Genomic DNA, 72089 nt, shown 5'->3' with positions numbered 1-72089 from the left:
GATTCCGTATTTCTAGATTTCCGGAAAGCTTTAGACACCGTTCCTCACCGTCACCAGCGCCTTCTAATCAAGCTGCGGGCATAAGGGGTATCGTCTCACTTGTGCGACTGGATTCGTGATTTCCTGTCAGGAAGGTCGCAGTTCGTAGTAATAGACGGCAAATCGTCGAGTAAAACTGAAGTGATGGTTGGTTGGTTGGTTTGGGGAAGGAGACCAGACAGCGTGGTCATCGGTCTCATCGGATTAGGGAAGGATTGGGAAGGAAGTCGGCCGTGCCCTTTCAGAGGAACCATCCCGGTAATTGCCTGGAGTGATTTAGGGAAATCACGGAAAACCTAAATCAGGATGGCCGGAAGCGGGATTGAACCGTCGTCCTCCCGAATGCGACTGAAGTGATATCAGGTGTTCGCCAGGGAAGCGTCCTGGGACCTCTGCTGTTCCTGATCTATATAAATGACCTGGGTGACAATCTGAGCAGTTCTCTTGGGTTGTTCGCAGATGATGCTGTAATTTACTGTCTAGTAAGGTCATCCCAAGACTAGTATCAGTTGCAAAGCGATTTAGAAAAGATTGCTGTATGGTGTGGCAGTTGACGCTAAATAACGAAACGTGTGAGGTGATCCACATGAGTTCCAAAAGAAATCCGTTGGAATTCGAATACCCGATAAATAGTACAGTTCTCAAGGCTGTCAATTCAACTAAGTACCTGGGTGTTAAAATTACGAACAACTTCAGTTGGAAAGACCACATAGATAATATTGCGGGGAAGGCGAGCCAAAGGTTGCGTTTCATTGGCAGGACACTTAGAAGATGCAACAAGTCCACTAAAGAGAGAGCTTACACTACACTCGTTCGTCCTCTGTTAGAATATTGCTGTGCGCTGTGGGATCGTTACCAGGTGGGATTGACAGAGGACGTCGAAAGGGTGCAAAAAAGGGCAGCTCGTTTTGTATTATCACGTAATAGGGGAGAGAGTGTGACAGATATGATACGCGAGTTGGGATGGAAGTCATTAAAGCAAAGACGTTTTTCGTCGCGGCGAGATCTATTTACGAAATTTCAATCACAAACATTCTCTTCCGAATGCGAAAATATTTTGTTGAGCTCAACCTACATAGGCAGGAATGATCATCAAAATGAAATAAGAGAAATCAGAGCTCGAACAGAAAGGTTTACGTGTTCGTTTTTCCCGCGCGCTGTTCGGGAGCGGAATGGTAGAGAGATAGTATGATTGTGGTTCTATGAGCCTTCTGCCAATCTCTTAAATGTGAATTGCAGAGTAATCATGTAGATGTAGATGGATCAATGGGAAAGTATCCCTCCCTTATACTCTCTTATCCAGGTAAACGACTGCTCCAAATGCGTTCCTTGTCACGGACGTAGGCCGGCAGCGGCAGTATTACGCTGTTGGGTACCTTCATCTGGTCTTCCCTGGTCGTAACCGAAAACTATACGACAACTGCCACTACCTGAACATTGTTGTGGAATAAACTGGCGCTTCAGTAGTTTGAGTAGCATGATTGAACACCAGATTCGCCTTATTCGAAGCCTATGGAACACATCTCGTACTCTATCAAGCGTCAGCTTTACGCCCACGAACTATCGGCCCATATTTTAGGGTAACTGCGTGGCTTTTTCTTAGACAGCTTGTGCACCTAACAAGGATGTCTCGAACTGAAGCCAGGAAAAATAACACCAACACGCGGTGAAACATGTGTACCCTCACTGAAATGTAGTAACGGATCGTCTGTAACAATTGCTCTTATTGATTATGCCGGATAATACCGAAAACGGAATGACATATTTTAGTATCAGTGACAAACATATCAAAAGGTATTTTAATACTATTAATACTATCACTATTTAATACTGTTAGTATGCCGTAGTTTGAGCCCTACATAGCTCCGGCTGTATCGGCAGTAGCTTCATTCTGTTGGAAGTGACTGTAGTCTTTTCCTCCTTCGTTTATGCTGCCACAGATGGTTTTGATCATGTAACAGGCGTAATTAAGCGTCTGACGAAAGAAGATGGGACCAATAATGCGGAGTACAGACACTGTGCACTAAACGAAAACCTTCTGACAAAGCAATGGTGTTTCGTGGAAGCTATGCTGATTCTCCGCTGCCCAGAACAAGTGCCCTTGTGAGTTGGCATAACCAAGGAAGTGAATACAGGCATCACCAGACATAAAGAACACATCCACGTCTAAGCTATTCATTGCTTATCTCAGTGAGTAGGCAGTCACAAAACTGGAGAGTTGAGGAGCATCTGTGGTTTTGTATGAATAACCAACACTTGGTAGGGACGCAAGTGCTGGTCCACGTGGAGTATTCGCTCGCATGATCGACGTCCTATGCCGGTATCTTGCGGCAGGCGTTGGGTTGATTCGGTAGAACTCTCAAGCATTTTCTGGTGAACTATGGCCTTATTTTCCATCGCGCGGGCACGTTTCAAAACGTTTTTTGACTTGTTCAAAACAGATCCCGTCTTTCGTCGTTTTCAGACAACGCTTTGCATGACAATTTTTGCTGTTACTTTGACACCATTATCCTTCTCAGCAAACAACCGGCCTCACCGTTTCCACGTCTTTGCCACTTTCCACAATAAAATCCTTCGCTCCAGTGTGGAAACTATCATCCCCTTTGCACTGCTCCAATCAAAGAGACGCAGCCCGCAAGAGCCTTTGAGCCAGTGTGGATCATATGCCGGAACTACACGTGGTGTGTGCAGCACAGGTTGTGGTTTTATGCATGTATTCACGTCCAGTCGTATCCAGTATTCCGCGCCACTCTTATTTGCCCCACTCTGTACACAGTACATCTTTTGGATTAAGTTTTGCCGGAAATACAGTGTCAAATTGTTATGTGGGATTTTGACATAGTCATTGGGGAGATACGCGATCTTGCTGCTTTATAACCCGTGTGTAGAAAAATCCTACGTCAAGATCGCAAAATGTCATTAATTAATGGTTCCGGCTCATTGACTAGCCATCTTCAGATTGGTTTGAAGACGGCTCGTCAATGAGCTGACACCGGTGGTCACAAGTGTTACGTAGGATGTTAGATGTTTTACTATCGTTATTTTTATTAGTGCTACATTATTTTTCAAACATCTACTCTTTGTAATTTAATAAGGAACCCCTTGACCTCCAGGTCTAAAAAGGCCTATAATGCTTACGGCATTCAACTGCCTATGTATTCTTTACCATGCATCTACGGTATTGGCTGCTAAAGTCAGCAGAGGGTGGGAGTGGAGGTATCCAGTGATGAGCTCACCATGAGGATATGGACCGTAGTTGAACTGCGTAGTCGACAAATAACTCAGAACAGTGCTACAATGGTGATGATACAAAGCAGAGCAAAGGAAAAGATAAAGAAAGCAGACACTGCATTAGATCTGCAACAATAGTTGCAGAATTTGACATCTCGTCATAAAGGAACCCTAGGCATTCCGCAGAATGAGAAAGAAGGTGGAGATGAAACATTAGCTTTTCTGGAAGATGAATCATAGGAACGTGTGGTGCTGTATACGCTCGGCAGTGCGGAAAATACACATGGAGAGAAGAATGACGATACTTAATTAGCAAGTGAAAGTGATATTGTAACAGGTTTCGATCCATGTAGTTCATCATCCTCGTCGGACACGGAGCCGCAAATCCCAACTACATGGAAACGAAGAAAAAGACAATCGGTGTCCAAGGAGCGGGTACTAAACATAATTCCGTGCATGGAAAAAGAACGAAAGCATAGTAAAAAATCAATGACGAACAGATTCCGAATAAGTTCGCTGTAATACGACCAAGTATTGAATAACAAAAACTACCGATTTTCAAGAGGACAATGCACACTTGTTACAAAAACTGGTGTTTGCTCGTTTCAAGGATCCTCGATAGAGTTTACAGGCTGTTAATGACAGTGACCTACTACACTGTGCACATCAAAATGCACGCACCGGTTACAGTGATTTCAGGGGAAGCAGAGAAGGGCCGCATAACTTCAAACGCTGCTACAGAACTGGAAGACATAAGAGAACGGAATACCAAACAAACCATCAGTTTGACGATACGCAGCAGACTTCGAAATCGGCCCGAAAATTTCAGTAGGGAATTCGTTTTCAACTCCGACCAATCGGGATTTGAAGAGGAAAAGCACATGAAAGGAAACCTGGAAGTTAGAGGTATCGAGACAACTGTATTAAGATTAACTAACGTCAATGCCCTAACGGATTCGTATACAACAATGCCGACTGTTAATTTGGATGATAAATTGGCTGGAAGGTTATTTATTGTGCTATAAAAAGTTCAAGGTGCTCTGCCATGTTGCAAGAGCATTTAGGACTATTCACGTCACACCAAGGAAGAGTGTGAAAATAGGCGTAAGAGAACTACATCTGTGGTATGAGCACTGCTTTTGGCCATGAGCTCGTAAAAATAACTTGATTTTGCTTGATTCGTGGTCTGTGTATAAATGTCATACTCTTTTAGAGTAAACTATCCCTTCTGTAAATTGTGCGACGTTGCAGTTCATACCATCTGGAACTACTGGAAAAATTCAGCCTCTGGATGCTTGTTTTTTCCTTGACTATAAAACATATATCGCCTAAATTTCCTTTACTTTATGTCTATCAGCCTACCGGTTTCGGTATATAATGACCATCTTCAAATCTGTAGCAAAATATGGGAAAACACAAGTACTACAAGCAATTTGTGTACAACTTAAAACAATAAAATAAACAATGATGGAAAGTGTTACTGACATACATGTGCATTTGGGCGCTCAACATATGATGAGGCATACCTCTTTTATAAAAACGGGTCTACATACTAGCGTCATAGCGACATCGTCGAAAGCTAAGCACAAAATGAGTGCCAACATCGTCAAACATTTATAAAGCAAGTTTGTCAGATGTCGCTATTGTAGACGCACACAGACACACACACACACACACACACACACACACACACACACACACACACACACACACACACACATATTCTTCAATGATAACCGAACGATGTTAATTAAAGGGTATAGGCGCGCGGAGCGGCCGCGCGATTGGAGGCACCCTGTCACGGATTGCGCTGCCCCTCCCACCGGAGGTTCGAATCCTCCCTCGGCCATGGGTGTTTTTGTTGTTCTTAGCATAAGTTAGTTTAAGTAGTGTGTAAGTCTAGGGACCGATGACCTCAACAGGTTGATCCCTTAGGAATTCACACAATTTTTAAATGGGGATAGAATCAGTAAAGTCCGTAATGGGTTTGTAAGGTGTAAGAGGCATTACAGTTATAAACAGCAATGAAATAAAACACGACAAAAGTGATATTGCTAAAAAGGTAAAAGTTAAGAGACAGTAATTGACTTACGTTCAAGTGGCGATATTATAGATAATGACATAAATATTAAACAGCATTTCAAGTACACAGGATAATATAAAAATTACAAAACAAATAGCTAAAGAAGCCCAATGAATGAAAACAGACTGCTGCACGTAACCAGCGCTCTCTGTTGGTGCCAACGCCAGAACGAAATTGGTAGTCTGATGAAGAAATTTGTGACCATATACGTGAAGTAAAGGAAATTTATTGTATTTTCAGGCCACTGTTCAATACGCGATCACGTCGCAGCTTGTGAGAGATATCACAATATCTGTAGTTGCGACTTCAAGGATAGCCATTTTCAAGACGAGCTCCAAGACTGGCTGTTTCTCTTACGGTTACATGTCACCATATTACATCGTTTCTCACCAGTCTCTTATACAAATATGATTCTATATGCATTCTTTAAGACTGTATACCTAGCTGAACGTCCTGCACAGTTTGTAACTAAAAGGAGTTCACCTACGATAATGATGGTGTATACCTTTGTGGTCACTGTGTTGCGGCATTTTTCATTCGGTGTTCATGGAGCCAGTTTTTGAGTTTATATTTATTTTTTGTTGGTAGATGTAAGTTCAGTCTAGATCTTGTTACATGGCTATGAACATAGCTGCGAGTAGTTTGAAATATTATTTTTATGTGTACAACTGTTTGGTAAATATATTCACACAGTGCACGTTAAATTCCCAGTGTTTTGATTAGATATTTACAATGTGCTTCATTAATATTTTTGGTTATAATTATTAAGCACTTTTCTTCAGTTTTAGAACTGTGTTCATATTTTTGCATTTGATCCACAAAATAAAACAGTTTACCTATGAACTGACTGTGCATGTCAATAATATGTACCTAAACGACATTGACTATTACACACTGATTACTGTACTCGACGAAAACGTTGTAATCAAGGTCATCGCAGGTTCCCGATTTGTTCTTTAACTCACACATTCCCACGTGAACCATTATAGTAAACGCCTGATGAAATGCTGTTCAAAAAGTTTTTCTCTCTTGTACAGGAATCTCCCAGGTTCGGTTCTGAGCTTCCCAGGTATGTTCTGATCCATTCTAAACACCAAAGTCGTAATTAAAATCTTAATTGTAGCGTTTTAGTGCTTCTTCTTTGTCCTTTAGCACCCCATTATCTAAAATAGTGGTTTAGACATATCAGCAAGCAACTGAAGTCCTTCAAGAAATATCCTTACATGTCTGTGAAATATTCGGAGCAATAAGACATTTTTAACACGTACCTTCGCCGACAAAAACCCACCCATATAAAGTCCATATTACAATTCACACAAACATATCTCCGTTTATGTAATCTAAATTCACTCGAACCACAGGCTGGACGGAACCATTTTCGTTTTTAATTGTTGCTGTTTTTTGTGTTGCAGGAACAGATCTCTATCCGTTGATAGTAAAAGGGAACCAGCATATACACAGTGACTGCTGCTAGATCATTGCTCAGTTGCGTTCGTTGTTGTTTGGAAAGAATGCATGGTGGTTTTCCTTGCACCGTTTAAGTTATACTACTATATTTCTATCCCATGTGAAGGTTTTGTTCTGGACCTTTATTATTTGTTTCACAACAATTAATATGACTACTGATGACGTGAAGAGTGCAGTGGTTGTAGTAATTAAATACTGGAAAATATACAGGTTTTTTTGGAGCCAGTTCAGTAATCCGAAAGATTTGCAATGTGGCCCATAAATCTCTGTTTCAGATGTAACATGTAAACAAAGGAAACCTGCAGCGAGTACATCGGATTTTTAACGGAATGTTGAGAACACGTTAACTACAAACAAAAAGGAACAGTTTAAAGTACCCTTTTACATACCAATCTACCAAAAGAATTAATTCAAAGCGTACATACGAGAAGCTTGCTGGTTGAATAACACAAACCATGAAATCAATCCACGTCAATTTGCCAAAAGAAAGGATCGTTGTGAAAAATTCGAGACATTTTCCTTTCCAAGGCAAGTAAATTGTAAGTTGATTTTACGCAACAAAGCGAGAAAAAGAAACTGAATTCACTCCAGCATGTTTCAGCTCATACGCAGAAGGTGAAGAAACGAAACTTTTCCCATGGCCCAGGAATGTATAGGCAGAGGGGCCCAAAGTAAGTCTACAGATGTAGGGCGTCACAAAACATACTGCCTGTAAGGCCTTTCAGCAGGTGTGCTGTCTTTTAAATGGCGTTGTGAATGCGTAAATTTAGCAGCGTCCAAGATAAATATTTAAATATGTCTACAGTTCTAAACTGTCATTCAATTACTGCACTACCAGCTAGAATATGACATGAGCATGAATGTGAACCAAATTGAAACACAACCGTTTTCATATGTTATCTGTAAAGAAGTGCATCTGTTTAATATTATTCAATTAGGATCGTTGACTGCTTTCATACAAACTTAGTTCACTCTTGAAAATCACTTCACGTTCGGCAATTTAAACTCACCGCGTAAAGTTTTCATGAAATGGTGGCAGATAAATGAATAACGGTGTATCACAAAATCGATATGTTCCGATTACATGAAAATATCTGACCGAATTCGATTAAAAAAAACGTTAATGAATATTAAATAATTGTTGTCGGCAGTTTCAATCTGAAATAAAACTATAACTCTTGCCACTAAAATAATTTCAATATGTTACCGCTAATGGCGGCGTTTCAGCTCGTCCACAGCGAAGCAAAGACGGAATGCAGCGGATCAAGATTAGTAGTATTCTTACAGAAAATATGAGGTAAATTTGAATAACATTATTCTCTTTTTTTCTCCAATAATTTACAATAGGTAGTTTACATAATGGTAATAATACCAGACCTTATCGTAGGTGGCAGATTAAAGTGCGCCTTGCTAGCATCGTGGCTAGTCGAATAAGAATAAAAAATGCGACAGGATATCAGTGATAATACGAGTAGTTATTGTTCTAACAATTAAAAGATATCATTGTTTTCAGTCTACCTTCTGTGGCTTCTGAAGATACTGTTACACCGTCTCTGCGCTAGCAAAACCAAACTGTTTCTCTGACAACACACTTGTCTTTCACGATATCACATTTAAGAACCAATAAATATTTTTATAGACTATAAAATAGGGGCGTGGATGCTATACAGGCTAAGCTACAATCAACGTAAACGTTCAGATACTCAGTCTGTTGATTTTTCTGCGCGAGACAGTATCACCTTATTCGCCTCTTCAGTGAGCCAATATAGTAGAACTGGCTCTGGACAATTACATGGGAGGCCAGCACGGCACCACCGAGCTTATAATAGGAAACAGAATACTAATGCAAACAGATTAAGTTCACTATTTGGAAATTACAGTAAAAGGTATATTCTATGAGAAGAACACCAATGGGCAATTTGTATCAACAAGCCACTATCTTAAATAGAAACGATAACCAATATCGCCAAAATATTTATTTGCATCACGTTAAGATATGATCGTGAAGGATGGACTTTGAGGAAGCAGAAAAGGAACAGTTAGGATCAATGTGAATATGGGAAAACCTACAAAAACATTCTGAAAAAAAGAAGGAATGATCAAACATTTTAAAAAATTAAAGATAATACCACATTTTTTAAGATGATAACTGAAGAAACACTGAATTAATTGGAGACGTAATTCTGCACAACGGCTTCAAACAAAACATTTTAAGGGGATAGATCCTAGGAAAAAATCAAGAAGCAAGCCCAGAACATCCATGTTACAAAGTGTTGCGAGTGGAATGAACAGTAGCAACAATAACCAAGTGTAAAGACGGCGATGGACAGTGAAGTATAGTTACTTCAACAAGATGTTACCTGCGCTTTATATCAGTAACGTTATGAAACAAGGCATCGCTGTAAAGAAAGGTTTTAATAAGCCTGCACAGAATTTGTTTCTGTGTCTCTCAGTCGGAGAGTTGTAAATGTATAGAAAGGTCTTACGAACAGGAAACAGGACTCAAAATTATTTCGTTTAAGTAAGTCAGTTTACCTCTGCACTGAAATGTATTAAATAAGCAATTAGCACCAGTAACTACCTCACCACGCATGAAATGATCACGTCCTATGAATTTTTATTCAAACAGGCTTAATCCGTTCATCGTTTTCGTCTATCCTGCAGCAATTTAACGCAGCACCAGTGGTCATCCGAGGCAGAGTGTTGGCCGTTGAAGATATTCTCTGCAATACTGAAAGAAATGAAGGGGAAGGGAACCGATTTGTTCAGATTCCACTTGCTCTGAAAAGATTAACATGAGATTTTCTGTGGTGGATGACGCAGCATCAGAATCGTTGTAGCGAATTTTTTTCCGATATTCTTCTTAGTACAAGTCGAAGAGGAGAGAAGCATATCGTCGCTTGATAAGTATGTTCTCATTCCTTGGATTAATTCTGAACCAAAGCACATGGTAGAGATTGGTTGTGTTCTGACGTAACAAACCCTTGCCTGTTTATGTAAAAGTATAACTTGTATCGACCGAGCGAGGTGGTGCAGTGGTTAGCACACTGGACTCGCATTCGGGAGGTCGACGGTTCAATCCCGCGTCCGGCCATCCTGATTTAGGTTTTCCGTAATTTCCCTAAATCGCTCCAGGCAAATGCCGGGATGGTTCCCTTGAAGGGGCACGGCCGACATCCTTTCCCATCCTTCCCTAATCCGATGAGACCGATGACCTCGCTGTTTGGTCTCTTCCCCCAAAACAACCCAACCCAATAACCTGTATCACAAGCATTTTGGAGCTTTTCATATACTGTGGAAGTTTGTTAGTGAACGAAAGATTATTTGATTATCATGGTGTCAGTTGTCCTTTTCCATGTGTTTCAGTATCTCAATAATTTATTATTGTACCAAACAAATTTTATCTAGCTACTCTAGCTGGATGAAGTATGCCATTAAAGCAAAAATGTTAAGAGAAGATACGTAACAGAATAGCATTTTGGATTCTCTTACATATCTGATCATGCGACTTACGTTTTAGATATCCTGGTTTGGAATCAACTCCCAATGCTAACGCCATATTAAGTGTGGAAACCAAATTAAACGTGGCGAGTGTCTTTAAATCAGGTAAAATTTAATTTTAACATTGCTTTAACGGTGGAGCACTCTTGAAAACGACTCTTTTGCGTCCTGCAACAGGACGCCATTTCGCAGGTAATCCCTGACTGCATTAGCCTGATAGGTGGGAACTAGGAGGCGGATTAACGACCCTGTCACGTGGGGGACATACCGGCTAATGTCCGGCTTCCAGCTTTATCGCCTCTCCTGTGCAGCCGATTTTTTTCCGAGTGACCCGTCGTGCTTGTCCAGCGTTTCAATTCAAGCAACAAATTTTGTAGTCTTTCCACCATATATAAACGGTTACTGAACGTAGTATCACGTTTCCATATTATTAATATTCTTTTTATAGAGGAACATGATCATTGAAGTCACACCCTTAATGTATGATTCCCGAAACTTCTGAGCATTGTCCAGTTCATACTGGAAATGCTATCAGTAAGTATTAGGGACATCACTGATGAATGAATATTTAACTAATCAGCAGATCGAACATCATTTCCTTGATATTGCATGAAAATATGAAGCAGCCATAGTCCACACAAATACGAATCGATGTGTAGTCGGGGTAATTACCTACTTTTTTTGAAACATAAAACGTCTGAGGAGTGATGGAGAGGCAGAATTTGACTTCCCGGTGACATAAATGTCGTTAATGACTTGGGATACTCACAGTTAAGGAAGGTCAGTGACAGTAGTCATCTTAAAGGGATCGTCTCGGCGATCATCTAGTGTGACTTAAGGATCGGCGGGAACCTTCATGAGGACTGGTAACGTGAATTACGAAATTGCTCCCAACTGAATATGAGAGAAGTGCGATGACCATCCACGATTAGTGATGGGACAAGCCGAATGTTTTTAACAACCGACATGTCAGTCTATCGTTGTTTCGGTCAGTTGGCTTTTGCTGTCGAATGAAGCGAGTCTCTGCTGTCATTTCAATACGTGGATGTTCTCACTCACTCACCGGGTTTAAGAGGTTTCTCTCAATGCGGGACAAACGACTGATGCAAGTCACTGTCGGTTTCGGCCGTTATAAGAATGTTATCACTCGGTCTCCGGTTTCAAAGGTTTTACGAGTATGTTCATACTTTTTCAGTAGTTTCGGCTATACGTGAACTATGACTAGAACTGACAACCATTTTACAGATACATAAAGTATCTCATTTCGAGGTGATGTGAATAAAACACATTTTTCTGAAAAAAAAAAAATGTTTTTAAAATGTATGTATCTACAGAATTAAATACAAATTTTTACACTTGTCACATTAAAAAGAAATATTTTGTTGGATTTAAAAGTTTGATATCTGGTGTAGCACAGTAAATTATGTATATATAAAAGAATAATCAGTATTTAAAACATTTTTATTAACTCAGTTACTTGTCTGTTTGTTCTGTGCAAATTTTGCAACTGATTTTAGACTAACTTCCCAGTAGGATGAAGACATGATACTTTCAATTTAGCTCAGAACTGGATGAGAAAGCAAGATTAACTACATTTCTTTTCTAGTGTATGGTGGAGAGTACTTGATGTACCACTGCTATTTCCGTACTTTTCTTTTTCTGTTAAGAACGACTGCTGCTAAGCTTTCATATGAGCTCGGTTCTGCCTAATTAAATATTTTCGCGGTCTTTCCACGAGGTATGTTGGAGGAAGCAATACCTTGGGTGACACAACTGAAGAGAAACTGAAATAAACGTGAAATTCACCATACGTCTCCTTTGTAATCTTCTCAAACTGTTTGAAATCATTTGAAAAATTTACACGAACACAAGAGTAAAACACAGAATACAACAGTTTAAAATATTGTTTAATTAACAGGTTCTTAAAACGAAACAGAAAATTCTAAATATCTCTCCTAGCCCCATACAGATCCCTAACGCCTTACAGGTAGTCCTGAAAATTTGTGCTTGTGCATTTTTAAATTGAAAGAGAAAGCGTGGAGAAGATACAATACATGGAAATGGGGAGTGTAGAAAGTAACTACCGTGAAGGAAAATCACAGAAGAATGTATAAAAGTGCAATAACATTGTTACTGACTTATGTGAACTGTTCATGCATCAATTACCTGTTTGTTGCGTCTTAGGTTTTTCGTTTTAAGTTTTGCAATTATTTCCATAGCTATTAAAACTCGATAAGCACCAATGGTCAGGACTATCTTTATGGCGTTAGAAATCTGTTTGGGGCTAGGAGAAATCATTTAACACATTTTATTGTGTTTTTAAAATGTGTCACTCAAAAACATTTTTACTTACATAAATAATTTTAAAGGCTTCTTTGTTTTCATCCGGCTTTTGGTACATCAGAATCACTTTTAGTATTATTTGTTTCAATTGAGGCGGCACCGACGAACAAAATACATTTATAAATTTAAAATTTTGCAGCTTCTTACAACGATCGAAACACAAATTTGGTGATGCAACCCAAGATTACCTCTAAAGGTAGTCTTACTTGTGTTCAAATGTATCTGCATAATAGTGTAAATATGTAGATGAGTTTTCGTGTTGTAAGGGTTTGAGTATCGTGTACGTGAGACTGAAATGGTTGACCCACTCAGCATTCGCCTAGACGAAAATGAATAAATTGAGTAAAAGAGAACACTCAGGCTGGCTAGCAAAAATGGTTCGAAGCGACGGGGAATCAAATCGAGACAGTTCTTGCCTTCCCAACTCTGACACACAGCGAGCAGACCCATTTTCTAAATAATACATAAAATTGCTCAGTTTAATCAAGTCACAACATCTGGAGCGTGATAGTTCAATGTTACTATGAGTAAAAAATATTTCAGTTAATTAACTTAGGGCAAAGTTATAATTTTGTGCCATGGGATTTCTCCGAGTTTGTCCTAGTTTCGAGGGTGCCCAGAGGCGTTTAAATGTATTTTTATACAACTGCATAGGGTAAAACCAGACCCATTTCCGAATTTGGGGTGATGATTGGAAATAAATTGAGTGTAACATACCTTATTTAAGACTCATTAAATGAGGACAGGTCAGTAGCTAATTCCTTAGTTTTAGTCTATTCAAAATCCCGAGGTAAGCACGCTAGAAGCTCAGCCGTACACATATAGGATCTTCTGAAATGATCTTTACATATTTCATCACGCATATTTTAGAAATGGGAACAGATAGAGACGTGCGGTTTGCGGCATTAATGTTTACACACAAACCTAAAGCTGTTTTTTCTTATATTGCCCTATTATTTATTGACTAGCCACGCCACAGCAGTTGGTAAAGTGTGTGGATTGGTCGGTACAGACCAGATTAATCAACTAGCTCCTGTGAAACCTCATTATGTACATTTTTTTCTTTGGGCATATCCTACAAGAACTGTGAACTCGCATTATAGCAGCAACAGCACACCTTAACGAGGACACGCTAGATCGGAAATAGTAGTGAAATATCGCTTATATGGCACACACATTTAAAGTGATCATCTGTCCGCCCCTTATTTTTTCGTGACAGTCGCGATTTTTCTGCCTGTTTTCAGAGTAATTCGGAACACCTATTTGTTCAGTATTCAATATTTATGAAACGATTTATCCGTAATTAGATGTTCATTTCTCCTATACCAGTATCTGTTAATGAAATTGTATTTTCCCAAACAAGTAATGTACGGAGCAGTGACAAAACACAGTCGTTGTAAAAACTACGAAAGAAATGTTAGTGACTAGAGTGAATTATGATAAAATATGAGTTGAATATTTTCATATACTGTTGTCGAATATAGACATGCCGAAGAAAATTTACAGCATTGATAAATACTCTACATCTGCTCGCACTCCATCTTAGAAGGTAATAATAAAGTATAAATACCTATACTGAAAATAAACCAGTCACGGTTGTAAAGTTACTTTTATTTACAATTAAAGCGTTTCGCAGTGGACTGGCAACATAAGATGACGGAAAAGTGTCAAATGAAGTACATCGCGCCGGCTACGAAACCTGTACGTCATCCACATGTACATAGAACCACCTGGATGAAAACACAATCGTCAGGGTAACTAAAGGAAACAGTGAGAACCTTTGAACTGTTACAGCATGAAGCAAAGCACAACGCAGAAACACACTACATGGCCGCCTAACCGGTAGCGGCACTCCTTTTACTTATTCTGACGACCACATTTTCGTGCAGACGGCTTTATGTGTATGTGACTGACGTAGAGCTTTTAGGTCCTGCGCCATGATTTTCATTTGATGGTTTTTACATAATCTGATGATGCTTAACCATGGAGACAAGCGTTATTTTTCAATATAAATAACTGTGTTTTATTTTCAACGTATAACAATGAAAACCGGCTCTTGTATAAACCCAGCCAACAACGGATTGAAATGAATACTACATATAAATTAATGTACTTTTTGTAAGAAATTAAAGTGAGGCCGGAATCTATTACATTGAAGTAATAATCTTTTAAAATATATATACTTTTTCATGTGTCCCGAATTTTGGTCTGGAAAATACGGTAATCTTCGCACACTAAACTCTCTTAGCGGCTACTAGAACCTTAGGTGATTATTAAAACCTTTCTCCATTTCTGAAGTATATGTGCTCAAATTTGTAAAGACCTTTTTGAGACTCTCTTTATTTTGCATACTTCTTCACTGAGACAGTGAGAAATCTCAGCAAATCGTCGATCGCATGCACCGCCCGCCAGACAGCTGAATATTTTAAATGTCATTTGCTTTCTGCTCATTGAACTGTATTAAAACTGACTCAATTTACCTTAATATTTCGTACTGCAAAAGAGCACAACGTTCGAACATGAACGTCTGTAAAACACACTTTCACAAATTCTTGTTACTCTCGTGTGTAATTTATACAGGGTGTTTCAAAAATGACCGGTATATTTGAAACGGCAATAAAAACTAAACGAGCAGCGATAGAAATACACAACAGTACATTTTCAGGCAGACAAACTTTCGAAATTACAGTAGTTACAATTTTCAACAACAGATGGCGCTGCGGTCTGGGAAACTCTATAGTACGATATTTTCCACATATCCACCATGCGTAGCAATAATATGGCGTAGTCTCTGAATGAAATTACCCGAAACCTTTGAGAACGTGTCTGGCGGAATGGCTTCACATGCAGATGAGATGTACTGCTTCAGCTGTTCAATTGTTTCTGGATTCTGGCGGTACACCTGGTCTTTCAAGTGTCCCCACAGAAAGAAGTCACAGGGGTTCATGTCTGGCGAATAGGGAGGCCAATCCACGCCGCCTCCTGTATGTTTCGGATAGCCCAAAGCAATCACACGATCATCGAAATATTCATTCAGGAAATTAAAGACGTCGGCCGTGCGATGTGGCCGGGCACCATCTTGCATAAACCACGAGGTATTCGCAGTGTCGTCTAAGGCAGTTTGTACCGCCACAAATTCACGAAGAATGTCCAGATAGCGTGATGCAGTAATCGTTTCGGATCTGAAAAATGGGCCAATGATTCCTTTGGAAGAAATGGCGGCCCAGACCAGTACTTTTTGAGGATGCAGGGACGATGGGACTGCAACATGGGGCTTTTCGGTTCCCCATATGCGCCAGTTCTGTTTATTGACGAAGCCGTCCAGGTAAAAATAAGCTTCGTCAGTAAACCAAATGCTGCCCACATGCATATCGCCGTCATCAATCCTGTGCACTATATAGTTAGCGAATGTCTCTCGTGCAGCAATGGTAGCGGGGCCGAGGGGTTGCCGCGTTTGAATTTTGTATGGATAGAAGTGTAAACTCTGGCGCATGAGACGATACGTGGACGTTGGCGTCATTTGGACCGCAGCTGCAACACGGCGAACGGAAACCCGAGGCCGCTGTTGGATCACCTGCTGCACCAGCTGCGCGTTGCCCTCTGTGGTTGCCGTACGCGGTCGCCCTACCTTTCCAGCACGTTCATCCGTCACGTTCCCAGTCCTTTGAAATTTTTCAAACAGATCCTTTATTGTATCGCTTTTCGGTCCTTTGGTTACATTAAACCTCCGTTGAAAACTTCGTCTTGTTGCAACAACACTGTGTTCTAGGCGGTGGAATTCCAACACCAGAAAAATCCTCTGTTCTAAGGAATAAACCATGTTGTCTACAGCACACTTGCACGTTGTGAACAGCACACGCTTACAGCAGAAAGACGATGTACAGAATGGCGCACCCACAGACTGCGTTGTCTTCTATATCTTTCACATCACTTGCAGCGCCATCTGTTGTTGAAAATTGTAACTACTGTATTTTCGAAAGTTTGTCCGCCTGAAAATGTACTGTTGTCCCAAGCATATTGCAACAAACGGTGTATTTCTATCGCTGCTCGTTTAGTTTTTATTGCCGTTTCAAATATACCGGTCATTTTTGAAACACCCTGTACCTGTTGATCGGTCGGAAGCGTGGCTCCCGCTAGCGATCGACAGCACTGAAACGCAAGCGAGCAAACATTGACCCTCTCATGAGACGCCCTCCAACCGCCCCGCCCCCCACCCCCAACCCCGCCCCATCCGCTCCCCAAACAGTTTGGTCTGGGGTCTGCAATTTAAGTGACGGCAGGCCTATCCCCAGCGATAACTCAGCTTAATTACTCATGCATTAATGGCACTTGTAACAACTTAGTCCAGAACATTATATGGATCAGTTTTAAATGGTTAAAAGGAAACTGACACTACTCAGCATATAATTAAATGAAGATGCGTAATGATTGTTTTAACTGTGGTGTAGCCCATGAGATATGTCTTCAATTATACGTGGTTTTGGGCTACCCTCTGGCGGTATAATATAGCACTGCTTTAGTTCAACTAACGAATATAGTGAATACTGGTTTCACTTACAAGAATGATTGGATACCTCTCTCAGCTAAAATATTTAAGAGTCGTTAGAATTGAAAGAGTGAATACAGGGTTCAACGGACAGAGAAAGTACTGACTGTCGAAAAGGAATAACGAATAATTTAGGCAACATGCAAAGCTACAACTGTATCAAATGTTTTCATTCAGTTGCTCCCAGAGACTGGTTTCATTCAAAATATTGAGTAAGTAGTCCATCCAACTGATTAGATTGTTTTCATTCAGCTTTACACACAGACTAGTTTCATTTAAAAGAGTGAATGAATACTTCAACCATTACGTAAAACTGCAACGGATTGAGTCGACTGTTTCCAAAGAACTGAATGTTTTCGTTCGGTTGTTCTGACCACCACTGACGACCTAGTAATAGCGTCTTTGACTACTAATCAAACGGCAATGGTTTTCGAGAAACAACCAAACCAATGCTAAAATGATTCATCAGCAATACCAGCTAAAGAGTTCCTGTAGAAGGAGTCATTCCATTCTGCGAAAGTCGTAATCAAAGAGGAAGGAGCAGGAAAGAGAGGTTCAGCGCACCGTCTTGGCCTTGAGGTCGGAGATTGCTCCTTAAAGGCAGATTAATCAGCAGCGATCAATGGCACGTTAACGCCGAAGGCGATAGAAAACATTGCATTGAAGATACACTCTTGGTATCCACAGGCCTGGAATTGAAGATGCCACGACGATCTACCGACTGCCAAAGATTTCGGATTCCCCATTCTCCATTCAGGTCTCTGCAGACGGAGATGGCCATGACTAAAAGATTGATAAATTCGCGAAAGGAGTGAAATGAAGGGAAGCTAGAATATTTTAGTAGGCAAATAGAAAGGATCAGTCTATATAGTGAAGGTCAGTGAAATCGAATCAAATAGTGAGTGGTGAAACATTGGGTAATATCAACAGTAGCAAAAAATGGTGTACCTGTAGGAGGATTCGCAAACAACAGGATGTTATGGCCGGGACTGAGTACTGTGAACACTTCAGTTATAGTAGTTGTAGTAGTAGTAGCTTTATTCATCCGTAGGTCTCATTTTACAAGGATATTGACAAGTCGAAGTATTTACAAGTTTAGACCAATTTAAAATAAGCTAATTCGTATACACATATATTTACAGACTTCTAGCTAGAGACAATCATTAGATTTACTCCTGGTACACAGTATTTTTTTACAAATAACTTATTAAATAATGTAATGCCACACTGTTCACTAACATTTCATTATCAGTCGCTGCACACACTATACGAACTTTGTTTCATAACACTTCACTCACTACACACACACACACACACACACACACACACACACACACACACACACACACACACACACACACACTGCTGATCTCTCGGCCATTTTCTGTACCGAAACTTCCCATCTTCTATCCTGAAAAAATTTGTCAGCATCCCTCCATAATGAGTGAGATGTTGAGCTCAGAAACAGGAAGAGGTGTTAGTATTGTGCTAAGCATAGCTTGGGGTAAGTATTTCTAGAAAGCAAAAAAGAAGGAAAAAAACTAAAGTGAAGGTGTTATGTGGAATTTTGGGTGTTTTATAATCATTATTATTGTTCGTTATTAGTATAACTGAGACCTGGTGGTCAAGAAAGATCGGATTGGTTTACGATTGACGACGAGGCCGTAATCAGTTACTATTGGAAGGCTTTTCTTTTAAACACACACAATTTATTTAATGTCAACAACAGATTAAAATAATGGCAATAATTTAAGAATTGTTCACGGCTGAAGACCTTAATGGCAATAAATTAAGAATTGTTAAACTCGCTGCAACTTATAATTACAGTTATTAAAACATAAAAGACAAGTGACCAAGGTTTTAAAGCTACCTGCAGAAATACAATTGCAAAATTAAAATTTTGAGACAAGTAATGACACTCACGGCTGAAACCTTAATGGCAAAGAATTAAGAACTGTTTCACGGCTGATGGCCTTAAACGCGAAGAATGGAAATTATTAAAAAAATTAAGAAACATACTGTTAAACAGCAATTCAATAGCAAAAGTTAGTTAAAAATACAGGAAACTGACCAACAAACAGTTGAGACAAAATGATACTAAACTTGGTAGCAAAACCGTTTAAACTCGCTGTAACGCCAGGAATGGCGAATATATTTAAAGGAAATTATAAACATACAATAAAACAGCGAATATAATAACAAGGTTAATTCAAAAGGACAAGCAACTGATCACCAAACAGGTGATACAAATGATGGTAGCCTGGTAACACAATAATAAAACAATAACACAATAATAAAACACAACGGTTAGTCACAGACGGTGCTTCAAGAATCGACCTCTGAGTAGTTGCATTCACTTCACAAGATAGTAACTCAGGCTAGTGGCGGTCTAACGAATCAGTAAAGATAATCTGCTGAAGCTGCCTAATGTCCGATAACCAATGCAATGATGTAACACCACACCGAAGCTGACACCGGCGATCAGCTCTACGTCCTCAGAATGCTGGGTTTAGAGCGTCCGAAATGAGATACGAACCACTACTACCAGAATAAAATAAACATCAACCGGCCTCCAGGAAAGATCACAGGGGTGTTAGCGGCCACCCGGCAGGATAAAAAGTCTCTGGTTGAACTTAACAAATAGTAACACATAGAATACATCAATTAGTAACAAGAAGCCGAGGAAAGCTCATTAGATCCGCTTCCCCAAGCACTCCACTCGCTGCTCTTCATCTCGGAGACGCTGCGAGCAGCAACACTAGGTCACTGGAGAATCGCGAGATCTCACAATGGTGGAGGTTTCACTGCTAGGAAAATCCATTCAACTTTAAGCTTGTAGGATCCAGTTGACGAATACGTCGTGCACCCTCGCGAACACAGTCCTTCCACCCGGCAGTGCATGCGTGCCGCCAGAGGTCCCGGCGCGTTCTGGCACTGCCCTCTTGGCTCGTCCGGAGTCCCCAACGGAACTGTTCACTCACACGACGCGGAAGAACAACGACGTCACCCTAAAAATAGGACCACAGTTACTACATATCGATAAGACCGCCGCTGCCACTAGCGAACAGGCAACGCTTGCGAAACTAAGTGGTGCAAGTCAACACAAGAAGAGTACCAATCACCGCAAACATGTCACCTAAACGATACATTCTGGCCTCCAACAGAGGACGGAAACCAACAACATCACCAACGCGAGCCGCAGCACGGCTCAATAACATAATTTTATCACACCCCTACTCTATTTTGTCTAAGTAATCCTTCAATTTATAAAATGTATTGCATAATAAGTACCTTTTAGCTGGCTTTTTAAATGAGTGTATTTTTGCAATTTCTTTAATCTCTTTTGGTGATTTGTTGTACAGCTTTATTCCTTGGTAGAAAATGCTGTTTTGGGTTTTATGTTTATTTTGTCTTAGTAAATGTAAGTTGAGTCTATCTCTTTCGGTGTGTACAACTGCCCGGGGGGCAGTTAAAATCACCAATGTTTTGAACAGAACTTTGTAATGAGCTCGACTACCAATTTTGGTTATTATTCTTATGACTCTTTCCTGGAGTTTGAAAATTGTGTTCATATTTTGTGCATATGTTCTCCAAAAAAGAATGCCATAGCTCAGAATTGAGTATACATATGAATACTATGTAACCAAAAGACACTGATGACAGGATTCTTAAGGCATAAGATGTTGATCTCATTCTGTTTTCAGATACTTTTGTGTGTTCACACCACATCAACTGAAAATCAATATTCATTTCCAGAAATTTTGCATTTGTTACATGGTCTATAGACTAGCCATCTACATATAATTTAACATTGTCATTTTCCCTCTTCAAACTGAAATCCATGGCATTAGTTTTCTTTATGTTCGATGATACTTTATTTTTTATTGACCATCCATATACTTCATTTATAGTTTCATTTGCTCCCTCTGCCAGGACTTCTCTTGTTTTCTCAGTGACTATAGTATTGCTGTCATCAGCGAAGAGAATATTTCACTCTGAGTAACACTACTGGGAAAGTCATTGATGTATATCAGGAATAGTATTGGTCCTAATATGCTACCTTGCGGACCCCTGTGTTAATGTATTTTGGATTTGATAGGTTTTTTACTAAATCTTTAGATCTACTTGAAGTATGTGTTATCTCTGCTCTTTGTACTCTATATGCTATGTACGATCCAAACCAGTCATTAGCTACCCATCTTATTCCTAATGCTTTTAATTTATTTAATACTGTCTTGTGGTCAACTGTATCAGAAGTCGTAGAAAGAACCAAAAATATGCCTGTGACACAGTCATATTTATCAAGAGCTTCATTGTAGCACTTTTGTGAATTCTACTATGGCTTACTCCGTATTTCTGCCACTTCGGAAACCAAACTGTTATTCGCTTAAAAGATTGTATTTATTCAGGTAATTCATTAATCTGTCTATTATAATCGTGTCTATTATTTTTGAGAATGGTGACCGTAGGGAAATGGGCTGGTAATTTTCTATGTCTTCTGCATAACATTTCTTAAGCAAAGGTACAGCTCTTGCCGGTGTTAACTGCTCTGGAAATGTCCTTGATTGAAGGATTCACGTATTATATTTGCTAAGGGGCCTTGTGTAATCCCGATGCATTGTTTCAGTAGACACACTGGTACTTCATCTAAGCCTCCTGACATTTTATTTTTAGCTTTTAACAGTTTTCTTGACTTCATTCTCTGTGGTTGGAGGTAACATTATTGTATTTAATGCAACATTATTTATAGGTGTTATATTTCTTTTGGAGAATTTTTGCTATAACATATCTGGAATAATTGAAAAATGCTCGTTTACATGGTTTGCTATGTGTTGTGGATCATTTATTACATTATCGCCCTTCCTTAGCAGTATGCTACTCTGCGTTTGTTTGCCTCTCCCCGTTTCCTTTTGTATAACATCTCAGACTGATTTGCTTTTATTATCTGCATTATATATTATTTAGTCACTAAACGATTTTATTTTGCAGCGATCAGCACCTTACTACAGGTATTTTTGTGTCTATGGTAGAAATTCAATAATTCTCGACCATTGCGAATCTTTTTCATGGAACTGAGGTGTTAAGTGTTTTTGAAGGCTTCTTAATACCTACTGTTATGCATCTGTTTTTGTGAGATGATGAGATGATACATACGTGTTATGTTTTGGAAATGCCTTTTCAAAGTTCAATGTGAACAATGTGTAGTATTTAGAGAATTTCAAATTCACTTTGGTTTCCGTATACACTTCATCCCAGCTTTGTTTTTCTAGTTCTTTTGAAAAACCTTTTATTTTCATTTCTGATACATGTCGTTTATATGATGGTAGTTTAGGGCATGATTCGATGCCTCATTTTACTGTTGTGATTTGACAGAAATGGTCTGATAGTCTGAGGTCTTTTACAGCTATATCACATTTTTCCCTTTCCATATTTGTGCCCACATGGTCAATTAATTATGCAGTCACTGTAACAACCCTTGTTGCACTGTTGACCAATAGGGACATGTCAAAACTTTGTAGGATGTTTATGAAGGTTTTGCTGGATTCATTTATGATATTAGTGTTGACGTTAATGTCCCCACATAGAATCATAGAATTATGTTGACCTTTTTACTTGAGCCTTTATCTACAAATTCTGTTAATTTATTGAAAGAAATGTCCACACTACCACTCGGAGATCTATACACACACAAAATTATTAATTTCTTGGTGATATCAAGCCCTGTCAATTCAATAGCTGATATTTCAAGATGTTTATCTTCACTTACTGTACTGAGGTCATGTCTTGATTTGAACTGTGTTCCTTTTCTGATATAAATGCAAGATCCTCCACCCCTTGAAGTAGTTCTGCAGTAAGAGTTTGCCTTTTCATACAATGATAATACTACATGTTGGATCTCTGTATCTCTACGCCAGTGCTCAGTAATACAAACTACTGTGTAGTTCAAAGATTGGAGCTCACCTTCTAATAGTTGTATTTCACTTTTATTGGTCGTATGTTTTAGCCGGCCGCCGTGGCTGAACGGTTCTACGCGCTTCAGTTTGGAACCGCGCTACCGATACGGTCACAAGTGCGAATCCTGCTTCGGGCATGCATTTGTGTGATATCGTCAGGTTACTTAGGTTTATTTCTAAGTTCTAGGGAACTGATGACCTCAGATGTTAAGTCCCATAGTGCTCAGAGCCATTTGATTGCATGTTTTGATGGATGATTGTTACGTCTGTGAAATGCCCGATCTTACTGTTTCCTATTGTTTGTTTTTCTCTGTGACATGTGGTAAGTGTGATATTTGATGTGTTAAAATCTGTCTTGTGAGTGATTGTTCCAGTATTTTTTAAACTGCTGGAGATACTCTTTAGGCAGAGGAACCTATTGTCTGGATTTATCCTTAAAAACACCTACTTTTCATACATATGACAACAGGTATTTGACCATATGTGGCCCGAGATCCACCGCCAAAAGGTTCATGAATCAGCTGTACCTATCTTCTCTTCCCGGTCTTGTTTAGATGTCGGCCATGCCTAGTGAAACCCCATCTGTTGATAGTCCCGACGGGCACCTGAGAAACATGAGCAAAGTTAGCTGTCCTTAGGGCCATTTCTCACCACACATTGATTCGTCTCACAGCTCCATCAATGTGTGCTCGATCATGACGCCGGAACAGCTCAACAAAATGTATGTTTGTGCCAAGAGGCAAGGAAGCTATGTTGTCCAGGTCACCACCAATGTCATATATCCCATCCCTGTCCAAACTGTTTCCTGCCCCATCCATTAACACTGTATGGTCCTCTTCTTACATAAAGAACCTAGATACTCTATCACATGACTTAGCCTTGCATTTGGCTTTAAGATACTGGTTGCCTGGTACGCTGCCCCTAAACTTTCCTGTAACTGAGGGCCTACACCTTGCCCATGGCTACTACCTGTCAGCAGCACTTTCTTCTTCCTAACACTTTTTACATATCTAGGCTTCTTAGCCTAGGTTGAAGTGTGCTGCACATTTCTGTGCTCCTCGTCCTACATGAGGCTCTTCTCCACTTAACTATGAAAGTGGTAGATACCTGTTTTTGGCGTTGACGATAAAACTGTCAGATCGCGCTCTTTTTCTTCTTGTTGTCCTACCAGCTGCTAGATCCCAAGCACCCTCTTCCCCCTATCTTCCTTGATCCTTATGAGTTCCTTCCTTGCTTCCTCGAGGCATAGATTTTCCTTTCCTGTTCCCCAGTCAAAGTGTTCCTACTACATACTCTGTAGTTCCAGAGAGAGCCTCTTCTCTTCTCCCTACATTCTCCCCACTGCAGCCCCCCCCCCCCCCCCCCGGAAATATTTCCTAGTTTTTTCTCATCGTAGTCGACAGCAAAACAACGCCAACAATAGTATTTCGATTATACATGTCGACCTCGCAAGCACAAGATGAAGAGACAGAGAAAGTGTTTGAGGACACTGAACGGGAAATTGAATATCTGATGATTGTGGGAAATTAAGTGCAATAGAAGACGAAGGAATAAAGAACCAGATTCGGGAGAATATGGGCTTAGTATCAGGGATTTGAGAGTTGAAACGTTAACTGAGTTCTGCAATAAATTTCAGATAGTATTAGCAAATACATAGCTCTAAAATAACAGGAAAAATAAAATTGTTCTAATGGCTCTGACCACTATGGGACTTAATATCTATGGTCATCAGTCCCCTAGAACTTAGAACTATTTAAACTTAACTAACCTAAGGACATCGCACAACACCCAGTCAACACGAGGCAGAGAAAATCCCTTACTCCGCCGGGAATCGAACCCGGGAATCCGGGCGTGGGAAGCGAGAACGCTACAGCACGACCACGAGCTGCGGACAAAAACAGGAAACAGAGGTGCATTTGGAAAAGCGTCAGAGACACGGGAAGATTACAATCTCGTGGTCAGAGAGCGATTTTCGAATAAGAAACTGATTTATAAGGCGTATGCAGGAGCAGATACGGACCCAAACTACAATTCAGTAAAGAGTAAAAGCAAAGTGAACTTTAAGAGAATTATTCGGAAAAATAAACGTGGAAAGCAATAGGATACTGAGTTTCTGAGGAATGATGAATATGTTTGAATTTTGTTGAGGCTATGCGATGATAATTACAGCAATAGTCAAATCATTCGAAGATATCTGAACACCTCTAAATAGGGTAGTCAAAGAAGTGCGGCAGACAGACGGTGCAAGAAAGGTAACAGAATAAGTGATTTGTAACAGAGAATATTATTTAACTTGCAGATGAAAGTAGGAAGTGCAGATAGGTGTAGGGGGATGCAGAAAAAAGGCAGAACAAGTCACCGCAGATTGAAATAGGAACTGCAAGTAAGCAAAGAAGTCACGACGAAAGAGCTTCAGAAAGAAAGTGAAGTTTTGCAAAAGGTTGATTTAGCGTGTATACCATCCAGTACAACCTTCGGTGAAATTAGAAGCAAGGGTGGCAGTATTAAGACTGAAGTGGAATTCTACTGTTTAACGCAGAAAGAAAGAGTGTATAGTAGGACAGAGTTAACTGAAAACCTCTACCAGAGGGAGGGACTTTGTATTCATGTAAGAGAAGAAGAAATGGAAGTGGAAAAGGAAGACATGTGGCGTTCAGTACCCTGCAGAGATTGAGAGACCTGCTATCAAATATGGTAGAAGGAACAAACGACATTCATTCAGAATATCTATAATAGTTGGGGGATGTTGCAACCAAGCGACTATTCAGTAGTTTGTAAAATCCATGTGACTCACAAACTTTCGAAAAAGTATTTTTTATACAATAATGGAGATACAGAGAGCAGACAAGTGCGAGATCTATCGCACATCCACCTTTACGTCCCATGCTTCCCAGTTGCTGACAGGAAAAATATACAGAAGAATGGAAGTGAAAATCGAGGAACTTTTAGATGACTATAAGTGTGACTTTTCGGATGATAAAGGCACAAGAGAAGCAGTTCTAACGTGCGCTTGATAATGGAAGCAAGAATGAAGAAAAATCAAGGCACACTCAAACGGTCCGTCGACCTGTAAATGGCATTCAATAACATACAATTGGGCAAGTTGGTCGAAATTCTACGAAATATAGTAGTTGAGAACGTAGGAGTTGGATATACACTCCTGGAAATGGAAAAAAGAACACATTGACAGCGGTGTGTCAGACCCACCATACTTGCTCCGGACACTGCGAGAGGGCTGTACAAGCAATGATCACACGCACGGCACAGCGGACACACCAGGAACCGCGGTGTTGGCCGTCGAGTGGCGCTAGCTGCGCAGCATTTGTGCACCGCCGCCGTCAGTGTCAGCCAGTTTGCCGTGGCATACGGAGCTCCATCGCAGTCTTTAACACTGGTAGCATGCCGCGACAGCGTGGACGTGAACCGTATGTGCAGTTGACGGACTTTGAGCGAGGGCGTATAGTGGGCATGCGGGAGGCCGGGTGGACGTACCGCCGAATTGCTCAACACGTGAGGCGTGAGGTCTCCACAGTACATCGATGTTGTCGCCAGTGGTCGGCGGAAGGTGCACGTGCCCGTCGACCTGGGACTGGACCGCAGCGACGCACGGATGCACGCCAAGACCGTAGGATCCTAAGCAGTGCCGTAGGGGACCGCACCGCCACTTACCAGCAAATTAGGGACACTGTTGCTCCTGGGGTATCGGCGAGGACCATTCGCAACCGTCTCCATGAAGCTGGGCTACGGTCCCGCACACCGTTAGGCCGTCTTCCGCTCACGCCCCAACATCGTGCAGCCCGCCTCCAGTGGTGTCGCGACAGGCGTGAATGGAGGGACGAATGGAGACGTATCGTCATCAGCGATGAGAGTCGCTTCTGCCTTGGTGCCAATGATGGTCGTATGCGTGTTTGGCGCCGTGCAGGTGAGCGCCACAATCAGGACTGCATATGACCGAGGCACACAGGGCCAACACCCGGCATCATGGTGTGGGGAGCGCTCTCCTACACTGGTCGTACACCACTGGTGATCGTCGAGGGGACACTGAATAGTGCACGGTACATCCAAACCGTCATAGAACCCATCGTTCTACCATTCCGAGACCGGAAAGGGAACTTGCTGTTCCAACAGGACAATGCACGTCCGCATGTATCTCGTGCAACCCAACGTGCTCTAGAAGGTGTACGTCAACTACCCTGGCCAGCAAGATCTCCGGATCTGTCCCCCATTGAGCATGTTTGGGACTGGATGAAGCGTCGTCTCACGCGGTCTGCACGTCCAGGACGAACGCTGGTCCAACTGAGGCGCCAGGTGGAAATGGCATGGCAAGCCGTTCCACAGGACTACATCCAGCATTTCTACGATCGTCTCCATGGGAGAATAGCAGCCTGCATTGCTGCGAAAGGTGGATATACACTGTACTAGTGCCGACATTGTGCATGCTCTGTTGCCTGTGTCTATGGGCCTGTGGTTCTGTCAGTGTGATCATGTGATGTCTCTGACCCCAGGAATGTGTCAATAAAGTTTCCCCTTCCTGGGACAATGAATTCACGGTGTTCTTATTTCAATTTCCAGGAGTGTACAATGGTGTATGACAGAGTTGCAGTCTTACACTCATAATCTTCAGTGTGTACATGGAAGGAGCAATAATGAACAACAAAATGGATGAAGAGTGCGGTTCAAAATCAAAGTGAAAAGAAACCAAAAACAAGATCTGCGCATAACATTACTCTCCTCAACGAAACTAAAGACCAGTTACAGAATCTGTTGAAAGGAATGAACAAAGACAGAATAAAGAATGAGAATAAGCGAAAGAAATGTAGAAGGATTGAGGAGTAGCAGAACTGAGATTAAGGATGAACATAACATCAAAAGTGAAGTTACGTATTCTGCCTCCTAGGGAACGAAACAACCGTGATGGAAGAAGCAGGGAGTTTAATATTTCTAAAATTTAAAGAACCTCTCTCACACCGGCCTGATTCAGCTTCACTGATCAGGATAGTAAAAAACATGCGTAAATTAAGGGAATTTTCATTGACAAATTCAGACTTATCACATTCACACAGTTCAATACTGTTCTATCCTCATTAAATTGAGCTTAACTTAAATTCCATAAGGCAGTGAAGCAATTTCGAAATCTCGGTGCGACGAAAATTGTCAGTCGATCTCCTGGAAACATTTGTAATAATTATTAACTTTCGGTGATCACATGGGGAAGACCGGGTATCTGCTGGTAAGACCGTGTTAGCCTATTTATTTGAAGTAACTGGATATCTTGAGCATACAAAACGGCAGGTTCGTCCAGTGTAAATCAGACGTTCCCCACTGATCCCGTGCAACACAGCGTAGTAAGCAGACACTGTCAATAATAATAATCCGTTAAATAATAAGCGAACACACTTACTTTTAGTTTAGTTCATGTATTAAATTCCTTCTCATACAGAATCTCAAGATGGCGACTAGCTCAACAATACATACATATACATCCTTCTTTCACGACTAATCGGCAAGAAGTCCCCTATTCTTTTTCCTAAGAGAAAACATAGATAGCAGAGAAGCTATTCCATGGAGTAAATGGACGCTCCAAGGAATAATTGGGCTTGAAACTACTCTGCATTGATAATCGATAAGATAAGAAGAGATATTTCGAGATATGTACTGAGTTATATAATTTATAAAATTTCTGAAAATATCGTGGAGAGACCGCTGCAAGAGACATTACATCGCCCCTTGCAGCGAGCAAAGTCGATATGTATCCACTTTGCGAGCTAACTATTGGCTTAGCTAACTGGTTAGAATTTGTGGAACATACGTTCCTATAAATTTTAAGAAGTTAGTAAGAATTTTTTGATTACAAGAATTGAAAGAGATTTGGTATAGGTAACACCGATCTTTGTTACCTAGATACCTAGTTGTTGCTTTCACGTGTACTGGGGCTTACCCACATCCCACGTACACAACCAGGGAAGATGGACTTATATAGTTGTTAATCAGGTCTACCTATTCAGGAACTGGCCTTCACAGGGAAACCCCGGAAAACCTGGAGGCTTAGACCCCAACTAGGTATCACAGATGATAGGAAAAACAGAATAATTTAGAAATTTGAGAGTTATCTAGAATTCATAGGAAAGATAAAATCTGCCTCATAGCCAAAAAAAAAAAAAACTTTACACATGCAAATTTTTTACAATCTTCTGAAAAATTTTGTTCATCGATGTCTTGCTGAACTGCGGTGAAACTGATCGAACAGGAACATGGGACACGGCACGGAGGACAGGCGTCGCATTGGCGTGCCGCACAGGAGACGTAACGGATTTGAGAGACCAGAAGGAACCTCAGGAACAGATACTCAGGATTGTGGCATGAAACAATCGAAATTCGTCTAAGGAATGGTCAACCATTAAAGATTCCTGGAAGAGAATGGTTAGTCGAAATTTTCCAGATTCATTTTGAACTCAAATATGGACCTGATCCATCCAATCTTCCATCTGAGGAATGGGAAAATCCATTCGTCTTATACTTTCCACACTTAGGTGTCTTAATTGATACTGTAGTTACACAATATCACAACTCCAGATCGGAAAACAATTTTGAAAACATGGATTATTTCATCCATCTTCTTGAGTAAGCCGAAAGGTTCTAATCCTGGTTTTAATTATTTATTTATTTATTTATTTTTCGTTGGCTTTTCCCGGTGGAAGTAGATCTGAATCTTTCCTAATTTGGTTTCAAGTACGAATGTGGATAGCATGTCAGAATGTTAAAAACATTATTATTGAAGACAATTTCCAAAAAAAAAATTATATCTTACTCATACACGATTAAAATGTCATTTTGCTGAAAGAGAACGTTTGATTAAGTCTTGCTGCATGACCTCTCCAGCTGAAATTAATTTTTCTCTTTTATACTCCAAATGTCGCATTTTCTCATGAACATATATGAATGCAATATAACAATAAACAAATCCAACTGGAAAATGACACATTATTATAAATTCAATGAAGAACTTTCTTATTAACTCTAATTTTATAAACACACACTAAGCTGGTTAATTAAATTCTCTTGAATAGAATTTAGCTCTCGCAAAAAAAAAAAAAAAAAAAAAAAAAAACAGCGAGTCTTTATATCTGTGGACAGTAGCAATCGATTCTAATATCCTAACGCGATTCATTTGTTCTCCTGTGAACCGTTAGTTTACAAACACTAACTTCACACGCAAGCGCCGTATTCGACCATATAGTTTCAGTAAATTTGTTCTCACTGGAGATTAACACTCCCTGAATGTATATTATTTCACACGCAGAAGCTTCTTTGATGATCATCGTGTAGACAGATAAACTGTAAGTCTTCACAGCAGCAATAGCTACAGTTCCACTTACTTTTCTAAATGTTCCTATACTATCACAGAAGCAATCGCTTACTGTTCATTTAACTATCACAGATGCTTGGCATGCAGTCATTTAACCTATCACAATAGCTGAGGCATACTGTCCTTTGCACTTCATTTTTAACACCCAAATACTTCATACAGACTTTTCATTTAATTTGAAACACTTTTCTTAAAAGTACCTCTTTAGTTCTACATGGGGAAATAATCCTTTTATTCTTCCAGAATCCGGATATGCCAGTAAATACGCACCAGGATTCGGTATATCAACTATTATATATGGACCTGTATAAATTAGATTCCATTTTCTGATGGTCTTCTTCAACCTTGATGACTTGATGTGTCTTCTTAAAAGAATTTTTTGTCCGATATTGAAAGTCTGAATCTGTTTGATGTTTCTGTCATGGATTTCCTTTCGCTGTCTTGCTTTCTCCGTAATATTAATGAGAGCATTGCGAATTTTTTCTTCCCATGACATTTTGGTGTCCTCGAGTTTAGGCAAGTTATCTACCCAAAAGTTTCTTTCGTTATACCTGAACATCAGTTCATTCAGGGTAAAGTTTGTAGAACTATGAGGTAAATTATTATAAATCTGCTCAAACTCGGTCAAATAGTTTATCCAGGTAGTTTGTTTATCATGACAGTACGTTCTCATGAATCTGTTTAGTTCTCAAAAAACCCGTTCAATTAAATTCCCTTGTGGATGATAGCAAGATGTAAATATCTGTTTTAATCCTAGTTGTGATACTAATTTTCTCCATAAATATCCAGTAAATACCTTCGCATTGTCGGAGATTATAGATTTTGGTATCCCTGCATGAGGAATGTAGTCATTTACAAATTTTACTGCGGCAGCTCTTGCAGTTGCTGATTTTATAGGATATAGTTTAACATATTTTGTAAACACTTCACAGAATACAATAATGTACTTAACACCACCTCTGGCTCTAGGAAGTGGTCGACAAATATCACATGATATAAGTGATCTTGGTGCTTCAGGTATTATTGAGTGAAGCGCAATTTTATTTCCCTTGTTGTCCGGCTTAGCCTTTTGACAGAGAATACATTTCTGGATGACTTTGTGCACTTTTCGCCTTATATTTGGGAAGTAACAATAATATCTAATCTTATTAGCACACTTTACAACACCAACATGACCCCAGGTCAAATGTGTAAACCAAATTAATCCTTCTTCATATTCTTCGGGTATGCAGACACACCACTTAGGATTCTCAGCCTTCCCAGATTTAAAAAATAAAATATTATTCACAAGCCGGTAGTATTCCAAATTGACCATAGGATTTTGTTGATTGAATTATCGTATTATAGCATTCCATCGTCGATCCTTCTTCTGAAGCTGAGCCATTGTCTTACATCAATGAATATAATATAACTTGTAATTATTTTCTTGAAGAAGAAGCACTGGAAATTGTGCCTTATTATTTACATCCAGTTCAGGTGTTATTCCTTCTGGAGATCTTGACAACGCGTCAGCTATAATATTTTCATTTACGGCTACATGAATAATTAGAAACTGATATTCTTGCAGCGCCAGCGTTCACCTTGACAAGCGAGGATGCAGCAACTTACAAGTTTGTAAGAAGATTAGTGATTGGTGGTGACAATAAACGGCTACCATTGAGCCATATACATAATAATTAAACCTTTTCAAAGACCAAATAACTGCTAAAGCTTCCAATTCCGTAGTGGTATATCCTCTTTCACAGGTGGATAAAACTCTGCTAGCAAATGCAATTGGACAAAAGGTTTTTACACCATCGATGTACCTAATTTGAACTAAACAAGATCCTAATCCCACATCTGATGAATCAGTGGCTAAACAGAATCCGACATTCATATCAGGGTGGTATAATAACGGAGCATTTATCAGTTGCTCCTTAATTTCACAAAAAGCCCTTTCACAATCATTAGACCATTGCCATGGTACATCTTTCCTCAGGAGCCGGTTTAGTGCTTCAGAGTTCATTGCTTGAGTTTTAATAAATCGACGAAAAAATGAAGACAAGCCTATAAAGCCTTTCAGTTGTCTTGTGTTTCTTGGAGTTGGAAAATTTTTTATCGCACTAATCTTCGCTTCTGTTGGAAGAATGCCTTTTGCATTAATGATATGTCCTAAGAATTTATTTCTCTGTAGAGAAAATTGGGATTTTTTTAGATTTGCAGTTATACCAGTTTATTTGAACACAGCAAAAATCCTCCTAATAAGTTGTACATGTTCCTCCCAAGTTTTAGAGGCAATTAATAGATCGTCCACAAAAATTGTTATTCGACTACGTAGTTCTGGTCCCAGGGCATAGTCCAACGCAGAAATAAAAACTCCAGAGCTGATATTGAGACCAAACGGAACGACCTTGAACTGATAGCTTCTCCCTCCATCTATAAAAGTGGTATATTTTCTTGAGTCCTTGTCTAACTGGACTTGCCAGAACGAACTTCTCAAATCAATACTGATTAAATGGGATACATCTTGAAATTTCTGTATTAACTCATCGATGTTCTCCGTATGTGTCCGCACAGGTACTATAATTTTGTTAATTTCCCTTGCATCTAACACCAATCGAACTTTTCCTCCTGGCTTTGGTACAACAAGCAACGGAGAACAATATGGACTGCTCGACGGTTCAATAAGATTCCAGTTTAACATTTTTTGTATCTCTTCCTGAACTGGTTGTTTTAATCGCCTGGGAATGGGATAGTGTGTGCGTCAAAATGTCTTATGAGGCTTAATCTGTAATGTACAAACATATCCTCTAATAATTCCGGGCTTTTCATCGAAAACTGACTCATATTCTGTTAATATATTGAATAATTGTTCCCTCTGACTATCCGTTAGGCAATCTGACTCAGCAATCTTCTGTTCGACTGTTTGTCTGAAATCCTCTTCTTGAATCGACTTGATCGGTACTCGACACATATTATTATTTTCAGCACAAATCAACTGCACAGTAGCACCACGGAAATATCGCTCATACACTGCCTCCTTTCTCAGTAAGATCAGTGTAACAAATTGATCTTCGATTTTAAAATGCACCTTTCCTTCTACCAAGTCCAACTTGCAATTGCAGGCTTGCAAAGTTCCAATGCCAAGAATACAATCTACTAACAACTTTTTCACTACAAGGAATGGGCATTGTTTTGCTACACTTCCCAATTTTGTCTCTATAAGCGTTTGTATCTTGACGTTACTGGATTTTGCTCCCACTGCACCTATAACTCGGCAATTTTGTACTGGTAGGACAGGGATTTTCTTAATTTTACTAATTCTGCGAAACAAAGTTCCGGATACTACGTCTGTAGATGAAGCTGTGTCCAATACAACATTGGTTAAAATTCCTCCCACTTCTGTGATGATCTCAGACACAGGAACCCTTTTATCTTCGACTAAACAGGCCTCTAAGTCTCTCGTCAATTCATCTGTCAATAATTCGCCTTCATTATATCTCAACATTGCCACGGAATTAATTTCGTTTAAAACAGGTTTGCCCCTTTTGTATTCCCCGGCCGACTTTACGGAGCATAAAGCGGCCCTCTTCAGTTTAAATGTCGATTATTATTTCCTCTTGAATCATCTACTACTTCTGTTATGACTGGTTGTTGTTGATGACTGGTTGTGTTATTTGCTTCAAATCGAGTGTCAGAATTTCTGTACGCATTGTTATTATTTGAAAACTGCTGGTTCTGATAATCTCTTGCATTTCCAAGCATTGGGTTGTATCTGCGACCTGTTCGATTGTCTCTGAATCTGCCCCTCGCAGCACTGTTATTGAAATTTCCATTTCCGTTGCAATTGTTTCCGTTGAATCCCTGACTATTCCTAGTATAATAATTATTAAATCCGTTTCCGTTCCGGTTTGCGTTTGGCGCCTCAATCGCTCTCCTCTGCACAACCGGTTGTCTTGGCCGATGTTCATCTTCCTCGATCATATCTGTAGTGTCAAGCGTAGTCATGAAAGAGTCAAGGTCATGCTCATTAATATACAGCATTCTATTTCTGATGCTGGCCGGAAGTGGAGATTTTAATATACCAATCACGTCTTGTAGAGGCATAGGCTTATCCCAATACCGCGATTTGTTTATATATTTCTCAAAGTATTTCTTTACAGACCCACGTGAAAAGGAAAAAGGTTCCGGGTATAATACCTCCTGCCTTAAACGTTCTTGTACTCCTTCGGACCAGTATTTGGATAAAAATGCTCGTTCAAAATCTTTATATGTGTCCCAAGTTGATATCATATCAGATGCCCATATAGCTCCTGACCCCTGAATATAACCGGCCACGAAACTAACCTTTTGCCACTCACTCCAATTTTTTGGCAATACTCCCCTAAAACTTCTTATTAACACTACGGGATGAACATTTTTCTTGTCTGGGTTGTGGATCTGGAATTGACGTTGTTTCAGCATTTTCTCCTCAGTATTGCTTTTGCATTTACAGGCATTATGACTACCCTCATAGTGTTGTGATTGATAACTCTTGGTCATAGAATGTATAGCTGCTCTCACCGTATGTTCAATATTGTCTGAAGAAATGCTTTTCCTTTCTAAACTTAACTGCGAGAATTTTCCCGCGAGAATGTTTACCTTATGATCAACCTCGTCTTGTCTCTCCTTTATGTTATTTATGGATTTATCCAAATTTTGGATGTCCTTCGGGATCTTGTCTTGTGATTGTCTCAAATCCTGCATAACTGCTGACATCTCGTTTACTTGTTGCTTTAACTCATCTTGAACTTCAACTAATACCGGAATTACCGCGACAGAACATTGCATCTGTTCTTGTGCTTGAACTATCTGTGGGATTGACTCGACCTGTTCTTTAATAGTATCAAGCTTAGTGGCAACATACTCAGTTAGCTCTAGGCGTAACTTCTTCGCATTTTCATTACACTGCTGACTGACTTGCTCAATTTGAGCAGCTAATTTTAATTCTGTCTTTTCATTCTGAATTTTCAATTCTTCCGCAGTTTTATTTAATTTATCATCAAGTTTCTGGAAACTCTCTACTAATTTATTATTTAATTCCACTTTATTGGCTGCTAATTGTTCATTTATTTCCTTTTTAGTCTCTATTTGCGCTTTAGTTAAGTCTGTTACATTTTTGGCTAACAGTGTTAACTGCTGCATGATTACAGTCAGTGGGTTTATTTCGTCCTGCTCAGATGACATCGAAACACTTAAGATTTGTTGTGGGGCCTGACTAATGCTGCCGCGAGGCACTACTTCAGTTAAGCTAGCGTCTAATGTTTCACTAACCTCAGAAACAGCTGAGGGCTGTTGTGATTCGCTCTGCTGTTGCATTGCCATTTTATAAGCCGCCCTAGTAAGAACCATTAATACACCGAACAACAAATATATAAAGTCACTCGCATCTGAGTTGATAATGTCACTGACCTAAATTTTGCATAATACTCACTTATAATAAACACTTCCTGTCTAAAGTTCAACTCAACATTCACTTAATGAATCTGATTCAAACCGATAGACATTTAAATAGTTATTCTAAATTTCTATCTACAAAAATTTAATTGTATATTGTCTGGCCTGAACGACGTTCTCGTAGGTTGTGGCGAAATTGTGACTTCTGGAATAGGCCTCGTCTTCTTTTCTCTTGCGCACATGCAACATAAAATTCACACAATGTTTAAGTAATGCTCAAAAATGTGTCCTGTCACAGTGAAGCCAAATTTAATATTTCTAAAATTTAAAGAACCTCTCTCACACCGGCTTGATTTAGCTTCACTGATCAGGATAGTAAAAAACATGCGTATATTAAGGGAATTTTCATTGACAAATTCAGACTTATCACATTCACACAGTTCAATACTGTTCTATCCTTATTAAATTGAGCTTAACTTAAATTCCATAAGGCAGTGAAGCAATTTCGAAGTCTCGGTGCGACGAAAATTGTCAGTCGATCTCCTGGAAACATTTGTAATAATTATTAACTTTCGGTGATCACATGGGGAAGACCGGATATATACTGGTAAGACCCTGTTAGCCTATTTATTTGAAGTAACTGGATATCTTGAGCATACAAAACGGCAGGTTCGTCCAGTGTAAATCAGACGTTCCCCACTGATCCCGTGCAACACAGCGTAGTAAGCAGACACTGTCAATAATAATAATCCGTTAAATAATACGCGAACACACTTACTTTTAGTTTAGTTCATGTATTAAATTCCTTCTCATACAGAATCTCATCAAGATGGCGACTAGCTCAACAATACATACATATCCATCCTTCTTTCACGACTAATCGGCAAGAAGTCCCCTATTCTTTTTCCTAAGAGAAAATATAGATAGCAGAGAAGCTATTCCATGGAGTAAATGGACGCTCCAAGGAATAATTGGGCTTGAAACTACTTTGCATTGATAATCGGTAAGATAAGAAAAGATGTTTCGAGATATGTACTGAGTTATATAATTTACAAAATTTCTGAAAATATCGTGGAGAGACCACTGCAAGAGACATTACAGGACATACAAACAGACGACTACAGACAAAGAGGACATTCCAGACCAAACAAGTGCAGTACTATCAAACATGAGTCATAAACTGAGGAAGAAACTCCTAAGAAAGTAAGGTTGGGTCAAACCAATAATTGGTAGTGAATCAAGGACTGTGAATAAACCGGAAAAGAAGAGATTCGAAGAATTTGGGTTGTAGTGTTACAGAAATAATGTCGAAAATTAAGTGGACTGATAAGGAATGAGAAGAATCTCCGTTTATTCGGCGAAGAATGAAATATGTGGAAATCATTACCAAAGAGAATGGACAGGATGATTGCACTTGGGCTAGGACGTCATGGTACTAGAGAGAACTGTGGAGGGTAAAACTAGCATTCGTAATTAGATTGAAATACCTGCAAAAAATAATTGAGAATGTGGTAACAAATGCCACTATCAAATAAAGAGACTCTCAAAAAGAAATTCCTGCCAGGCTACATTATGCCAGTTAGCGGAAGTGAATAATAAACACATTTTGCTCCATTGAATTTCCTTAAGGTGACACAAGAAACGACGAATGGTTGTTGTATTCGTTTTGACAGCTCTAATCACACTTTCTACACAGATTCGTATTACCTTATCGGACCAATGAACTTGGAAAGAGGACTATAATAAACTATTATCACCGCAGCACAGTTCCTCTCTGTTTAGAGGTGCACTGGACCTCGGTTACCATGCAAGCTGAAGTATTTACATGGTAACATTAGACAGTAATAGAGTCCTTGAACATTGAAATGGCAAATAATCACTACACTCTTAGAGTACTAAAATATTGACAAGGATGAAAGTTCACTGTACAGGAATTACACGAGCAGCCGGTGACTTTAACAAATGCTTAAAACAATGGTCTGGTACCAATACCGTCATTCGCTATACGTAAATAAATAACTCCACTGCTATAATGAAACCTGTTAATTGGGTTCTATTACGCTTGCAGTGCGTAAAACTGATGAAAATAGCATGTGCTAGTCACAGTTACTCACACACTACTCGAAGTATACAGTGAATCGGCATTCATCTGTAATCTGAACTTGTATATAATGAAAAATGTGCAATACGTCTCTGATTCTTCTTTGGTAACAAGTTTTTACTGTAGTGGTTCGATATAATGAAGTAAATTTGTAGTACACTTATCTCTGCTGCATACATCAAACGTTAGTGACCAGAAACTAATTTTGACAGGACTTCGCTGCATCTGTCATCAGCAGTTGGACTCTTGTACTCGCCAAAAAAGCATAATCTAGATACTTTTGGAGGATATCAATTGTTTTAATTATGCATAGATGAAGTCCTTGAAAAGTAAATGTTTTCTAACCTCTGTTTTGCACAGATAAATTCAAGTTTCGTCAGAGAGATCTCATTCCCGTGACACCATGAAAACGAGCCATATTTTGATAGCCACAGCTCTCCTAGCAATAGTGATAACAGTTTTTATTCTGAACAGACAACGGGGCACCAGACGCGGTAGGCTGCCAAGAATCGCATGCTGAACGGTTAAAACTGAGAGTTCTGTTTCGTCCGCTATACAGGGTGGGGCGCTTAAATCCGGACAAAAATCTGTTTGAATTTCCCGCCATATCGTAGTTCCGCCAGAGGTCTAGATTGCCGTTCTTGAAAGTCATAGGCATCTATTAAGCAGTCGGAACCTCAAATGGCCGAGATGTTACCCACAAGTGCGAAGTTCAACCGAAAAGCCACTATTATCGAAAGTTTTCACCCCACTGGAATAGTTCGGTTCTTAGGTTACTCGAGATCAACTGTTTACGATATTGTGGCCAAGTATAATGTTTCGGAGAAGTCCGGGGAAGGTTCCGACAACCAGGCGAAGAAATCGCGTTAGAGAAAACGCGAGTCACGAACTGCAGCAGTTACCGAAAGGCTCAGGCACTGATTTCGGAGGAATCGCGGCAGTCGCTGAGGAAATTGGCGTCATTATTCAATGTCAGCGAGATAACAATGTGTCGGATAGCAGAGGAGGACCTCTTACGAGCCATTTAGTCCAAAACTGGCTCTCGGGTAACGTTGACATGTTTTGATCAAAGGAGTTCTGGCCCCCGAGTAGCCCGAATTTTAATCGCCTCGATTACTATGTTTCAAGTGTAGTCGAAAGAGTTACCAGTAAACGAGGCAACCAAATGTCGCGTCTCTACGCACTGCTATCAAAGCAGCATTTACGAATACGGACCGCGCTGTTACAAAGTGTGCGTGTGGTCGCATCAGGAGAATTCTGGAGGCAGTCACAGCGGCTGAAGGGATTTACATCGAATAAGATGCCACTACTTACATGTAAAACGAATTTTTTTATCTGTATTTGGTTTTAGTAAATTTGCTTTAAGAAAGTGTTTCAATTGTTCGGATTTAAGCGCCGGGCGCTATGCAGGAGGAAATGTGCGTGATTTGAGAAGTGTTTGTGATCCTGAACAAAAAAGTGGTGTGGACATGTGCCCTGTGTATTCCGAACGGTGTGCCAGATAGAACACGTTTAATGTTGAAGCTGAAGCTAAAATCTTCTGGGTTATTAGGCCTCGTCATGTTTCTTCTAAAATGATCAGCGTTTCGACCCCTCTGTTGGGATGATCCTCAGGATCTTCTGGTGTCCACTACTGTTAGAATATCGTGATCCTGAGGAAGATCCGAGCTGAGGGGTCGAAACTTCGATCATTTTAGAAGAAACATGACGCTACCTAATAACTGAGAAGATTTTAACTTCAGTGACAACGACCACGAAACCTGCAGACTTACATAAAACGTTTAATGTTCACAGTTATTTATTTTGTGTATCATTCAAAACAGTGTCATTAAATACAACCACCACGATAGTGTAGAGGATTTCTAGACTATCAGTTGATACAAGTGTGGTCTATCAAGTCGGGAAACAACTTCAGATTGGCTTACAAAAACTACCTAAACAATAGCGTATGCGCGTTGCGCGAGGTTTTCAATATTTTGTCGCTCTCTTCTCACAAACTAATAGCCCCAGAGAAAAATATGTATATAACGTTTCTTGTAGGAAATTGATTACGCTTGACTTTATACTGTCACGCGTTTTTCCTAGTGGCTGCGATTTTCAAGTTTGTTTCTTTTTTTACGAAATGTGGTTTTTCGTTCAGAATCACCAGTACTAGCATCCCTCAAAGCATTTAACCTGTGTAGCTCTTGCTGTGTTTTGTTGTCTGAGACAACAATGGACACAGCAGATGTCCCGTTTTATATGAAACGAAAGATTTGAGAATATGTGGGAGTGGAAAAGGATTGTCGAAAAAACTGTAGGAATAAAGTAACTTTAACGTCTAGGAATGATCTAGAACATTGGTAGAAAGACAGATTATTTCTGACAGGTAGCACAAAATTGAGCAATTTTCGTATTTTATAACTTACAAAACCTCGTGAGGAGGGAGAGGGGGTGGGGACGGTGGTGAAGAATTAAAAAGAACTGTTCACACAGTAAAGATTTTATCCGGCTCAATCGCTGCCTGCTGCTTTTCTCACTGACGGTCTCTGCTGACTGATTCACTCCAGTCGTTCGCTGTTGGACTTGGTGGCTTTATCTACTGCAACGCTCTGCTCTGAGACGACGGGAGGGGGAGCAGGCCCTGCTGCTCGGGGACTTAGTGGGGCAAAAAGAAGGAGGCAGATTACGGTTTATATCATCCGGTCGACGACTAGCTCCTTAGACACAGAGCATAAAATCGGATTGGGAATGGAAGTGGTAGGGATACCATCCATCGTTTTAAACCAACCATTTCGAAATTCGCCATTTTCGGTAGTACCTTTTATGTTATTAGCCACAAGTTTGTAACGAGGCCTCACGGAAGTCATTGAACGATAGTACGGTGTTTCATGTGCAGAGCAAAACACACTAACAGCCAGTCAATTATCTAAAGACAGAATAGGCTTCTAAAATTGCTTTTCCCATTTTCTACTGCGTGGACACCCCAGCCTCAATAAATTAGATGAAATAAATTCTTCCACCAGCCTTTGTATCACAATTTTTACTTTTCACACTACCTGTTTCGGATATTTCCTTTTCTCAAGTGCGTCAGAAAACGCATCAACTCACCATAGCTAAATACAAAGCAAGTAACTACGCTGGATAAACCATTACAGAAATATAGCATTTACCTCTAATAACATATGTGGCTACATCTTCCTCTTTAATTTAAAAATCTCGTGCCGTGCATAACTGTCCAAAGCACATCGTCGAACGACCTCATGTAAATCGTAAAGGCGCTTCACATGAAAGTATTCATGTCACTTTACTGAAATGTCAGATCAAGCCAAAAGCACTAAGGAAAGAAAACTCGCAATATTTACCCAGCAACACCACTATGTACACTCACTCGACGAACTGCTATATGTGCAGTTTGCGTGGGAAATTTGGAACTGTCAGTCAGATAATAAATGTACAAGGATCTTACAACTATCAATTAGATTTCAAAACTATCTCTGTCTCTTAGTAAGAGTTTTGTGAAAAGCATATTGCATAAAAATAATTCAGTATCACACTTAAGAATCTTTAGTAAATATGTTTAGAAATATTGAAAGGTGGCTACACTGAGCCACTGCGCCAGAGATTGCGCCAAAGAGTACTATTAAGCCGCCTCCACAGTGCCTGTTAAGAACTCGTAGAAGTCAGTGCGTGGGCAGAGCTCGTAGTAGACAGTGCCTGTTAAGAACTCGTAGTGTCAGTGCGTGGGCAGAGCTCGTAGAAGACGGTTCGTGTTGAGATGTGCGAGTGGACAAGGCTTGTCGAGATGTTGTAGTAAGGAGTGCTTGTTCCATGTTTTATCCAGTTATTTGATGGGAGAGATAGCAGATGTTATTCTGATGAAGATATTGTAACGATCAGAGTGCTTTTGGTCAATATATATGAAGGTAAAATATTGCGTGATTTTTTTATTATTTCCATGTTTTAAATAATGCGTCATGACAGGTTCAGTCAACAAAGCATCTGGCTTGTGTTCTTGTATTAGAGAGTAATTCTGGTTTTCCTGAGTAATTATGGTATTTTTATTTCCTTTAGTTACTTCTGTATAAATGGTATTTAAAATTTCTTGTCTTGTTGAAGAAGAACCGTGCCAGATGTGTACGTTGAGTCACACTCCCACACACAGAACAATTACATTTGGGCTTTGGTTTTGTAGGTTTTATATTTGCTGGGGACTTAATTAATTAACTGTGGTTATGAAAATTTTCATTTCATTCTTTGTTGTTGTTCTTTGCAGTCAGATAGCGTAATAATACTAGTCAGGGCCAACCGATTACGAGACATAGCGTAATCGGACATACAGCTACCAAAAATAAAAAGTATTTTCAAAACATATTTAATGAAGCCCCCATGCACGTGGCGACCGCTGCTTCGGATCGTCCCTTGGAATCTTCTGATTGTAAAAATAGTAGACTGTAGTATTGTTGTAGTAATTTGAGTTTAGTAATTGTAGTCTGTATTGAATGTGTAGATTTGGTAATTGGCATACTTCTAATGGTATTTTTCAAATTTTTTTTTTTTGTTGTTGTCTTGTCTACGGGTTTGACAATTTAGTGCAATTATTTCAATTGTTCGATTGATCGTGTTTGAGGGAGACACTGCATGTAAATGGTATTGTAGGAGATAAGGAGGCATTGTGTGTAATTTTCGAACAGTGACGAATTTTTTATGTTTTGTAAATGATTACGCAGTCAATGAAAAAGGCGAAAATGATGAATAGTGAGAATGACGAAATTGTTGACATGGCGAACTCGCCAATACAGGACAACAGTATGAGGAATAATGGAGTTGAAAACAATTTAATAAGTCGGGAAGACAGTCCGGAACCATTTCAAAATTTTTCTCAATTAGAAAATTCACAGAATACGAGATTAACGGTTGAAGATTCTGAAATAGTATCGAACACAGATAGCTTTACAGCTATGACGAAGGAAACTGGTTTTGCGGGAAATGTTCGGGGCGAAAAGAATTTTGAACCATTTAATATGGGGCAGTTGATGGGTGCAATATTAAATTTGGTATCTGAATTAAAAACAGTGGGATCACGAATAGGAACAATGGAAACACGAATGGAAACTTTGGGATCTGAATTAAAAAATGACATGGGGACAATGGAAACACGAATGGAAACTTTGGGATCTGAATTAAAAACTGATATGGGAACAATGGAAACACAGTTTCGATCTGAATTGAAAACACAGATGGAAACAATGGAAACACGGTTAGACTCACGAATAGGGATATGCTTCAAAAATATGAAAGATGAGTTAAAGAAAGAAATCAGAGAAGAAGTACAACCGATTTTGAATTCTCACAATAATAGATTAATTGCAGTAGAAATTAGACAAAGGGAACAGGATAGAGAACAGGAAGAAAGAGATCGCGTGATAGTACAAAAATTTTCAGAGTTAAATTTACAATGTGCAAACGATAAGAAAGAAATATTCGAAAGAATCGAGGAATCCGTACCAAATGACAGAATAAATAATCTAACACAACAATATGAACAGCTAGCTACCAAATTTGTCAATACTGAAACCCGAGTCGCGACACTTACAGAAGACGTAAATAAACAGAAAGAACAATTAGGTGACTTATCGGAAAGAGTTGAGGAAATTTCAGATAAACTGACAAATCTTAGTTTACATGGGGACAGAGATTCGGATGATACAGCACCATTGCCATTTGCAGAAACCGAAGAGTATCAGAACATAAATAAACATGTTGAAAATTAAGGAAAATTTAAGGAACGCGTGAAAAGGGAATTTGAGGCTTTAAAAAAGCAAGTCGAACAGATTGAAGGCGAAATCGTAGGAAAAGACAGTAAAAGAAATTTGGAATCACAGATATCAGAGGGGTTTGAAGAAATTAATTTGTTTCATTTACGGGATGCGACAAGAGAGCGCCAGGCGCGCGAACTTGACAATAATCGTCATTGGGACTGGGACAGACGCGCTAGGTCTTTGTCGCCACGAGGCGAAAATTTTGACTATAAACACTTCTTAACTGTTAGGAAGATTAAGATATTTCGCAATTCTAAGAATGACATACATCCATGTGCATGGTTAGATCAATTTACGTACGCACTCCCGCCAAAGTTGCCATTGAGTCACAAACTGGAAATTATGTGCGGCTATTAAAGTCCTCAGGGGATTCACTACTCTAAGTGAATATGTGCCGTAGCGAGCATAGGGCCCCGAGCTGTAGTGGTGCTATTTCTCTTTTAGTTTTCTGTACCGCTGCCTACTCTTTTACTATTCTTTGCATCTGTCAAACCAACTCTTCGACTATCAATCTATCTAGTGAGTAAGTAAACAATAACCGGATATGACTGTTTTACCCAAAAGTGACTTTGGAATTTACCGTTTGGACTTACTATATTTTCTGCAGCATTCATTTGTAGTTTAAACGAAATTTTACCTGTTTATCTTCGTGACAACATTACTTCATATGTTGACGATATTCTTATTGCTAAACATTCTTGGAGTGAGCATAACAAAATTTTGGATTCATTATTACGTATTTTTGCACGAGTTGGCATTACTGTGAACTTGGAAAAATCTGAATTTGGTCGTTCTCAGGTGAAATTTCTCGGTCACATTATTTCTACAGAGGGTATTCTTCCTGATCCAGAGAAATTAGACGCTATTCGTAATTATGCTGTTCCTACCACAAAACGAGAGGTTCGTAGTTTCCAAAATTTTTGTGGAATGATATACTTTTTAAAAAAATTTTTTGTGGAATGACATACTTTTGAGGAACCAACAGCTAGATGTAAACATGCGGAGAGTACAAGGATACCGCGCTGTGTTTAGGCGGCGGCACATACTCAAAGCAACAGTCAAGTCTGCGCGCCGCACAAAGCAGTCGTTGACCGCGAACAATTGCTTCCTACGTCACGCGCCTACAGCTGATCGAGCGCTCAGTGCGAATGCACTGACAGCCGTAAACAAATACACAGTTTAATTTCTCCGATTAAATTCAGTATAAAGCTATAGTGACTTGATGAATTATGTTATTAACATTCAGTATTTTTCAGGATACGGTTCTATAAAATATTTAAGAACTTCAGGTAAAATCTGTGTGTCTCCGACGTTAAGAGGACTTGCTATCGAGAAATTTTCAGGAAGGATGTAATTTCTAAGAAGAAACTAATAAACTAAAAAGGGTAACTATTAATTGAGTTTATTTTTCAGGTAGCATATTTCCACTTAGGTACGTACTTTAGACGTAATTTGCTGCTCGCAATTACGTGATTCATACTTTGTGCTAAATTTCATGTTCTATGAAATTACTTGTGAAGCGACGTGCTTGCGTACGTTAACTGAATTTGACAATGATTATTAATGAACTGGGTTGTAACTTAGATATATAATGCATCGCTTGGCTGCACTGCTTTTTCACTGATGTCATTTTTTTTTATTATGTGCCTGCTGTGCTTATTTATTTAAGTTATAATTGTCACCTGATTAATTGTGCTGATGTGGTTATGTATGTAAGTTATACTTTGTGATTTATCTGCTTGCGCCTTCATGTTTACTTATTAAGATGACATATGAACATTTATTTGCTTATGCTGATATGATGCTAATGACATGTTTACTGCTTTGCGTATGGATTGCATATTTATACATATCTGTTGTTGTCATAACTACTCTTTAATTTGGTGTATAGAAATGCTGATATACTGTGTACGAACATAGAGTTTAGGTCACATTATTGTATTAATTACAGATTGTTCGCTTGGTAGAGCCTTGTTGTAAGGATTGTGCTGCATCCACTTGTTGACATTCTGTTCACTACTGGTATATTTACTCGGTATTGCTTGTTTTGCTTACGCTCAGTTCCTTATATTTTTAAGATAAGAAAATGAACTGCTATAATTCGACGAACGACATTAGTACAAGAAACTTCATAGAAGTCACATGAGCTGAGGTTTTATGGAAGCTGTATAACTTTATGCTAATAGGAAGGAAGCTAACGACATGACATACCATTACTAGGTTTAGACCATTAACAGTTATTACACTGCATTGTTCGTGAGCAATTGAAATAGGGAGTGACACTTGATACAAGAAATACTCCACATGTTTGCTTCTGCCATAATTCTTGAAGTGATGTACACACTGTGAAATATTATGATCATTCACACTCCGTAATCGTACTTAATTACTGAGAGTTATTCGAACTACGTCTGTTAGAGGTCATGTATGCATTTCTTTGTTTATAATTCATAATGAGCAGAAGATTTGGGTCAGATGGATTACACAGAGGTTGTGTGTTGACAGTGTGTCTTCGGATTGTATGGGATGATGAGGTTTGCATTAGGATTTTATCTGTACTTGTTCGAGGAGACTGACTAGAGGAAAGAGTTGTTATGGAAGTGAAATGATATTGGTAATAAGGTTTATATGTATCGACGCATTGAAGAGGTATTATTGAGGTATTATTGAGATTGTGTGAAGTTGATGATTATTGGAGTTTTGGTGGATAAGAGGTAAAGTAAGTGAGGAGCATATTGGCAATAAGGTTTATATGTATCGATGTATTGAAGAGGTATTATTGAGGTATTATTGAGATTATGTGAAGTTGATGATTATTGGAGTTTAGGTGGATAAGAGGTAACGTAAGTGAGATGCATATTTTTTTTGTTGGTCTTATGGAACAAGGAGGATGAAGATAGCAGACTAGAACACTAAAGTAGAAGGAAAATAGTCTATACACACACTTTGTTAAATCACTAAGCAGTATATACTTTCTTTTTGAAGAGAGGAAGTATTTGCATATCTTGGCTCACTGACAGTTGTTCAACAACAGTACATTTGATCTGGCTTCGCAAACATTGGTCTTGACATGATGACTATGACGTTGACTTAACTATTATTGACTGTGATACATTGCTGCCATTACTACTTGATACACATGATGCACATCAGATTTTGACAGAATTACATTTACACAGTTAACACCATTCAATTACACAGTAGTATTTAATGTGAATGAAAGATGAATGAGTGTGTTTTGTGTGTTTTCCTTTCCTAATCGTACCCACCTATCTCCTGAATATTATTGTATTTGTTTGTAGTGGCTTGCACTGACACCCATAAATATTATAGGTTTACTGATATTCGAGTATTTGTAATAGTTAATATGACAATTATCTGACATCTTTTGTGTGTTTATTAGAATTTGTATGTTTAGTGTAAGAGCATTGTAAAAGCATTTGTATGTGTATTCAAACTATTGTTCATGCCTGAACTGTCTGATTAGTGATGGTAAATATTATGAACTGTTACCTGCACTTTTCAACGTAATGTGTGACACTTAGGAATGATTAATTTCTGCTGGTGAACTGAGTGATCAGTGATAGTGAATATTATGGACTGTTACTTGTACTTTATCTACATGATTGGTGTCACTAGGACATGTTATGTTTCTGCTGATGAACAGTGTGATTAGTGATAGTGAATATCATGGACTGCTCTCTGGACCCGCTCAACATTGATGGGTGCAACTGATGGACTACTTGTATGGAAATGAAGTCACTTCTTGCTGTCTGCACCTACTCAACATTGCTGGGTGCCACTGATGAACTGCTTCTACTGAACTAATGTGACTTGTTGCTGTGTGTACCTCTGCAACTTTACTGGGTGCCACAAATGGAACTACTTCTACTGAAATGATGTCACTTGTCGGTGTCTGCACCTGCTCAACATTGCTGGGTGCCACTGATGGACTGCTTCTACTGAAATGATGTCACTTGTCGGTGTCTGCACCTGCTCTCAACATTGCTGGGTGCAACTGATGGACTGTTTCTACTGAAATGATGTCACTTGTTGGTGTCTGCACCTGCTCAACATTGCTGGGTGCAACTGATGAACTGTTTCTACTGAAATGAAGTCACTTGTTGCTGTCTGCACCTGCTCGACATTGCTGGGTGCAACTGATGAACTGTTTCTACTGAAATGAAGTCACTTGTCGCTGTCTGCACCTACTCAACATTGCTGGGTGCCTCTGATGGATTGCTTCTACTGAACTAATGTGACTTGTTGCTCGGTGTACCTGCTAAACTTTACTGGGTGCCACTGATGGACTGCTTCTACTGAAAAGATGTCACCTGTTGGTGTCTTTTTTTTTTTGTATAAACTAATCATTGAAAGCATTTTATGTGAACATTTGTATAAACTGATTTTTTTATGTATTGTGTAAACTATTAGGTAAAGCCACATGTATGAAAAGAATTTGTATTGCCTACTGTATTTTATATATTAGGTTATTGAAAGGTCAGTGCAAAGCCAAAATTTTAACTAATTATATGATATTTAGGTATTAATATTATCTTTTATTTTTGTCTGTATTTTTGTGGACGAATTTGGTGGTATTTTCACCACCAATGCTGTCAAAAATACCATAAAATTCTGGCCTGTGGAGGAGGGGCATATGAAAGGTGGCTACACTGAGCCACTGCGCCAGAGATTGCGCCAAAGAGTACTATTAAGCCGCCTCCACAGTGCCTGTTAAGAACTCGTAGAAGTCAGTGCGTGGGCAGAGCTCGTAGTAGACAGTGCCTGTTAAGAACTCGTAGTGTCAGTGCGTGGGCAGAGCTCGTAGAAGACAGTTCGTGTTGAGATGTGCGAGTGGACAAGGCTTGTCGAGATGTTGTAGTAAGGAGTGCTTGTTCCATGTTTTATCCAGTTATTTGATGGGAGAGATAGCAGATGTTATTCTAATGAAGATATTGTAACGATCAGAGTGCTTTTGGTCAATATATATGAAGGTAAAATATTGCGTGATTTTTTTATTATTTCCATGTTTTAAATAATGCGTCATGACAGGTTCAGTCAACAAAGCATCTGGCTTGTGTTCTTGTATTAGAGAGTAATTCTGGTTTTCCTGAGTAATTATGGTATTTTTATTTCCTTTAGCTACTTCTGTATAAATGGTATTTAAAATTTCTTGTCTTGTTGAAGAAGAACCGTGCCAGATGTGTACGCTGAGTCCCACTCCCACTCACAGAACAATTACATTTGGGCTTTGGTTTTGTAGGTTTTATTGTTGCTGGGGACTTAATTAATTAACTGTGGTTATGAAAATTTTCATTTCATTCTTTGTTGTTGTTCTTTGCAGTCAGATAGCGTAATAATACTAGTCAGGGCCAACCGATTACGAGACATAGCGTAATCGGACATACAGCTACCAAAAATAAAAAGTATTTTCAAAACATATTTAATTAAGCCCCCATGCAATATTTCACGGACTGACCTTGACTAAAATCGAAAAGCAGTGTGATTTAGACACGCTCAGGGAAGCAGCAGTGGCACACGGCTTTAAAGTGAGTGATATAACCAGAGTACATGCAAGAATTAAAAGTAAAACGAAACAACTTCCGAGAAACAGACTCAAACCCAACCAGAACAGTATGTTTATGATGGCTACACTAGAGGAAACTTATTGGAAAATAGCAGGATTTTTTCCTGAAACAATCAACCTAGCATTTCATATTGAAGGTTCCATTACAGCAGGACAATGACATAAGATGGACAACCATGCAGTAAAATTTAGATAAAGATTGCAGAGTGTGATAAGTTTTACATAAGACACGCTGGGTGTAGTTTCCATCCTCCATTGAACCGGACTTGTAAACAAATAATTAAACAGCGTTCTTTGTATACATCTATCATGTGTGGCGCTACGAAATTGTTTTTCCGGAAACAATCACATAACACGTGTAACTTCAAAATGAAAGACCAACTTGATTGAAACATTTAATCGACTTCGAAGAACATGATAAACGACAGTGGTAGTGATTGTTAGCAAATGACTAATGTAACCTGTTTTCCATTCACAGTTGTTTCAGATTTATACGTCTTATATAAACGAGAGGTCGTTGAAAGCATTCTCGGTAATGCAGAAGTACATGGCCTGCCAGGACAGTAAAGTTTGGCCACCCCGCTTGGAGCCATTTCATGGGAAGAATGCTGAGAGAGGAGCAATCAATAGCCCACAGACCAGACAGCTCTTAATTTTTAACAATCGGGGTGTCCAAGCATCATGGACAAACACATCTACGATCTGCCGTGTCGCAAGAGGGTCCTGCTGGGAAACAGTTTACAACCCTGGAGACTGGAAGGAACAGAAACGCTACAGAAGAAGGCGCTATTGCGCACAAACTTAGAAACCTAAGTTTTTATGCGTAATAGGTATCTCGAAAGTGGGATGGGGTCTGCTATACCGGCGATCTTCGCAAAATTGATAGGCAGCCCTTCGGCCACCTCCGGCATGCGTGCAGCCTAAATAGCCCCTGCACGCTTCAGAGTCATGGAATGGCCCTGTACAGTAATGGACGGACACCATGCGGGGGTACCAGCTCTAGCACAGGCCGGCACTTCCAAGGGACCCATTCGCATTTGCCATACACGTAACCAGAAAACAGGGCAGAGAGTATTCCGTCGCCGGCCGCTATGAAGGTGGGCATCAGCGATACACAAGTCAGTCTTTTCAGATTGGATAGACTCCCCTAGCCTCCAGGAGGGTCATATTCACCCCATTATCTTAGGACACTCTCGGAGTCCGTCGTAGAGATCGACCTGCTGTATTCAGCCTTCATCGTTGTTCCCTTGGTGCAATCAGAGTGTATCCAGGCAAAACATTCTGCTCACATGTTGCTCTTATTCAGGACCGCTTATTCAGTCTAAGAATATTTTCCATACCTGTTCAGTTGTGTTATTTATTCGGACTCTTATTCAGGAAAGGTTATTCAATCATAGAATATTTTCCATATGAGTTCAATTGCGTTACTTTGTCGGTCTCTGGAATCACCATACTGCCAAGTGTTCATACCTAGGAGACAGTGTAGTTGTGATTTTTTTTTATTTTCTTAGAAGCAGAAGTTTTTTTTTTTTTGGTCAGTCATCTTTAGTAAACTTTATCTACTGCTTTTCCTTTGTAGGTGTAACGTATCAGGATCTGCAGTTTTGAGCATTTGAAACCCTGAGATGACACTGGACGTGTTTATTTAACAAGTAATTAAATGTCTACTCGATATAAGAATCACAGAGACTGGCACAGAAAACTAACCGAGAGGTTAGACAGAGAAGTTTTGCTGTGCCAAAGAGGACTGCCTCATGGACAAACAGGGAGAGAGATGAAGAAAAAAGTAAATTTTTCAGTGTAATATCTTAGAACGAACGTTACCGGTTAACGAAAGTGAGGATAGCCCGTGTAAAGTAACTAGCTCGTTCTAAGGAGCAATTGAACTGATCGGAATTTGGGAGATCCAAAGGCCGGCCAATGTGAGTACAGTAAGAGTTTCGAAAAACAGCAATGCAAGGTTTCGTTATGGAAAATATTTAACCAAAAGTCACTTCTTTGGAGAATTGTTTTACTTCTTCATACGAGTTTTTTCCAGCAATGGTTGTCAAAAGTTGCAGATGTAGGAATTTAGAGAAAATTCAGGCTGATTTGCAGTTTGTAGTTGGTCAGGGTCAATGATGCCTCAACGACTAATTCTGCAGCTAGTTCACCCTCAACTTGAAACACTACGGTGAGATCGAGCGGAGGGTTAAGGTCACGTCATAAAATTTCAACTATTTCGACTTCACTTTGAAGACTTACACTATTAATTACGTGAACGGTCTCCTTTCAACACCGAATGTAAGTACGTCGTATTCCAGTCTGTAGTACTATTTGCCTTTCGATTAGCTTCATGACAATCACTTGTCACTACGTGATTGCAATGAGTCATTTTTGCAATTATTAGAACCTTCCCTGCCCTCTTCCAGCTGCTTTTTAATGTACGCCAAGGTGGGTTACATTAGTATTGTCATTGGGTTTAATTCCTTATGCATACCCTTATCAGAATAAATCCAAGGAATTGCAATATTCTTTTCTCATTTAGTAGTCATAAGACTTCCATTTCACTGTTTTGTAGAGTGATTAGTTGATGTAGGCGCGGGACACAGCATACTTTCTTATCTCTCTTTAGCATTTGCATAAAACACAACATACAGAACAGGACGCGAAAGCAATGCATTCAGCTCCAAAGAGCCGTTTCCTTAAAACGCTGTTGAAACTTGAAAGTTCTGAGCATCATTCGAAGGATCCATGTGAGCTGCGCAATGAACGAAACGTTTTTCTGATAGGTATCTTTTTTTTTTTTTAATTCGTAAAGCTGTGCTCTAGACACACACCACCGTAGACACCCTGAAACAGTTCCGCAGCTACGCAGCTTTACACAAGCCGATGGGGCCAGCCAGGTGTGACGGAACCAACTCAGCGGCGGGTCTGATTTGCACGCTGTACCTAGTATGTTATCTAGCCACGAAGAAAACTACGCCCTCAGGTGGACTAACAGCAAAAGCTGCACACTAATACTCAATACTGATGACAATGTGTTCGAGGTGTGGACTGTGGGATTACCTTTTATTGTAGTATGGCCTTATATAGTGGCCACAGCTATATGTTCGAAATTATTTTGTTTTGCAGAAGTGATTTCATCGTCTCGATATACCACATGTAGAAGATTATACCTTTTAACACGCTTTCCCACACTCCTTTATACACGGAAGATTCAAAGACACTGGTGCGCCTGCCCAATATCGTGTAGTGTCCCCGCGAGTACGCAGAAGTACTGCAACACGACGTGGCATAGACTCGACTAATTTCTGAAGTAGAGCTGGAGGGAACTGACGCCACGAACCCTGCAGTGCTGTCCATAAATCCCTAAAAATACCAGAGGATGGTGATTTCTTCTGAGCAGCACGTTGCGTGCTCAATAATGTTTATGTCTGTGCAGTTCGGTGGCCTGTGGAAGCGTTTAAACTTAGAAGAGTGACCCTGGAGCCACTCTGCAGCAATTCTGGGCTAGTGGGCTTTCACGCTGTCCTTCTGGTTTTTCTCAAGTCCGTCAGAGTGCACAATGGGTATGAATAGTTGCAGGTGATCGTAGAGGATGCTTACGTATGTGTCATTCGTCAGAGTCGTACCTAGACGTAACAGGGGTCTCATATCACCCCAACTGCACATGCCCCAAACCATTACAGAGCCTCCACCAGCTTGATCACTTCCCTGCTGACATGTAGGATCCATTGATTCATGAGGTTGTCTCCATATCGGTACACGTGCATCCGCTCGATACAATCTGAAACGAGACACGTCTGACCAGGCAACGTGTTACCAGCCATCAACAGTCCATTGTCGGTGCTGACGAGTCCAGGCGAGGGGTAAAGCTCTGTGCCATGCAGTCATCAAAGGTACACGAGCGCCCCTTCGGCTCCGAAAGCCCATTTCATCGATGATGTTTCTTTGAATGGTCCTTACGTGGACACATGTTGATGGTCCAGCATTGAAATCTGCAGTAGTTTGAAGAAGGATTGCACTTCTGTCACGTTGAACGACTCTCTTCAGTTGTCGTTGGTCTCTTTCTTGCAGTATCTTTTTCCGGCTGCAGCGACATCGGTGATTTGATGTTTTACCGAATTCCTGATATTCAAGGTACCCTCGTGAAATGGTTGTAAGGGAAAATCCCCACTTCATTGCTACCACGGTGATGCTGTGTCCCATCGCTCGTGCGCCGACTATAACACCACGTTGAAACTAACTTAAATCTTGATAACCTATCATTGTAGCAGCAGTAACCGATCTAACAACTGCGCCAAACAACTTGTCTAATATAGGCGTTGTTGATCGCAGCGCCGTATTCTGCCCTCTTACATATCACTTCATTTCCATATGCATGCCTATACAAGTTTCTTCGGAGCTTCAGTGTAGTTCTTCACGTTATAACATATATATTGGCTTGGGGCATAATTTCGTAGTGTGTTTTCGTAAATGTAAGAATAACGTGGTGTTCAAGCGAAGGACTCGTTCAAAAAAATGGTTCAAATGGCTCTGAGCACCATACGACTTAACTTCTGAGGTCATCAGTCGCCTAGAACTTAGAACTAATTAAACCTAACTAACCCAAGGACAAGGTGGTCGCTAATGTCGGCACCAATGATGTGTGTCGCTATGGATCGGAGGAAATCCTCTCTGGCTTCCGGCGGCTATCTGATTTGGTGAAGACTGCCAGTCTCGCTAGCGGGATGAAAGCAGAGCTCACCATCTGCAGCATCGTTGACAGGACTGACTGCGGACCTTTGGTACAGAGCCGAGTGGAGGGTCTGAATCAGAGGCTGAGACGGTTCTGCGACCGTGTGGGCTGCAGATTCCTCGACTTGCGCCATAGGGTGGTGGGGTTTCGGGTTCCGCTGGATAGGTCAGGAGTCCACTACACGCAACAAGTGGCTACACGGGTAGCAGGGGTTGTGTGGCGTGGGCTGGGCGGTTTTTTAGGTTAGATGGCCTTGGGCAAGTACAGAAAGGGCAACAGCCTCAACGGGTGCGGGGAAAAGTCAGGACATGTGGGGACCAAGCAGCAATCGGTATTGTAATTGTCAACTGTCGAAGCTGCGTTGGTAAAGTACCAGAACTTCAAGCGCTGATAGAAAGCACCGAAGCTGAAATCGTTATAGGTACAGAAAGCTGGCTTAAGCCAGAGATAAATTCTGCCGAAATTTTTACAAAGGTACAGACGGTGTTTAGAAAGGATAGATTGCATGCAACCGGTGGTGGAGTGTTCGTCGCTGTTAGTAGTAGTTTATCCTGTAGTGAAGTAGAAGTGGATACTTCCTGTGAATTATTATGGATGGAGGTTACACTCAACAACCGAACTAGGTTAATAATTGGCTCCTTTTACCGACCTCCCTACTCAGAAGCATTAGTGGCAGAACAACTGAGAGAAAATTTGGAATACATTTCACATAAATTTTCTCAGCATGTTATAGTCTTAGGTGGAGATTTCAATTTACCAGATATAGACTGGGACACTCAGATGTTTAGGACGGGTGGTAGGGACAAAGCATCGAGTGACATTATACTGAGTGCACTATCCGAAAATTACCTCGAGCAATTAAACAGAGAACCGACTCGTGGAGATGACATCTTGGACCTACTGATAACAAACAGACCCGAACTTTCCGACTCTGTATGTACAGAACAGGGAATCAGTGATCATAAGGCCGTTGCAGCATCCCTGAATATGGAAGTTAATAGGAATATAAAAAAAAGGGAGGAAGGTTTATCTGTTTAGCAAGAGTAATAGGAGGCAGATTTCAGACTACCTAACAGATAAAAACGAAAATTTCTGTTCCGACACTGACAATGTTGAATGTCAAGTTCAAGGTAATCGTAAAATGCGTTTTAGACAGGTACGTGCCGAGTAAAACTGTGAGGGACGGGAAAAACCCACCGTGGTACAACAACAAAGTTAGGAAACTACTGCGAAAGCAAAGAGAGCTCCACTCCAAGTTTAAACGCAGCCAAAACCTCTCAGACAAACAGAAGCTAAACGATGTCAAAGTTAGCGTAAGGAGGGCTATGCGTGAAGCATTCAGTGAATTCGAAAGTAAAATTCTATGTACCGACTTGACAGAAAATCCTAGGAAGTTCTGGTCCTACGTTAAATCAGTAAGTGGCTCGAGACAGCATATCCAGACACTACGGGATGATGATGGCATTGAAACAGAGGATGACACGCGTAAAGCTGAAATACTAAACACCTTTTTCCAAAGCTGTTTCACAGAGGAAGACCGCACTGCAGTTCCTTCTCTAAATCCTCGCGCAAACGAAAAAATGGCGGACATCGAAATAAGTGTCCTAGGAATAGAAAAGCAACTGGGATCACTCAATAGAGGAAAGTCCACTGGACCTGACGGGATACCAATTCGATTCTACACAGAGTACGCGAAAGAACTTGCTCCCCTTCTAACAGGCGTGTACCGCAAGTCTCTAGAGGAACGGAGGGTTCCAAATGATTGGAAAAGAGCACAGATAGTCCCAGTCTTCAGGAAGGGTCGTCGAGCAGATGCGCAAAACTATAGACCTATATCTCTTACGTCGATCTCTTGTAGAATTTTAGAACATGTTTTTTGCTCGCGTATCATGTCGTTTTTGGAAACCCAGAATCTACTATGTAGGAATCAACATGGATTCCGGAAACAGCGATCGTGTGAGACCCAAATCGCTTTATTTGTTCATGAGACCCAGAAAATATTAGATACAGGCTCCCAGGTAGATGCTATTTTTCTTGACTTCCGGAAGGCGTTCGATACAGTTCCGCACTGTCGCCTGATAAAGTAAGAGCCTACGGAATATCAGACCAGCTGTGTGACTGGATTGAAGAGTTTTTAGCAAACAGAACACAGCATGTTGTTATCAATGGAGAGACGCCTACAGACGTTAAAGTAACCTCTGGCGTGCCACAGGGGAGTGTTATGGGACCATTGCTTTTCACAATATATATAAATGACCTAGTAGACAGTGTCGGAAATCCCATGCGGCTTTTCGCGGATGATGCTGTAGTATACAGAGAAGTTGCAGCATTAGAAAATTGTAGCGAAATGCAGGAAGATCTGCAGCGGATAGGCACTTGGTGCAGGGAGTGTGGCAACTGACCCTTAACATAGACAAATGTAATGTTTTGCGAATACATAGAAAGAAGGATCCTTTATTGTATGATTACATGATAGCGGAACAAACACTGGCAGCAGTTACTTCTGTAAAATATCTGGGAGTATGCGTGCGGAACGATTTGAAGTGGAATGATCATATAAAATTAATTGTTGGTAAGGCGGGTACCAGGTTGAGATTCATTGGGAGAGTCCTTAGAAAATGTAGTCCATCAACAAAGGAGGTGGCTTACAAAACACTCGTTCGACCTATACTTCAGTATTGCTCATCAGTGTGGGATCCGTACCAGGTCGGGTTGACGGAGGAGAGAGAAGATCCAAAGAAGAGCGGCGCGTTTCGTCACAGGGTTATTTGGTAACCGTGATAGCGTTACGGAGATGTTTAATAAACTCAAGTGGCAGACTCTGCAAGAGAGGCGCTCTGCATCGCGTTGTAGCTTGCTCGCCAGGTTTCGAGAGGGTGCGTTTCTGGATGAGGTATCGAATATATTGCTTCCCCCTACTTATACCTCCCGAGGAGATCACGAATGTAAAATTAGAGAGATTAGAGCACGCACGGAGGCTTTTAGACAGTCGTTCTTCCCGCGAACCATACGCGACTGGAACAGGAAAGGGAGGTAATGACAGTGGCACGTAAAGTGCCCTCCGCCACACACCGTTGGGTGGCTTGCGGAGTATAAATGTAGATGTAGATGTAGATCACACACATCCATGCCCGAGGCAGGATTCGAACCTGTGACCGTAGCTGTTACTCGGTTCCAGATTGTAGCGCCTAGAACCGCACTGCCACTCCGGCCGGCAAGAACTCATCGAATCATGTCTGGAGTACATTTTAATACGCCAAGGAAGTTTCTTGAAGGTTGTTCGGCAAAGCGGGAAGAGATGAAAGTCTGAGGGTGGTAGATTACGTGAATAAGATGAGTGTGGAAAAACCTCCGAACCCATCGCCCGTTCTGTGTTTTATGTGTGTCAGAAAGCATTATCGTGGAATAGCGATTCATGCAGTCTTCCTGGTCGTTGTTCTTGCACTGCGTTTGACAGACGTCTCGTTTGTTGACAATAAATGTCAACAATGATAGTTACACGTCGTGGGAGCATTTCGTAGTACATCACACCGTCGTTGCTCCAGCACAAGTATAACATTATCTATTGTGGATGCGAGCTGCTCTTTGTGAGGGAAGTTACTGCTTCGTTTGCGCCCAACCATTCTGTTGTTATCCTTAAGTTATCATTAAGATACCATTTATCGTCACCAGTAACGATACGGGATAGGAGTGGTATGTGTTGTTCACGAGCAAGTAGAGATGCTCCGGCTGATTTTTTTTTTTTTTTTTAATTTTTGCTTAGTGCATGCAGTACCCATACACTCGATTTTTGAACCTTCCCTATCGGATATAAATGTCGCACTGCGATGGAATTATGACAGTTCATCACACTCTTAAGTTTTCGAGTAAACTGACGTGAATCATTGTGGATTAACGCATTAATGCGTTTAAACGAACTTTATCAAACGGCGAAGGTCTTCCTGAACAGGGAGAATTACTGATGTCAAAAGCGATCCCTAAAATGAGAAAACCGTTTTCTTGACATGTTCTATCCAATACCATTATCCTTTTCTAGCGACCACAGCTCCACTCACTATCTCCAAAGGACAAAATGACAATATCTAAGCTCAGATATCAAAAGTCAACTACAAGCAAAACAATGACAATCGATAAAGCAAAAACGTTCCGAGGTTATACACCAACCCAATAAATTAGCGACTTACGGAGATTGAGCACAGGACATAAAACTGACAATGGGTATCGCACTCACAAATATGTGTTTCAGGTTCGGCATGTAAGATCAGCTTTAGTATGTCTTTTATTTGTTTTAAATGATCTGAGAATATTAAGCATTTGAAATATTGCCGGCCGGGGTGGCCGAGCGGTTCTAGGCGCTACAGTCTGGAACCGCGCGACCACTACGGTAGCAGCTTCGAATCCTGCATCGGGCATGGATGTGTGTGATGTCCTTAGGTTAGTTAGGTTTAAGTAGTTCTAAGTTCTAGGGGACTGATGACCTTAGAAGTTAAGTTCCATGGTGCTCAGAGTCATTTGAACCATTTGAGATATTGGTTATCATTATAAAGAAAAATGCTACAAGGGACTATAGCAAAAATATTATAATAGTTGAATCAGAACAACATCTTCGCTCGAAGCAGATTCTCAGTAGTCCTGCACGGCGTAGGAGGATCTTGGTCCCGTTCAACCACCAGGGAGACTATACTTGGTAGTAAATGAAATGCGGTGCTAGTCTCTCCACTTCTCAGGCAAGATGTTGACTCCAGAAGAATTTTCAGTCAGCTGCAAAGTCTGCGCTGATTCGAAACTTCCTGGCAGATTACAATTTGTGCCGGATCTGGATTCCAGCCTGGGATTTTTGCCATTCAAGTTCCAGGTACGACTGCTGGTTCGGCGCACAGTGTTAATCTACAAAGAAGTTTGGGATATGCTGATTGCCTTTCAAAGGAGACTTCATGTTTGTAGGTGTAGAATACTGCGATATAAAAAATGTTCAGTGTACGACAGATCAAGTGATAGCTAATTATATGCATGAGTGTCCTAGTAACGAGTGTCAGTACTGACAATTTTGCTAGAGCGAGCTAATCCATTGGATTTGAAATAATTTAATTCAGTTGGACGGTACGTTTGCGCAGAACGGAGCGCTGTTTCCTTACCTTAATCAGTGTCCATAATGTGGTTTTGCGATACGCCATGCGGCGAGCGGTGGCAGGCCCAACAAGAAGTGCGCGGCGCCAGTATTTGTGGCTGTGTTGATTCCTGTTGCGCCTGCAATCAAGGACTGCGCAATTCCGGCACGACTGCTACCTATTCTCCTTCCGCCCCATCTAATTGCGGCCATTTTCCGCTGCCCCCGGACCGACCCGCTGGCAATTACGAACAAGAAACGCACTCTCTTAGCAGCGGCTGCCAAAGTTCCTACGCAACTGCCACGACGCAGACTCGGAAGTAGGTCGAACCGGTAACAGAAGCAGTCTCGTTGAAGTCAGTTTCAAGCGTCTTAGACAACAGGCAGTCTCACCTCGAACTAGCTCCTGTTATCACGATGGGCTCGAGATACGATTCACACTTTTACCTTTCAGACCATTTGTTAAAAATCTGTTGCTTACATTCTATTCATTCATACGCTCATCGACATACGGCAATGCCGTGTTACTCTGCATCCTGACAATTTCAGAATACCTCCTATCGATGGCACAAAGGGACAGCAGTCAATTCGCTGCACTGCTATTCTCCCATTCCATCCTGCGCTATATTTATTGTGGTTTCACTGGATCACACAGGACAAATAGCAGGACTGTTTTATTGAAGAAAGCGAGAGAGAGAGACAGAGAAAAAAAAGGAACGATGAAACCGAGAAAGCAGAGAATGGCAGTGAGTGTTTGCATCATCTCTGATATCACGTTATTACCATACCAATTCCTTCTTTTAAATTTTATAATAAAATCAACAACAAAAAGACCGAAGTTGGTCTGCTGAATGCATAAAAATATAGAAAAGCATACTTTTTTCCCAAAATTACTTTTTTTAATAATGAGCAGTGAGGTCTATGCATATGACCTGGCGAAATTCCAATATTAATGCTTCAGGAAATAAATTTATTTAAAAACATTCATAACACTCGTTTGCCTTACATATAATCTCTCTCTCTCTCTCTCTCTCTCTCTCTCTCTCTCTCTCTCTCTCTCTGACAAACCAGGTTTTTCTCCAAGCCATTTCTTGAGTTAATAAACTGTAGGTAATCGTATGTGATATACTCAGCAGGGAGCCATTTAGAAACCCAGTTCCTGTCATTCCAAAGTATTCTGGTGAGTACTGCCAATTTTCCCGTAAAAGAGAACATTTTACTTGTTACTTCAGATTACTAAACAAAAGATCCATTATTTTCGTTTAGCAAGAGCAAGTCGCTATTTTACTATTCTTCAATTAGTCCTGACGATGTCTTTTCGATTTCACCAACCCACTATTTACTGCTGCGCTGAAGGGGAACTGGGGTGGGAGTTCGGTGTTGTAATGGTGAGCATAGACGTTTTCACGTTTCATACCAATCATACATGGCGCTAGGAGCCGTCAGGGAATTTTGCAAACTCTGTTTTCAAACGTTATTCCTCGGAGGTATTTATTCTGGACAAAATGATATGCACTTAGCTTCTGAATAGGCAAAACGTCGTAAAATAGATTGTGGTTATAATTAAACCATCGCTACTGCTACCACTGTCGACGAAAATCTTCACTGATGGAAAAAAAACGGCAGCACCAAAAAGTAATTGACGTTGAACAATGAAATTTTGGGAAGAGTTTCGTAAGTGACGTAAGCGATTAACTTTGCAATACCACAATGTAAAAGCGATATAAGCCATTACACATGTGAAATGCTGATACTGAGATCCCCTGCTATACCCGCAGGACAGGACAGATAGTTTAATTTGTGGAAAGGGACTAAAATGAATGGCTGTCAGTTTCACTCGAACATACTACTTTATTTATTTGACAAATGTTACAAGAATAAAGAAAATATTAAAAACCAAGGAAGCCAAACATAGATTTTAGAACTTAATTCCCGGCTAAATGCACAATTCAATCTCACGTCTCAAGGAAAAAGCAACTTTAATTTAAAACCGACTGAAGGCCAATCACTTAAGACTCAAAAATGAGAATTTGAATTTTAAAAGGCAGAGGGCCTCATATTAAAACATTTCTCTAAATTAGGCTGAAGGCACAAACAATCTCACCCCTTAAGGGCAAATCAACTTTAACTTAAAATCTGCTGAAGGCCAATAACTTAAGGCTCAAAACAGGAATTTGAATTTTAAAAGGCAGGAGGCCCTATCGTAAAATTTCTTTAAATCAGGCTGAAGGCCCAAACAGTCTCAAGCCTTAAGGGCAAAACAGCTTTAATTTGAAAGTAGTTAGAAGATATACATTAACAAAGAACAAGGACAAATAAGAAAAGGCTGCACATCAACCGGCGCTAAGAAGTTTCCAAGGGTCAGCCTGGAATTCAAACACTAACGCTCGCCTAGGTGAGACAGGCAGTCGGCCCAAAAATTCTCAATCCGACGGCAACCCAACTGACAGACAGTCAACGGACCAAGCGGCAGGTTAACTTCCGCTCTACCTGACCGGCATACAGCAGGGAGTTCAATGGAACAATGTAGAAGGTGTCAGCGCCCACAACGAATTATGCATTCAGCTGCCAAACTACACCCCATGCTAGACAGCCACAACACAACGAGGAAAATACACTGCCGGAATTTACGTCAACGGCCAGGGCAGGTAACAGGGACGTTAAAGGCCAGACGGCAGAAAATTCCGCTGGTGCACTACAATTCAGAAATAATCAAGTTAAACTCCACAAGAGGTCGCCTAGAATTTCGCCAACTTGAAAACACACGCTGCTGCTCACGGGAAGGTCCCAACACAACGAAATTCAAACGACATAATGTGAACAGTTGGTTCAAAAAGGTTCAAATGGCTCTGAGCACTATGGGACTTAACAGCTGAGGTCATCAGTCCCCTAGAACTTAGAACTACTTAAACCTAACTAACCTAAGGACATCACACACATCCATGCCCGAGGCAGGATTCGAACCTGCGACCGTAGCGGTCACGCGGTTCCAAACTGACGCGCTTAGAACCGCACGGCCACACCGGCCGGCGTGAACAGTTGGGGCTGGCCGGTAAATTAAGTAAAGACCCAACTGTCGTGTCCGGGATCGGTGAACCACGGACATCGTAGCAATGGGAACAGCCCCTCACACTCCGACTGCATGTGGACGCCGCCGACAGTCCCGGACAGACTCGCGCCATGGAGACTTCCTCGCTGTTCGACGCCAACCGACCAACTGCCCGCACACAGTACAGCTGGAAACTATAAGCGCCAGGCCAAAGATAGTACAAGGTGCAAATATCGATACACACTGCTGCTGTGACTCGCGGAAAGAGAGGGTAACAGCATAATCGTGATAACCTCGGGAGACTGATCACAGAATGGCAACCAGGGTTTAATGCAAAGCATAACACGAGGCAGCCATGGCGCAGATACATTAATAACAAGCAGGTGTAAATGCCAGAATTTTTACTACAGGCATGCAAATGTGCCTACATTGTGTTGTACAGGTGCTTGATGTCAGGTTGTGGAATGGAATTCCAAGTCTGCAGCACTTGGTCGGTAAATATATGGACGGGTAGTGCTACGTGTGGATGACGCTGTAGTTGTCATCCGATGATGTCCCGTATGTGCCAGATTGGAGAGAGCTGCTGACCAAGCAGGACCCGGCAACATATACAGCATGTTATGTTGCAACAGCGATATGTGAACGAGTGTTATCCTATTGGTGAACCTCCAAGGAAAGCTGTCCATGAATGGCAGCACTACATCTACATCTACATCTACATTGATACTCCGCAAGCCACCCAACGGTGTGTGGCGGAGGGCACTTTACGTGCCACTGTCATTACCTCCCTTTCCTGTTCCAGTCGCGTATGGTTCGCGGGAAGAACGACTGTCTGAAAGCCTCCGTGCGCGCTCTAATCTCTCTAATTTTACATTCGTGATCTCCTCGGGAGGTATAAGTAGGGGGAAGCAATATATTCGATACCTCATCCAGAAACGCACCCTCTCGAAACCTGGCGAGCAAGCTACACCGCGATGCAGAGCGCCTCTCTTGCAGAGTCTGCCACTTGAGTTTATTAAACATCTCCGTAACGCTATCACGGTTACCAAATAACCCTGTGACGAAACGCGCCGCTCTTCTTTGGATCTTCTCTATCTCCTCCGTCAACCCGACCTGGTACGGATCCCACACTGATGAGCAATACTGAAGTATAGGTCGAACGAGTGTTTTGTAAGCCACCTCCTTTGTTGATGGACTACATTTTCTAAGCACTCTCCCAATGAATCTCAACCTGGTACCCGCCTTACCAACAATTAATTTTATATGATCATTCCACTTCAAATCGTTCCGCACGCATACTCCCAGATATTTTACAGAAGTAACTGCTACCAGTGTTTGTTCCGCTATCATATAATCATACAAAAAAGGATCCTTCTTTCTATGTATTCGCAATACATTACATTTGTGTATGTTAAGGGTCAGTTGCCACTCCCTGCACCAAGTGCATATCCGCTGCAGATCTTCCTGCATTTCGCTACAATTTTCTAATGCTGCAACTTCTCTGTATACTACAGCATCATCCGCGAAAAGCCGCATGGAACTTCCGACACTATCTACTAAGTCATTTATATATATTGTGAAAAGCAATGGTCCCATAACACTCCCCTGTGGCACGCCAGAGGTTACTTTAACGTCTGTAGACGTCTCTCCATTGATAACAACATGCTGTGTTCTGTTTCCTAAAAACTCTTCAATCCAGCCACACAGCTGGTCTGATATTCCGTAGGCTCTTACTTTGTTTATCAGGCGACAGTGCGGAACTGTATCGAACGCCTTCCGGAAGTCAAGAAAAATAGCATCTACCTGGGAGCCTGTATCTAATATTTTCTGGGTCTCATGAACAAATAAAGCGAGTTGGGTCTCACACGATCGCTGTTTCCGGAATCCATGTTGATTCCTACATAGTAGATTCTGGGTTTTCAAAAACGACATGATACTCGATCAAAAAACATGTTCTAAAATTCTACAACAGATCGACGTCAGAGATATAGGTGTATAGTTTTGCGCATCTGCTCGACGACCCTTCTTGAAGACATACTACCCGTATATGCCAGATTGGAGAGAGCTGCTGATCAAGCAGGACGAGGCAACATATACAGCATGTTATGTTGCCACAGTGATATGTGAACGAGTGTTATCCTTTTGGTAAAACTCCAAGGAAAGCTGTCTATGAATGGCAGCACTACAGGTTGAGTCACAGGACAGTCCTACAAATTTACTGTCAGGTTGAGCGAGATAACTACGAGAGTGCTCCTTCTGTCTTACGAAATCGCACTCCAGACCGTAACTCCAAATGTAGGTCCAGTGTGCGTAGCACGCAGCCAGGTTGGTAAACAGGTCCTCAGCTGGTCCGCTTCTAAACAACACACGGCCGTCACTAGTACCGAGGCAGAACAAGCTTTCAGTGGAAAACACAACAGCCCTCCACCCTGCCCTCCAGCGAGCTCTCACTTGACCCCACTGAAGTTGCAAATGGCGGTGAAGAAAGTGTAATGCAGGCTGTCTGACTCGGAGCTGTCCTTGAAGTAACCGATTTGAAACAGTTCGTTGTGACACTGTGATTTCAACTGCTTCTAAAATTTCTGCTGCAGATGCAGTACTATGCGCCAAATCCATACTTTAAACACGATGGTCTTCCCTCTCGGTAGTCCCACAAGGCCGTCCGGAGCCCAGTCTTCTTGTGACAGTACATTCCCGTGATCACCGCCACCACCATCAATCACGTACAGGGGCTACATTCTTTCCATGTCTTCCTGCAGTGACACAGATGGAACATCCAACTTCTCGTGTAACTATTACGCGACCTCGTCCAAACTGATGTGATGATAATGGCGTCTTTGTCGTTTTAAAGACATTTTGGACTAACATCAATTCATTACCTCTAATCTGGAAGATACTAACGATCACGAACGTTAAGGCGTGTCTCTTAGGCAAACTGTTTTGAATGCTGACGGTGGCGCCACTAGCGCCACTCGAATGGGACTGACGCTAAATTTAGAAAGACATTACATTCCAGATGTGAAAACACACCTACCAGGATTCGTTTGTGTTGCATTACTTCTTCTTGGTGTTGCTATTTTGTCGGTCAGTATACTTACCGTAGGAGTACGCAACTTTATAGAAATTATGTTCAGACTAGGCGTTGCCGAAGTTGTGTTGTTAGTATTGTCCTGTCATGACCTGCTATTACCCGTCGCTATTGGTGTCGTGGCGTAGGGTTGGAACGCTACCGACCTCGTGCATTACCGTTGCAGACAGTCACCATGAGTCTGGACAAGGTGAGCTGCACTTTACTCGTAAGGCTGTTGTAACAAAACAACAGCTAGAATGCTTCTGCTCTCAGCTAGTATCGGCGCATGGAAGGAATACTGAGAGATCCTCTTTCAGCAACGGAGTTGAAGAACATGATTCAAAAGTTCGTAATAACTGGCAATTTGAGAATTAATCCGACGGTCAGTTGCGCTACAAATTGCAGAAGAAGTCGCTTTTGTCATCTCTGAGAAAGCAGGACGCAACTTGCGATCTTCAAGTATTGCTCGAGCTATATCACGTCACCTGAACTTTCCAGGGTGCACTTTCCTAAAAATGTTGAAAGCAATTGTGAAAGATTGTCTCTATTTCGGTTACAGGCTATTGTAAATTCTGACGGAGGTCGCACTGAAATATATTTGTATCCAGAAACGAAAACATGGTGCATATTTAAAGAATGTTACCCTATCACGTGGAAAATAAAATGTTGCTCATTCAATGGTTTATCTGTTATGTCCTTACAAGTGTTTCCTGAAACTTTGATTGTGCTACGATGATTCTTTTTTCATAGTGGTCCGCTCAAGTAGCGAAAGTTTAATTAGAACCCACCTGTATTGTGTGCTTAATCGGATGAGACGCCTACAATCTCAGAAAAACTATTGATCATGTACATGATAGTTTTTTACCACAGTCCGTGAATTCTATCTACCTTCTCATCATAAACAACCTCAAATCGGCTACCCACAATTAGCCAAAGCTACGCACTATGTTTAAATTCATTTAGGGAATACTACATTATTTTTAGCGCTGGTGAAATGTCTTCACGAGTGCCTCCCAAATCGTGTTGTGTAGGGTTCTAGGCCACTTTCTTAAACAAATGCGATGATGAACATTGCAGGATACTCCTCAGTAGCTGCTGGTGCAGAACAATGAAGTTGCAATCGAACAGCTGTGAACCGTTTATGTTTTAAAGACTCAGCAGCACCTATGCAACAAATACTCTTATCAGCAGTGTCGCCGACCGACAGAATTTCCCACTATTTCACGGAATTAGATGAGATAACTAATGACGCTATTATCAATATACTGCAGTTTTTGTAATACTCTGAACACAACTCGGATGTAGGCATAAGGAAGGTAGCTGTGAAGAAGCCTTGGGTAAGGGAACTGATTGATGGAAGGAAGAAGTACAATAACACTTATAAAATAGCAAAACAAAAGCTATGTTGGTCACTTAGGAATGAAATCAAATGGAAAATTCAGAGAAATCGAAGAAACTCAGATGCAGGAAAGTGCGAAGGAGCCAAAAAAAAAAAAAAAAAGAAATGTTGTGGGAAGGACTGATTTAGCATACAAGAGAGTAGGAATTTTCTTCTGAGTCATCAGTATTCTGACTGGTTTGATAAGGCCCGCCACAAATTCCTCTCCTGTCTCAACCCCTTCCTCTCAGAGTAGCACTTGCAAACTCCGTCCTCAATTGCCTGCGGGACGTATTCCAATCTCTGTCTTCCCCTACAGTTTTTGCCCTCTACCGCTTCCTCTGCTACCATGGAAGTCATTCCCCGATGTCCTAACAGATTTCCTATCATCCTGTACCTTCTCCTTGTCAGTGTTCTCAACATATTCCTTTCCCCACCGATTCTGTCCAGAACCTCCTCATTCCTTACCTTATCAATCTACCTAATTTTCAACATTTGTCTGCAACATCACATCTCAAATGCTTCGATTCTCTTTTGTTCCAGTTTTACCAAAGTCCATGTTTCAGTAACATGCACTGTTTTACTCCAAACGTACATTCTCAGAAATTTCTTCCTCCAATTAATGTCTATGTTTGATATTTGTAGACTCCCGTTGGCCAGGAATGCCCTTTTTTCCAGTGCCAGCCTGCTTTTGATGTCCTCTTTGTTGTATCCGTCATTGCTTATCTTGCTGCCTAGTTAGTACCACGTGTTATAGGGGTACCGCCTCTGATTCTTGGATTCGAATTCTGCGCTGTTCAAATATCAATAAATAACCAGCATTGGCGGCCGAAGACCTTCCGCATATGGAGCCACCCTCGTTCCGCCAACCACCTCGTCAAAGAGGACGGAGGAGCGGACGGAGGTTCAAAGCACTCTCTTGTCTTAGGAGTGGGAAACTGCCCATAAAGGCGGAAGAATCACCAATCATCAAAGGCATGAGGATGCAGAAGGCATTGGAAACCACTGCATTAAAGACACGTAACGTGTATCCACAAGACATGTGGCCTGTAACTGAAGAAGTGCCATGATGATCTCTCCATTGGTAAAAGATTACCGAATAGTCCCCCATTATGATCTCCGGGAGGGGACTGCCAAGGGGGAGGTTACCATGAGAAAGAGATTGAATAATCAGCGAGAGAATAATGTTCTACGAATCGGGGCGTGGTATGTCAGAAGCTTGAACGTGGCAGGGAAACTAGAAAATCTGAAAAGGGAAATGCAAAGGCTCAGTCTAGATACAGTAGGAATCAGTGACGTGAAGTGGAAAGAAGACAAGGATATCTGGTCAGATGGGTATAGAGGAACATCAACAGCAGCAGAAAATGGTATAGCGGGAGTGTGATTCGTTTTCAGTAGGAAGGTTGGGCAGACAATATGTTACTGTGAACAGTTCAGTGACAGGGTAGTTCTTATCACAATTGACAGGAAACCAACACCGACAACGATAGTTCAGGTATACACGTCGACGTCGCGAGCTAAAGATAAGATAGAGAAAATGTATGAGGATATTGAAAGGGTAATACAGTATAAAAAAGGGGGATGAAAATGTAATAGTCGTGGGAGACTGGAATGCAGTTGTGGGGGAAGGAGTGGCAGAAAAGGTTACTTGAGAATATGGGCTTGGGACAAGGAGTGAGAGAGGAGAAAGACTAACTGAGTTCTGTAACACGTTTCAGCAAGTAATAGCGAATACCCTGTTCAAGAATCACAAGAAGAGGAGGTATACTTGGAAAAGGCAGGGTGATACGGGAAGATTTCAGTTAGATTTCATCATAGACAGAGATTCCGAAATCAGATACTGGGTAGTAAGGTGTACCCAGGAACAGATATAGACTCAGGTCATAATATAGTAGTGATGAAGAGTAAGCTGAAGTTTAAGTAATTAGTCAGGAAGAATCAATTTGCAAAGAAATGGGATACGGAAGAACTAAGGAAAGACGAGATAGGTTGAAGTTCTCTGAGGCTATAGATACAGCAGTAAGGAATAGATTAGTAGCTAGTACAGTTGAAGATGAATGGTCGTCTCTAAAGCGGGCCATCACGGAATTTGGGAAAGGATACATAGGTAGAAAGAAGGTAACTGTGAAGAAACAGTGGTAACAGAAGTAATACTTCAACTGACAATTAAAAGCAGGAAGTACAAAACTGTTCCGGGTAACTCAGGAGTACAGAAATACAAGTCGATGAGGAATGAAATAAATAGGAAGTGCAGGGAAGGTAAGTTGAAATGGCTGCAGGGAAAATGTGAAGACATCGAAGAAGATATGATTGTCGGAAGGACAGATTCAGCATACAGGGAAGTCAAAACAATCTTCGGCGACATTAAAACCAAGGGTGATAGTAGTAAGACTGCAGCTGGGATTCCACTGTTAAATGCAGAGGAGAGAGCGATTAGGTGGGAAGGATACACTGAAAGCCTCTATGAGGGGGACGATTTGTCTGATGTGACAGAACAAGAAACAATAGTCGATTTACAAGATCGAGTATTAACATCAGAATTTAAAAGTGCTTTGGAAGACTTGAGATCATTTAGGCACACGGGATGGATAACAGTTCATCAGAAATTCTAAAATCATTGGGGAAGTGGCAACAAAACGACTATTCACGCTGGTGTGTCGAATGTAGGAGTCAGGCGGCATACCACCTGACTTTCGAAAAAGCATCATCCACACAATTCCAAAGACGGCAAGATCTGTCAAGAGCGAGAATTATCACACAATCAGCTTAACAGCTCAGCCATCCAAGTTGCTTACAAGAATAATATACAGAGGAATGAAATAGAAAATTGAGGATGACCTAGATAACGATCAGATTGACTTTCGGACAGGTAAAGGCACGAGGGAGGCAATTCTGACGTTGCGGTTAATAATGGAATCAAGACTAAAGAAAAATCAAGATATACTCATAGGATTTGTCGACCTAGAAAAAGCGTTCGACAACGTAAAAAGGTGCAAATTGTTCGAAATTCTGAGAAAGGTAGGGATAAGCAATAGGGAAAGATGGGTTACATAGAATGTGTACAACAGCCAAGAGCGAATAACAACAGATTAAAACTGGAGGTGAAAGAATCCAATGAAACTGTTCGCTGATGACATTGCTACCCTGAGTGGAGGTGAAGAAGAATTACATGATCTGCTGAACGCAATGAACAGTCTAAAGAGTACAGAGTATGGATTAAGAGTAAATCGAAGAAAGACGAAGGTAATGAGAAGTAGAAGCAATGTGAACAGAAAGAAACTAAACATCAGGATTGATGGCCACGAAGTAGATGAAGTTAAGGAATTCTGCCACCTAGGCAAATAAAATGACCGACGACGTACTTAAAAGGAGAACATCAAAAGCAGATCAGCATATCAAACAGGGAATTCCTGGCCAAGAGAAGTCTACTAATATAAAATATCGGCCTTAATTTGAGGAAGAAATTTCTGAGGATGTACGTCTGGAGTACAGCATTGTATGGTAGTGAAACATGGACTGTGAGAAAACCGGAACAGCAGAGAATCGAAGCATTTGAGATGTGGTGCTATAGACGAATGTTGAAAATTAGGTGGACTGATAAGGTAAGGAATGAGGATGTTCTGCGCAGAATCGGAGAGCGAAAGGAATATGTGAAAAACACTGATAAGGAGAGGGCACAGAATGATAGGACATCTGATAAGAAATGAGGGAATGACTTACATGGTACTGGAGGGAGCTGTAGAGGCCAAAAACTGTAGAGGAAGACAAAGATTGGAATACATCCAGCCAGCAATTCAGGACGTAGGTTGCAAGTGCTACTCCGTTATGAAGAGGTTAGCACAGGAGAGGAATTCGTAGCAGGCCGCATTAAATCAGTCAGAAGACTGACGACCAAAAAAGAGTATTCATTAACATCCAGGCTCAGATGAGGCTGTACCTCTTGAAGGGACTCGATATGAATGTCCGTCGCCCTTACCCACGTCCTTTAACAACGGTGTTTCGAACCAGGAATCGTTGGAGTGGGGTCCACAGCCTGGGCCTCATATGGATTTTCCTCATCCTCCTGCAACGTGTCATTATCTCGTGAGGCATTTCATGCAGACAGCCTCCTCTTCTTTCGGTGCTTGGGCGACATCTGCTTCTGGAATGTGTGTCTGCGTCCTATGAATCACGACAAGCAGTAGGCACTTCCAGCATCTCCTAGCTTGAATCGATCTTATGGAACTCTCCTTCCTCACACGGCTGGAGTGCAGACGTGGTCACTGCTGTCGAACACGGCGACGGTTCCGGAAATCGGGCCCGAGGGGGTCGGTAACTGTAACGGAACAACGTCGGTGCCTCTCATGTTCCTCGTTGCTTCAATGTATGTAATAGGCAGCGTTGCCGGTTGCGCTGTAGGCGTCGTGTCTGCACGTGGTATCTGGACGATGTGTCGCTGCAGGCATTCAGAGCGTACTTGCCCTTCCTGCCCGCACCCTGAACAAGTATGCGGTTCACCGTCATTAATGACGATCGCTCGTCAACCACCAACGGTCACGTACGACGGGACGTGTTCACGCAATTCGATTCGCACCCGACGCACTCCATTCAGTACAGGATACGTCTCGAACATATGCCACTTTTCTTCCACGTGACTTAGTACTTCCCCACAAGGCGGCAGGGCGTGCCTACAAACGTGGCCGGAACTTGAAACAGCAGCTCGAAGATTCGAATGTTCCGACCGCCGAGGCCTGCATGGTCGACAGTCAGTAGACCCACGTTGCCGTCAGAGTGGTGGAAACGATATCCATCCGGGGAAAGGCGAAAAAGCCGTTCGCACGCTCCTTCATCAACAAATTTCAGGTAAACTGAGCTGGAGACGGTCGAAAGATCTGTTCCGGGAAGTTCCTGTGAATCGACGTGCATTACTTTACGCAGGAAACGCTCTACTTCGTATGCCTTAGGTCGTGCATACTGGGCACCGAAAGTTACTTTAATAGTGGACTTTCCATAAGAAAGTGTCATCGTCGTTCGAAGTGATCCATTAACACTGCAATACCACTACCCGCTAAAGTATACAACGGCCCGCTTGCGGAGCGCCGCACTGATCACTGAGCACGTCTGCTTCCCAACACTGCTGAGAGCCGATTGCCCTAGATCATAGGTGAAGTTAAAGCGAAGGGCATAAAAATTACGAGCCCAAGAGAAATTGCACTTTAAAGCGCAGAGGAGACAGCGTGTAAGCGGAAATGGCACCTTGAATGCCTCTACTACGCGATGGGAATGTCTGATGATGTGAGAGTAGAAGAAATGTGAGTCGACGTGAGAGAAGTAGAGGATCCAGTAATAAAG

The sequence above is a fragment of the Schistocerca serialis genome, chromosome 1 (assembly GCF_023864345.2).
Source record: "Schistocerca serialis cubense isolate TAMUIC-IGC-003099 chromosome 1, iqSchSeri2.2, whole genome shotgun sequence".
Classification (NCBI taxonomy): Eukaryota; Metazoa; Arthropoda; class Insecta; order Orthoptera; family Acrididae; genus Schistocerca; species Schistocerca serialis.
The sequence above is the reverse complement of the archived record's forward strand: the minus strand, read 5'-3'. Positions refer to the sequence as shown.